The sequence below is a fragment of the Prorops nasuta genome, unplaced genomic scaffold, assembly GCF_024137725.1.
Source record: "Prorops nasuta isolate Cenicafe-Biocafe unplaced genomic scaffold, Cenicafe_Pnas_1.2 PNAS00038, whole genome shotgun sequence".
Classification (NCBI taxonomy): domain Eukaryota; kingdom Metazoa; phylum Arthropoda; class Insecta; order Hymenoptera; family Bethylidae; genus Prorops; species Prorops nasuta.
In genome coordinates, this window is record NW_027116835.1 from 2,026,098 (window position 1) to 2,097,789 (window position 71,692).

General features: G+C 45.6%; 3 protein-coding genes across 4 annotated transcripts; 1 reads left to right on the forward strand and 2 right to left on the reverse strand.

Annotated features, from left to right (window-relative positions):
- Positions 1-6,482: 6,482 nt before the first annotated feature.
- Positions 6,483-11,426, reverse strand: LOC136783845 (TBC1 domain family member 13). Of its 2 annotated transcripts, none has more exons than XM_066744160.1 (10): positions 11,063-11,426; positions 10,921-10,994; positions 10,700-10,825; positions 10,465-10,618; positions 10,244-10,400; positions 9,853-10,054; positions 9,577-9,778; positions 9,357-9,479; positions 9,222-9,279; positions 6,483-9,146 (listed from the first exon to the last, which is right to left on the reverse strand). In XM_066744160.1, the coding sequence occupies exons 1-10, from the start codon at positions 11,098-11,100 to the stop codon at positions 9,069-9,071; spliced, it is 1,212 nt and encodes a 403-aa protein (XP_066600257.1). In that variant the 5' UTR covers positions 11,101-11,426; the 3' UTR covers positions 6,483-9,068. The 2 variants fall into 2 exon arrangements, with proteins under 2 accessions (XP_066600257.1, XP_066600258.1); XM_066744161.1 differs by having other exon boundaries at positions 6,484-9,146; positions 9,853-10,051.
- Positions 11,427-11,827: 401 nt separating this feature from the next.
- crp (cropped) lies at positions 11,828-26,430 on the reverse strand. The gene is made up of 5 exons (XM_066744301.1): positions 26,275-26,430; positions 25,674-25,824; positions 24,645-24,910; positions 24,090-24,553; positions 11,828-23,981 (listed from the first exon to the last, which is right to left on the reverse strand). Exons 1-5 carry the CDS (start codon positions 26,428-26,430, stop codon positions 23,645-23,647), a joined length of 1,374 nt encoding a protein of 457 aa, XP_066600398.1. The 3' UTR covers positions 11,828-23,644.
- A 2,025-nt stretch (positions 26,431-28,455) lies between these two features.
- On the forward strand, positions 28,456-29,870 carry LOC136783934 ((11Z)-hexadec-11-enoyl-CoA conjugase-like). The gene is made up of 5 exons (XM_066744302.1): positions 28,456-28,669; positions 28,751-28,881; positions 28,968-29,173; positions 29,254-29,439; positions 29,531-29,870. The coding sequence occupies exons 1-5, from the start codon at positions 28,456-28,458 to the stop codon at positions 29,868-29,870; spliced, it is 1,077 nt and encodes a 358-aa protein (XP_066600399.1).
- Positions 29,871-71,692: the final 41,822 nt, after the last annotated feature.

Genomic DNA, 71,692 nt, shown 5'->3' on the forward strand with positions numbered 1-71,692 from the left:
TGACAACGTTGAGTTCGGTGTGTATGAAGTATTTTCGCGTTTCCACGAGCGGAAAAGTAAAATGGCCGTTGGAACGCTCGTCGGCCGTCGCGACGGTTGATCGATAAAAGCGTCGCGACGCTGGGCGTGTCCGTCGCGAGCCGCCTCCGCGACGTCCCATTACTGTCTCCCTCTCTCTCTCTCTCTCTTATTCATCCTTCCACCTCCCCCCTCTCTCTTTAAATTGATAAAAATTCCAGAGTTTTATGGATCACCCCTATCTACCATTATTAACTGCAAAGTAAAGAAAAATCCTTTGTTTCTCAATTCGTTCTGAAATAATAAAGAATTTCTACAAATATCAGTTTTTTCAAGAAATTTCTAGTCTCTCTCTCTCTCTCTCTCTATATATATATATATATATATATATAATATTAAAGACGATAGACTGATTTATACGTATATAATTACATAATTTTATTCAACCGAATTAAAGAGCATTACTCGTAACCGAAACGAGTGCCTTACTCTAAACGCAACCTTCACCGGAAATATTGTTTCTTGGGGATGGAAATACATACGCGGAACGACTTAATTTCATAAATTTTCATTAACGTGATTTTAATTGAATTGGATGGCAGTCGATCGTTAGCGTAGCTCGTTCTTCTTGCTCCGCTTCTTCTCTTTACTCCGTATTGTTCGTTTGGACGAGTAAATAGAAAAGTCTCCGGTTTATCGAGGCGTCCTTTTTTGCCAAAGACCGTCGATAGGACGCGGAGACGACAGGAGTCAGGACCAAGGAGTATAAATGGATTAGGAGGGTCCTGCCGGATGACTAAGTTTTAGCCAGGCCAGTCCGGGCACCTAATCCAATTTCATCTTAACGTTAACTCGATCTCGCGTACGGTTACACGCTGAATTAAGCCGCGTCACTGACAACCTTCGGACGACAATCGTCTCCATACAAAAATTACTCGTCATCAACAAGTGGCGACTAACGATATCGCCTCTCTTATTCCCTTGGATCATAAATTTATCAAATTTCCTTCAATTTTTCCTATACTACTGATATATATATATATATATAAATATTTGTGACCTATCAGTGAGGAATAGTTATGGTATCATCCATTTTATTCCCTTTGGTTATAAATTTATAAAGTTTCTTCAAATTTTCCAATGCTACTAATATTCTTTAACATTGATGACCAACACAAGGAATAATTGTAGTATCATCCCTCTTCTTGCAGGTATATATCGTATTTTTGTCTTAAATTTTCTTGATTATTACACAAGGTCGTCTTTATATTGGCAAAAGTTGAAGTGGAGGAGCTAGCAGGCCTAATATTGGGGAGAAGAGAAGAAATTTGGTCCGTTCGGTTCTGGTTTATCGAGCTGGAACAACAAGCGGCAATCAGGCATAACTCGATCATTTTATTCTTCTAGCTCCCTTGCGTACACCCACCCTTCCTTCCTTCCATCGACTTCCTTCCTTGTCACGAAGCTGCAACCACTCTTCGCCTGGTTACCATTCCACCGTCTCTCCTTTCATCCATTTTCAAATTTCAACCTTACAATTCTCCCTTAAGCTCTCATTGTTTACTGTACTTTTCAAAACCATGCACGAGTTCTTCTATCGAGTTATCAATGTTTCTAATAACTAAAATACATTTTCTATTTCCATCGTTTCGAGTTGCTGGAATCGCGAAACTCAATTGCTATAAACTTTCATGGATAACGTTACGTGCCTTTGAAACGCTTGAATATCTTGTCGGGTTCGCGATAAACATCGTGCTCGCTGCGTTTGAATAGTTGCCATGACGAAACTTTGTTCCCATGAATGATCAAGTTTACGTCCACGAAAAGATTCTGCGATATTTCAACTTTAATTCTACATCATTTTTTAAAAGTGCTATATATATATATATATATATATGTATGAGGAGCAGTGTTTGCCGTACTTGCGCAAACAACTTGATTATCGCAAGAAATAGGGAGTACCGTGGAACACGACGGTTCTTTGAAAATGTAGGTGTACCGATACATGTGTGCGTGCGAGAGAAGGATGGAAAAATACATTTTGTTTGACCGTGAAGAGCACCGCATAGACGAGCAAAGGCAACGCCTGCTCAATATTATATTTTATTCAATAAAGGGTCCGCCATTGGGTGCTGATAATTTTCGTTGGTCAGGCCAAAATTCAATCAAGTTGCGCTGAAAGGACCAACGCTCGGATGTTCGGAGGAGTATTCGTGGTACACACAAGTATTTCTCTCTCGTAGGCATATGGCTGGCTGTGGTAGGGCGGTCTATTTTTGTCGCACGAAATCTCCCATTGAATTATACGAACTTCGCTGACGCAACGTCTATCATTAAACGACGCGCAGAACAATGCTACGTCGTTCCCATTGTCTGCAATGCCCACCAAACGCTTTTTTCTCGCATAAAACCTCGTTTACAAAACGCGTCTCTCCGGTATCACTCCTTCCTCCGAGAAAGCGCGCAAAAATCGTCACTTCCGCTTTTGACCCTCGTTTTCTGTCGGAGTCGATGGTGGATTTGTGTGTGGAGCGAGGATTTAGCTGGAAAATGATTTTCGGCAGGAAGAAGAATTTTTGTGGTAGAAGCTCGCTTTGCACCTCCTCCTATAGGGGGGCAGTAGCAGTGGGGTATTATTCGCTCCACTTGTCGTCACCCCTCGCTTTGCAAGATTTTCCTTCGTAGACCGTTTCCACCCTCTGATAATCCTGTTAGTTCCACGGTCCACCTATGCGCACCCACGCCTATCCCGCAGCTTTAGCAAAAAACAATGGGTCTCCTTCTCCCTCTTTGTGCGTGGATCTGCGAAGAATAAAAAATTTTTATTTCCCAACGATTACGAATTTTAATATTATTTTCTTCGACAAATGCAATGATATTCTTGCAATTTTTATGTCTCGGAGGAAATAACGCTAAAGGTTTTTTATATAGGGTATAGGTTGGGGGGGGGGGGGGAGGGGTGTGGACTACCTGATCGCGAAAGGGGAATGGCAGGTTATCGTAAAGCGTTAATCAAGGCAACGATCGGTCTTGGGACATCAAAGGGCACCGGTCTGGATCGGAAATTGCATGCAAATCACTAGGAAAGAAGGAGTTTATTTCTTCCTTTTAGGAGCGCGATCACTCGCTTCCTTCCCGTCAAACTGAGCTCTCGCCACCGCAAATTAACCGAAAGAAGCTGAAAGCACCCTTCGCCAATCGAGCGGGGCCCTTTTTCCTTTAAACCTCCCGCATTTTTCCAACCGTAATTATTGTCCCGTCAGTGATTTGCATCAATTTGCATTTCCCTTCTTTCCGACTAAAACTTGTCGCGTTTCTTTGCTATCCAATGACAATTGTCTGGCAAATCATTGTGATAAACCACTGACATTTTTCAGCACCCTGTGTGTATTTATATTTACTAAGTTTAGTTGTAAAAAGTTTTTAATATGGCTGTAGTACTATTAAACTAGTGTAATAGATTTAAAAAAAAAAATTTTTTCTTTTAAATACTAAAGAGGCATTTCAATAACTCTTTCATCAAATTGACAGAAATATTGGTAGCATTTAATGTGATGTTATGTTTGTATAGTGTAAATAGAGCAATAGAAACGACCACGTGGCAGGTTGTCTAGGGAATTATACAATTTAGTGTATATTTGGTTTGTGTATGTGTGTACGTTACACGCTATCAATTATCGTTCATGGGGCGCAGGGTGTTAAGTACAGCGAGCGATGCTCGTATAACGCGACATGTGTTACCAGCCAGCACCCTTTCCCTATTCTCCTATCTTTCCCCCCTCCACCTTCACCAGCGCCCCCATATATAACCCTACCAGACCACTGGGGGATAGCAATCCGGGAGAATTACAAAGAATCTTCGATTCTTCGCGCCACTTAATTCCCATTAAAAATTACAAGCATCGATAAAGTCGAACGTGATATAACCTCAAAATTTTGACAAAATCGTTAGTGTTTATTATTTTGTTTACTTTAGAAAGAATCTTACTAGAGCAGGGCACGATTTACCTTCGTTGATAGTCATTATTTCCTTCTCGATAGGAACAAGGTTCTCGCAATGCAACGCACGTAAGTATCCTTTGAAATTCATTCGAATGTGTGTTCGACCCTCGTGTCTTGGGGCTTGTAGTGGAATCGAAAAGGATTAGCGGGGAGAAGAAGGTACGTATGGAACGGAACAGTATGGCACGGTGGATTGGGATTTAGGGTGGCAACTCTTATTATTACAGATGTAACTGTTGAACTTAATTCAGGCCGATCGCAGCGCGATCTGTCGTAATCCAGTAAAAATGTAAATCCCCCAGCGAACCCCGCGGAAACGATCGCAGTGCCACTGCTGTGTGCACTTCGGTTTAGTCGCTCTTGTTATGTATTCGAGTTGGCGCAAGTATACGTATTGTACGTGGGAGTTACTGCTCTGTTACATTGAAAACCAGAAGCGTGCCTCTTATTCAACTGTGAAATACCATCAACGTGCAAAATTTTCCTCAAAGCATTTTATACACTATATATATATATTATAAAGATCACTCTTATGCTATTTTCCTCGATAGCTTCTGCCTGGCAAGTGTTACAAACAGAAAACGTGTTTGATTCCTCCAAGTTTCATAAACTGCAGTATATATGTATAATAACGAAATTGTATAAACAAATTTGAGATGAAAACTTTGATAAAAACTTGTAAGTCTATATACATATCACTCGTTTCATTGTTTGTATATTTATCTATGTCAACTTTTTTCAACAGACTAATCAAAATTTTTAAGGAATAAGTTGTATCAAGGTCATAGCATAATAAAACTCGAACCAGGGAGTGTAGAGTGTATTCGAGAGAGGTATAGGAGAATTATAGAGGAAGGGTTTTGTGGGTATCTTTGGAATATTAAAGGCAGAGAACAGTGAAGCTTATGAGAGAAGAGATATTCGTCACGTAATACTACATATAGCTACGGGCAAATATTCACAGATGCGAATCGAGCGAGCTGCGAAAATTCGGCTTTACCGGCCTCGCACCGTGCTGTGGAAGCACAGAAGCACAGGACGGCTAACGGGATTTATTTGTATCTACGTGTACGTAGCCACTCTGCTGCATTTAAAGCCCCTCTCGTTCGTCGGTTCGTTCGTTCGTTCTCTCGCTCGCTAAAGCTGTATTAATACTACGTGTACGTCTATGTGGATATATATATATATATATATATATGTATAAGCGACTCGTATGCAGCACGCAAACCCTGCCGGCTGGCTAACTAACGGACTACCAGTTCATTAGAGATCGCTAAACTTTAGGGGGCACCCAAAAGGGTGAGGATTTCGTTATCGCGCCCCGGATACATTTTATTCCACCATTCCCCTGTGCTCTCCAAGGATTCTACCACTTTCCTCTGTCATTGACAAAAAACTAACCTTCCATCGTTTCTGCTTATACACCGCTCGCACGTCTCCACCAAAATATAAACAAAAATATTCTATTTTTCACCGTATATACACCAGAGTTATTTATTCCTCGAAACCCGGCCGTACTGGTCAGCGCACGGTGTTGATGAGGGAACAAAAAAAAGGTAAGAGCATTCTTCGTGGCATCATGACGAATATCGTTCCTCGAACGATCGATTTACACGTGGTTAGAAAGACTCGCGTGCGATCATCGCTCAAACTTGTCGTGTGCCCGGGACGAGTTTTCTCATTGAGAGGAAGATGAAGAGGAGGAAGGAGTGGATGCCGGGATCATAAGATGCGTGATTATTATTGACGCGCGCTTAAGATTAATACTAGGCACGTTCATGCGAGTCGGAAGGTCGATAATAAATAACTCCAAACGGTTCGAGTCTCTCCTTAAAAACTGTTGAATTTCATCCTTACAATATCTTTTTATTGTCGTCAAATAATGCTTTTTTTATTAAGAATATTCCTTACGTCAGATTCTTGAAGAAAAGTTTTAAATAAATTAATTTTTTAATTTTTGTCGAAGCCACGCGCGCTTTGTTCATATGTTATATTTTTTGGGATTAACTGGTATTAACCGTTAAGCTCTCGAGTTTGGTAAACGAAAGATGGGTAGATATATATTGTATATATATTTGCATGAATGTGATGTTGTAATTTGTGAGTTTGTCTCGCTGAAGGGAATACGACGACGCTATCGAAGCTATACAGGAGAATATTGGCGGCGAGAAGACGACTGTGGAAGAAACAAAGATTTCTTCTGACGCAGCTGGATCGTATCGATTAAAGAACGAACGGTTGTCGGTGTAGATGCCTATCGATCGATTATCTACAATCGAGACTGTTCAGATGGCAGCACTGCGAGTCTGCTATTATGTAATGGACGACGTGCGCGACAAGCCAAACCGACTTGTAACGTCGTGACGTTTCACTGCTGCATACAATGAAAGAAACGACAGGTTAGTAGGTAGATATCTCGCTTCTCGTTCTAGTCAGTGTACCGAGGGATACAAATAAATGTGTGTGTGATTACGATCTTTTATAATAGTCCTACACCGATATGCTGGACCACCATCGACCTTTCCGTCCTAATTTTTATCGTTCAAAGATTCCGGCGTAAAAAACAGCCTATCATCCCCACTTACGATCCGGATTTGTACTTTGAAACTTCGTTACCTTTGCCGCACGAGCCCTGCTCGACAGCTTTTACTCTCTTGTAATTTCGCTTTACAGCTATGACTCCTCCAATCGACATTCTAAATTTCATAGTTCGCTCCATAGATCATCAGTGATGTGCTATTTGAAATTGTGGGTTCCGGCTGTAGGAATCTTTATAGGAGTTTCCGAGAGGCGTGCCAGAGCGCGTTGCTCGAAAGTCAGAATCGATCATTCTTTGCTGAACGAAGACCACCGCTGAGCACACTGGCGAACAATCTGCCAGTCATCTTCCGTTGCACATCCTTAGCACATTCGTCAACTTCAGGACTTTATAGCTTTGCGGACGACACAGATATTCCCAATTCAACGTGAGCGCCGCGGCGGCGGAAGGATGTATCACGAAGCAGCGTCTTTTCCAGAACTACTCAAATTGCAAGCATAGCGTCACAAAAACCTGTATTAACGCCATGCAACGGGTTACATCGAGTTCGGCAACGTCTTAGGAATGTATCTCCAACCGTGTGTTTGTGTGTGAGTGCTATATGGGTAAACGAAAAAGAACTCAGGAAAAATTGAGGTTAGGTGAAGAGATGTACGTTTAATGAAAGAAAAGCTCTTCGTGATTGCAGAAGATCAAATACTGCAGCAAGAGTGAAATGGAAGAAAAGAAAAAGACAGTATATAGGGGGAGGGGGAGTGGAGTTCTGATGACTCGTTAGCTTTAGTTTGCTCGTAAAAAGCGCGATTTCTGATTAGCCGATGCGCAGCGCAAAGAGACTAGCAGACTCGCGTAAATTTCTTCAAGGCTTTTGTTTTAACGACTGGGCGTTTTTATGGTGGATGCAGTTTTTGTCCGAATCCTTGAAATACTGCAATGCCGCTTCTAATCAGAGTTTGATTGGCGTTATTGCTTATTTTTTGTACTCCCCCCCTCCCCCTCCTTCATTCACCTTTCCGAAGAAAATTCAAGATGGAAGAGGGTGAGGAGCGCGGGTTTAACTATGGCCCAACAGTTATGAAAGTGAATCCCGGAGGGCGCGACTGCGATTATAAATCAAGCAATCAACCGCTATAAATGTCCGCCCACGCGTTCCTTCCAGGGACCTTGCATCCTCAGACATTTTTATGCTCGTTTTTCGGGGGTGCGTCGAGCGAGGGCAAAAGCGGAGCAAAGCAGAGACACTACCGGGTCCTTTGCTGCTTGGGAGAGGGGCCGCGATTCGCCACGGTCCTGAAAGCGCGATGCACACCGACTGTGCCGATTGTGCGTGTGTTGTATATACGTGATCGTACTGGCGAATGATATAGTCTCATCGCGCGGGATTGAAAACCAGCCGTTGAAGAATGCCGCCGCTTGCAAAAATCTTAGGAACCGAGCGACGATTCATATACACACATACGTATATATATATATATATGTTTGTATATATTTACACACGCGCCTATCCTACCTCCTCTCTGCACTCTATATAATACAATGCTGCATAAATCAGCGATCATTTCCGCCGAGCATTTCGCGCGATTTGCGTAACACGTAGGTGTCGTCCCTTCCTCTCATTCCACCTTACCACACACATACACACGTGTTCCTAGTCTAAGCTACTTCCAACACGAGCTCGCCTAAAAAATTCTAGTTTACGCGATAGTCAGAATCTATTGTTCATGCAGATTGATACACGGATACACGTTAATGATTGAACAAGCTTTGATTTGTATTCCGTACGTCTGCTTCGACGATTGTTTGAGAGACGAGAGACATGAATTTTAGAAACTCGCTTTTTTCAGTTCATGTGCTACTTACTCTGTAGGCTTTATTAGTTTAATTGTCAATCGTCGTCTGGTTTCTTCGAATCAGATTCAAGATATAAATTGCGATTGTTTAGTAAACTACTAATGCCTGCCTGATAACTTGGTAGAACGAAAGGATAAAATTGGGATTTATTAAATTTGTATACACTACTTTTGTAAATATAAGAATATTTATTATATAAACATAGATAAAGCTAAGTAGATCATTAGAAAAATAAAGTTATAAAACATAGCTCTATCGAATGGATAATGTACTTATTGCGTGTACCGATACAGCCTAATCGTTATAAGATACAAATGTCATTAGTCTATTCGTAAAAATTGTTTCGACTCGACTCGACTCAAGTTTTATTACTGTTTAAAGCGCGTTCTTAACAATGAGATACAGTTAAATCTCACTTTTCAGACCAAACAATCTTATAATCTCGTATTACGTCGTCGTAAGACGTATGATAATTTGATATTTTTATTATTATTGACAGCTCGCATAATAATGCGTAGCTTAGAATAGAGTCTTAATATCGATTTGATCAACTTATTTAAATGTACGATTATTAAGCCATTTGATAGTTGGAACTGCTGTAGCACCAAAAGTTTTGTTGGTTTTATCCTACTGTCAAGAAAATGCAAATGCCTTTCTATTAAGGAGAATTTAAGCTCTTGCCTGCCAACGCTGCCGCTTTTGACAAAACAATTTGAATATCCATATAAGGGAAATTCTAAAATACAATGAAATAAAATTTAATCGATTCGTGATTAATATTATTCAATGAACAAACGACTTAAAATTGTACCTGTAGTAATTTGACGTTGGTTGCAAAATCTCCTGCCAGTAGTTGATCCCTTAGCAATCTGAAATATCGATCGTATTGATTTTAACTGTAGAAACCCCGATTTTATTCCTCTTTCAATTTAAAATTTTTACTTACAGTATCATGGCACAGCAAATATGTATCAAAAAGCAAAATCTATTCTCATCGGCAAAGAGGGAATCCCAAATTCTCATGACGTCCGGCAGTGGAAATTCTTGTGAGAGAAGCAAGGTGAGCCATCTAGTGGAAAAAACAGTGAATTCATCAAACATATTTATCGACTGGGTTTACTGCTAACTTTCTGCAAGTTTTTTGTTCTTAAATTTTTTGATTTTACCGAAAACTATAATATTGTGGACAGAGCTCTTGTTGGTGTAAACGCAGCCAAATCTCGTGATCGTTACTTTTAACTTGAGCGGTTAGCTTGTTCATCATCGAATTAATTCCAAACTCAGCTTCATCAAGGGATTTTATAAAAAAATCTCGTATCTCTCCCATTAGATTGGTAAAGCAAAAAAACGTGTCCGCTTCAGCATGTTCTACAAAAGGAAAGATTGCTGAGTAGTATAAACAAAGATAAATGTGCTATGGGAAGAATGAAATTGTTAATAACCTCTCCATGTCTGATCTGGATCACAGGCAAATGCATGATAAATTGGACCAACTATTTCATTCATTCCTTGTACATAGCCCTGGCCTGGATTAAGCTTTGCATAAATAAAAAGAATTCGTTCTAAGACTTCCCAATGAGCTTCCCCTCCTTCAGCCAATGGAGCATAATCTTCAGCAGCTTTTCTGACTGATACGGCTATCTGCACATAATTTGTCATAATCTCATTATTATTTAGCTTATAAATGTTTTTGTTTAAAAATTAGAAAGTTTAGCACTATACCTGCTGCTTTCCATTTAAACAACAACAATTGCAAGCAATATGAATTTGATATTTAATTTTTTCTAATAAAATATTAAATTGTAAATTGTATCTCTAATTTTATTTAGTTACCTTAGTTATACCAAGACCTTTCCTCTCAACATTGGCACTTCTTAAAACTGTGTGCTGCACTCTATGGTGTAAACGTTTATGTCCACTAACATTTACAATCGCTTTACATGGATATTCCGTACCTTGTTGAAAAAATGATATATCTGGGCACAATCTCCTACAGAGTATTTGGTAAGCAATTAATAAAATGCTCTTTTTTTTTTGTTTACTTTCAACTTTACCTCACATCCTTATCAATTTGTAAGAGAACCTCGTTATCTTTGAAGTATGTTTGCCATTTACTGTCAGGATTCAAGTTTAATGGATGATCGTGTAAAGTCACATCTACCCTTTCTCCATCGTTATTACCTTCTCCTGGCATAACAATGAGATCATCTAATAAAAAAATTGTAATATTAATATTTAAATATTTTTTCAGAGGACTTAATAACAATTTATTAAATTTATGTACAATACCAATAAATGTCTTGTATAATTCTCTCTTGCGTCTTAAAGTTTCAGACCAGCTTACTTTAGCCAAAGGTAGATAACTTAGCAACAGCTTCCAGCATAATGATCTCAGACCTCCTTCGTCCGGTATGCCTAAGTAAAAATTATTAACACGGAATAATAAAATGTTATGTACACAATTTAAAAATAAACTTTAGACAAGACAATAAATAATATAAATTACTTACCTCTAAAACATAAGCGACGAAGATTTGTCATATCGATATCATCCGAGCTTAAGACTTCTTTGAAATCATTTAATCTTAAATCATAAGTATAACATATATTAGATATAATGTAATAAAGAATAAAAGTAAAAAGAAAATTTACCTTTTTCGCAATATACTCATGATGGTTGAGTGTGGCATAAATGTTTACTATTAGAAATTTTAATATCTTATCAATAATTGGTAGGCGTACGAGCACACTCCGAGATATTTTTTTCATCCATCGTTCTCAGTAAAGTACCGAATTGACAGCTATGAACACCGCCATCTTTATTACTCATATGGCTAGGACTGATTCTATTTTTCCTAATGATATCAATTATAATAATTAAATTATTGTCTTTGCTCTTATCAGTTCAGATTAGCACATAAAGTATTCAGTAATCATGACATCCTAAACATATGTTAAAGTTAAAACTCCGGTCTGCGGAAGAAAGAACTCCGAAAGAGCTATAATTTATGGTTTACGCCAGCAGCCATTATATCATATGTTTCGACAGTGGCGCCATTTAGCGGCAAAAGAGTCAAACTAATTTAAATTCAAACACGTAGTTCGTCCGTTCACCGAAAGAGGCTTTACCATCGAAAAAATTACAAAAGATCTGAATTTTTAAACAATTTTATACGTTTACGTACAAATCTTCTAAAAATATTTCCAATTATAATGGTACACTAACTCCTTGATTAGAAAACTTTTCTCGAAGAACAATATAAGGAACATTAAATACTACTCGGTTCAAAATCAACACGATAATATTAAAGTTAATGTTTAACGAATAAAGATGCATAAACTTTTGCTTTTCAATTAAGACAGGCAGAACTACATATAAGATACTGGGTACATGGTGAATGAATTTGCAAGTCGCAAGTAACATTGTTTATTAATTTTTGTATTCAAGGTATTTCGAAATAATATTACAAGTAAAAATATAATGAAAGTTAAGGAATATAAAGCGGAACTTAAATCAGACATTACACCTCTTTCATTATTGGTCACATTATTTCATTCTCGTATGTTTTAATTTTTCGCACAATTACCATTTGTTCTTTCTTCGTTTCTTTTTAAATAATTTGTACTTCTCTTGACGCAATCCCTTGCCTCTCTAGCTCCTAAGAAATCGATCGATTGCTTACCAACGTCGACAGTTTCGCAAGGTTTTACTATAATAATATTACCATTAATAACGATAATGATCTTAAAAAGAGAAACGATGCAACTTGATACTCGTGTAGATCATATTTTCGAGTTTTGTGTGTGAATCTTTAAAGAGAAATAAAGTGCGCGGGTAACAAATAAAAAGGAACAAAAAATAATTTCCAGGAACGCTAGAAATATTGTTTGACGGTACAAAAAAATTAATAACGATAGGAAGAAGAGAGTGTGAGCTTTACGATTTGACTGAGGAAATGGGAGAAAAGACGAAGACGAAGACGAAGAAGAAAAAGAAGACGGATACGAGAGGTACGAGGATGAAGTGTAGAAGAAATGGCGGATGATGAGAACTCGTGTGAATCAGGTCGCATCGTTGTATCAACAACTACAACGATCGTCGAAACGATCGTTGCTATTGCTATTATATCGGTGCATGACGAAACAGAAACAAAAAAAAACTTAATTTGTTAACAATACATAATTAAATATTAGTGATAATTATTACCGATCTTAATTACACACCACTTCTATCATTGATTACTGAAAAATATACAAAGTGCGCAGGATGGAAATATTTGAAAGAATGAACGAAAGACGACGAGAAAGAAAAGAAATAGTCGTCTATTCCTTATTAGCTGTTCATGTTGCTTGTAAATACAGTGTAAACGTACAGAGTAGTATCTAGAATAATGCACCACACATTCCAAGACTTGGGACCCGAAGGAGATTCGAGCTTGCAGGAGAAAATACCAAAAGTTTATAGTTGAAAAAAATCCACCTCTGTGATTTACAAGAGAACAATGTATAACGATACAACGAGTGTATTTACACATGTATATATTTGTATACGTTACGTAAACGTATATCGTAGACATACATTCACATAAGTATAAATGCATATACACATATACGGTATACCCTCTGAGAAAAAAAGTTAGTAAATATTTACTCTCTTCCACAGTTGCTATATATATCCATTCACGCTGGAGCGAGTTTGGAGCGTTTTGAAACGTTTGCCAACATCGCTCGGAAAATCATTATTGGAACCGTTAAAGGAAATTGAAAATATAGCCACATGGGTAATTTAGAAAATGCATTTTGGTCTTGGAACGCTTGGTAGATTTTCATGCGAACCACCGCAGAGTTCTTTTCTTCTTTAATTTGTTTTTATTCGTTAATGCGATCGTCTAGTAATTCCTTGCTTTAAGTATATAATAATGTTTCATTGTTTTTTTTTTCTTCTTTTTGTTTCTTTCAACGGCGAAGCAGTATGCAAATATACGTAGTGTAAGGACTTCCCTTCGATCTGGCATAACCGCCATTTTTCGAGCTCCGTGCATCAATGAACTCTCAAACGAACGAACGAACGAAACGTCTCATATACAATAGCTCAACCGCATATTCATCTATTACTCGCTTAACTATTTAGAGAATCTCATTCTTCGTTACAATACTTCCCCATACAATTATTTTCGACTAATTCAATGTAACGTTTCGCTACTTTACCTTATCAATTACATGATATCACCTATTTCCTTTTACCATAGGTTCCTTTTTTCTCGCATTTCTATCGAATTTTTTTCATCAACGCGAATATAGTATATCACTATTAGAGATTTGAATCTTGTTTATTTTAGAAATTTAGATTCCTATCGAGTGGAGCACGGAGCTTCTTGACCAATGCCAGCCCGGTTTTCGATTTTTCCCACTCTCCTTTTGCGCGCATCACGCACACGCTCGATGAATTATGAATCTGCCCAATCTGTCGCTTGCAGCCCTGATTTTCATCGATTATCGTGATACAATAATTTATAAAGTAGAAAAGAGGCTCGGTAACGTTATAAAATACTATTATTATTACTATTATTATTATTATTATTGCAAGAATGTTTTACAAAGATTAAAAGGCTAAAGGACGTTGAGCCACAAGCGAAACAGTTGCTGGGTCTTACCGGAGAGAGTGGAAGAAAGCTAATTTTGAAGAAGACCAAAATTTTCCACACTAATCGGAATGCAACTGATGCTCTCCCAATAATTATTACGATGCTTAGTCGACGAGTAGTACCACATTTGCTCTATCGTTCTGTCATCTCTCGCATACACACACACACACACACACACACACAAATACACTCCCCTTTCAAGTACATTAATTCTCTCCATCTCTAAACCTACCTACGTGCTCTCTCTCTCTCTCTCTATCTCTCAACCCTTGCGTCCGCGTCATACCTAGCACATACGTGTAGGTGACAAGGACCATTAATATCGACCGACCGAAGGAGCGTGTGGCTGCGATTCGAAAAACTCTCCCCCCACCTCTCGTCATTGTCACATTTGTAAATTGTTTTTTTAAATTTTTTTTTTAGAAAAACCTCACGTAGCAGGGTATAAAAATTTATACAAAACGAGAGATTGCCAGCCTAGCAGAGCCTCGATCGCCGGGAATCTCGATCAAGCGATATATTTGAAAGGGTAAAAATTCTCTCTACTTTAAAATGCCAATAGCACGATAGTTTTAACGCTATAAAAATGTATGGAAGATCTCCGTGCACGCGCGAGTCTGCTCGACGCGCGAGAGGTCGTCGTAGGTCAGCCTTAAACGCACAGTCTGGGCGAATCGGGGCTCTGACTCGGAGGCTGCCAGTGTGCGATCATAGAAAAGGTGTGATATACGTACAATCCAAGTAAGGTGGAAAAAACGAGAAAGGACGTTGGAGAGATTCGTCTCGCACACAGTCACGTTCCGCGCTTCCCCTCCTCCCCGGAGAGAGCCTGGATACATGTATACACGTGTATATGTGTAGGAGAGCAAATATCGGTCGGATTCGTCGCGTCTAAAATCGTCAAACGCTGCGTTGGCGAACGAAATGCAAAGTCTCGCCTTTTACATCCCTTTCCACCGGTTTAGACAAATGCAACGTGGAATATCATTAGAATCTCGGTGATTTCCTTGCTATCCAACTTTGACGGTCTTAGGTGCGCCGATGACGGGGGCGAGGGTGATCGGCAATTTCGCGAAGAAAAGCCATTGGGCAGGGCGCGTCACTTCCGGTCTACGGTAATCCGCACACCCCCCACGCGATTCCGTTCTATTTTTAGCAGCCGATATATATATATATATAAATATATATATATACTTACAATACACCAGCAGCGGCGAATCTCTCAAAGTATTACATACGTGTCGCCGTTGTTGCGTTCTCCTCGTCTGCAAGAACGTAGAACGCACCGAACCTTACAAACAACACATACAACGCAAATAGTACTCGAAGAACGAGGGGTCCACTCGCACACACGCATACGTCGCTCACACATACATTTTTCACTTTTCTTTTCTTTTCTTCCCTTTATTCTAAGTTTAAATGGTACGCTCAATCGTTATATGTATATATGTATACTTAGTTAATGCATCGGTAAATCATATTCGTAATTATCAATAATAATGTAATTACACAATCAAGTTATATATAAATACATCACAGAGAATTATGTTTTCCCCCTCCCTCCTATATACTCGTGTGTGTCAGCCTTTTTCCTGCCAACTCGCTACTCGACGAAGGAGCTGTTTATATATATATATATATATATATATATATATATACATATGCGCGCATAAAAAACCTAAGGTAAACGGAGAAATCGAGGAAACAGAAGAGAAATGCGCGCATACGTACAGGTCCTGTCGATCAAAAGTTTTTCCACTTTTTCGCCAATTACCTCTCTCTCTCTCTCACTCATTCGTTCGCCAACTCACTCATTCGCAAACGTAAGAAAGCACTTGTCATGTATACTTCGCCCCACACAATTTCACTTTGGAAAAGGAAATAAAACATTTGAGCTTACAGATCTCTCGGTTGAAAGTGCGTGTGTGTACTCAAAGACTCCTTTCGATACATTTCGTTATCTTTTGCAAAAAATCTCTCTCGTACTTTCCTCCGGGCAATATTTATTGCCATGTGTAACAAGGTGCTTTCGTGAATTTTCTCTTCGCGTTCGATTATGCCATTGAAAATTCGCCACTGCTCCCTCGCAAAATCCACGCGGTACCGAAGATTTTTACGATAAAGTTTCAAAAGCTTTACAAAACTCCTTTCGACTCTCGATTCATGATTTATGGTTTCGCGTGGTTCTCCTCCTCTTCGCCCATGAGAAACGCGTAGCAAAGGAACACGTGGGAACTGTTCGATGGGAGGATTTAACGTTTCTTTTATCACTGTGTAAATACTCTGTAAAAATCCATGAAACTCCTTGCATGAGAATGGACGATCGGAACGATTATCGAGTCACACTCACACTTGCGCACTTACGCATCTAGAATACGCTCTAAAAATGGTGAGCTTATCAGCAGCGGCTCGGTACATTTAATTTTTACGCGTACATGCATGCAAATTCTCTCTCTCTCTCTCTCTCTCTCTCTCTCTCCCCCTCACCCTATAAACTTTCCATCATCGATTTCTTCCTTTTACATATATATATATGTAATTATCAGAAGCGAATACATTCGAGTCACAATGGCAGTCTGTTCTCCCGAGGTATGCATATACTCTCATCAGTGTTTCCTCTCGCTCCCTGAAATATTTCCTTCGTTCCGCGAATAACTTCGTTGACCATCGACGATATACGAAGCACCAAAGCGAACGTTGCATTTAACGAGGAACTTTTTTGCTCCATAAAATCATAGCACGTTATGGTACTAATAATATTTTCTTTCCTCCTTTTTTTTTCAAATTTTTCTCACTTTTTCGTTATATGCAGATCCCACGAAATTGCATTGAAAAATTGACTTCTCCGAGAGCAATTTGGCCGTCGACAGAAGTCGTCGATTAATTAGAAAAAGAACTAAAAATACGTGTATGTCCAACTTGGAAAAGCAGTATATATATATCGCTTAGCTGATGAGGCCAACGAAAAATACCAGAGTACCATGTGTAATACTTGGAAATGAGAAAATGATGGATAGGAATGAGCGTTGGCATTGACGTGAAATTTAGTTGGATATGGATTATTATAGCGACGGGTCGTAGTTGATTGACGGTTTGCTGAATAGCTGGCATTTCCCCCACTGACGATCCATCGAAACAAACCGAAGCTTGGTCACCACCACTGAGCGACGACCGTCTCTGAATATCAATTATAGAAAATAAGATTAAACGGATCGTAATGCGTGAAACTCGCGAATCCGTCGTGATGAAGACGCGTGGTAGAAGAAGACAAAGAAAAAGGAAAAAGTCAAGAGTGTCTATAGTCTTTCTTAAGAATTGAACAAAAGAAATGTATTTTTTTTTCTTTTTTTTCAGAGAAAAAGTTGAAAAAGGAAAAATAAATGATATGAAAAATCAGACAACATCACCGTTCTACAAATCACGTAAACTTATATATATATATATATATATGTATCCATACGCACGTTTGAAAAATTCTGCCTACGTTCTAGCACACGATTCGCACGCCCGTGTCGCAAACTCTACTCAGTTCTGTTCCTAATACAATTGAATAATTTGGAACCTGCGTTTTTCATTGGCTCAATCGTTACAGTTATGTTTCGTTAGCAAAATTCTCTCTCTCTCATTTTCTTTCACTCGAACATTCGTATCCGCAGCGATCGAAACGCGCGTTCCCCATACACACAGATATCCCAACTACTATATATATATATATATATATATATATATATACGTGCTGTATGTCTATCCTCTAAACGCACGTTTCACTGTCAAAGCCCGTGGCGACTGGATGCGGGAGACTCGAAGAGATTTAAACTTTTGTCAAATCGAACGCGGCTGCTATATATATATATATATATATCGTAGCATCCTTGAAGAGCACGAAGAGACTCGGGTCACGAAGGCAAGGCCACTTTAAAAAAAAATTGGCCTCTTATGTTCATGGGAAATTGTGTGAAAATTGGGTAGAAAAGGGAGATCAAGACGGACGCTCTCTTCTCTTCGTTCAGGATGGGCAGCTTTAAATTCGTCGAGGCAATTACAAATCTCCTGCATGCCAATTGCCATTTGCCATGTTTAAAGTATAGCTCGTCATTTTCTTAATTACTTCCTACCTAAGCATTTACAATCGTATTTTAAACGTTTTACATCTTTCTCGCACTCTTGCACACTTTTTACCCCCCCCCCCCCCCTCTCTCTTTCTGTCATACAGATCCAAATCGACGTAAACACGAGGATCTCCCAACACGATGCATTCCAATCGCAATAATCGCTCTCTTTCATCGTCATCATGCGTCCTGTGTATATATGAATTATTTTGCCGTGAATTTTTCGTGTCCCATTAGTACAATCTTTTCCATAAAACTGTGGAGAAGCTATAGGAGGTATTGTTTTTTCTGGTTTGTTTGTGTGTCCTTTTATTTATATATATATTTATATTTATATATAATTTATGTATATATTTATAATATTTATGTAAAGTCAACGATAAAAAAGTCGTACCGATCGATAGATCGAGAGTTGCGTCACCGAGTGGCAAGATTATCCGATGGATTCTTGCTTCGACTCGACTATTCTTTCTTTCTTTTTTCGTTTTCTATAAAAACTTACGAAATCTTTAGCGCAGTCGAACGATCCGTCAATTTCCACGAACAGAACTCGAAAGGGGAAGGGTCGAGATGAAAAATTTATGTCAATTTCGCTCGCCCGTCGAGTTGCACGCGACACGAGATATAAAATAATGATAATCGTAACTTATAAGGAAGCGTTCGCACTGATAAATAAAACTAGTAACAATGGCCGATCGATTAACAGATTGCACGTGGCTTAGCGCGCGCGCGCCCTGTCAAGTGTAACGTTTATTTGATTAGGAAAAGAACGCTGATAGTGTGTGCACGTAAATATAATATATATATATATATATATGTATTACAGGGTGAGGCTCCTGAATATATATATATATATATCTTCGTAGCTATTAAAATCGAATGAAAATTCTACGAGACCAATTCGAGTAGTTTGAAGGCACACGTGTAGCAATGGTAATCATTCTTTTCCCAAGGTCACATTTTTTTGCTTTTCAAGGTCATCTATGTTTTCTTCAATGGAGCACCATATATATAGATATTTTCTTTTACGAGTCTAGCAGAGATTATCTCGGGAGCTTTCCAAAACTTCTACATTATCAACTCACTATTGTTTCATCCATTTGTTCGCTAGCTATGTCAATTTGACATCGCGAGTAGGTGAGGAGCGACGGCCCAGTGGTGTGCATAGCGGCCGCTCATACACTGACTACTTCATAGACAAATACACGCACGTATGTGCAATTTCAAATGAAAATATCTAGCGGACGACCTAACGAAACGATAAGTTTATCGAGTGTTTTGGAAAGTTCTCGAGATAAACTGCAAGAATATGTATAATATTGTGTTATACAGGGTGTTTTAGTTAAAAATTGCAATGACCTTGAAATGAAAAAAACTATGGCCTCGAAGAAAAAAAATGATTTCCACTGCCAGATGCACAGCTTGAAACCGTTTCGCTTGGTTTTCTAGCATTTCGATCCAATTTGGATAAATACGGAGATATCGAGGCGTCTCGCACGCGGTGGCTCACTCTGTATACGCGTGTATATTTACACTCCCGAAAACTAATTTCACAAAAAAGACGTCTTTAGAATTACGTAAGTAGAAGGAACATCAACTTATAAACAAAGTAAAAATATCTCCCCTACGAAATAAATTAATAAGATTATATAGCTAGAGCTAATTACACATACTCGCTTTTTTGCTAAATAATTTTGGTCGCTTAAGCGTTTTCAATTAAGACAAGAACGTAATCCTACGTGGTAATTCGGAGAGATACGTTAGTTTTTATCCTTTTGCGCTCCAACGTGGTCGATGGACAGAAGGAGCAAAGGGTAGGAAAACCTCAGGGTGTGCTTCAAACGACGAGATTACGATCTGGTGGATCCCTAAGAGGAAAAAAATCGCTGGACGTACTTATACGATAATAAAAACTAAACGTCAAAACTTGACTACTAGCTTAGAAAAAAATTGGACGTGTCAAATTTGTCCTTCTCGGCGCGTCCTATGCGAATCCTACGAACGAGAGGAGCACACGGAGACTCCGTGGGAATAAAAATACTTGGTAATATATATATATATATATATGTATATATATATATATTTATATATTTATAACAAAGAAAAGTTTGCGAATCTTTATTCATTAACACAAAACAAAGTATTCCTTTTGGAGGAAGGTTTGGATATTTAATAAAAAGAATAAGAGGAGGAAAAAGGAGCAAATAAAAAAGATTTCTTTTTCCTCGATAATAATGTCGCGATGTATGCGCGCACATGCGCGACAACACTTTCGTATACATTGTATGAAAATTTGCACTATTCCGTGTACTACCTGGAAGCGCCTAAAGCTTACTCATTCCTTAATTTGTGTACGTGAAGCGTGAAACGAATAATCTTCGTTGAACAATATCCCAAACGCATTCGTCTGGTTTCAAAAATAGTCGGAAAGAATAATCGGATCTCTGTGTATTGCTGCAGAAGAATAAGAACGAGAATATATAGAAATAAAAAAATGCATAGGTTCAAACTGCTTTCACCGAACACTAGTTACGAATAGAAAATTTACGAAACGAGTAATGATAAGAAGCTACGATATACTACACTATTCTGCGTTTGTCTGTCTGTTTGTTTCTCTCGCATACACACGCCATCCGATATCGGATTCTCAGTCACACGAGCGCACACACACTTACGCACATACAGAAAATTAAATCTCTCTCTCTCTCTCTCTCTCTCTCTTACAATATAGTTGAAATTAGTTTAGGCCTTTGTACAATTTCGTACAAATAGATCCGCGTGTGCCCGACGCGTGTCTGAAAATTGGCGATACAAAGTTTATGATTTCAGACGCGCGTAGTCACAAACGCGGAGGTCGTCTCTCTGCGCACTTTCTTCGAGCCTTTTGTACGTTTCGCGATTAGTAATTTTAATTGATGTTGGACATCCAAGGAGCAAAGATTAATATCGAATCGGGCTGGAACTTTTTCTTCTTACCGACAGATATATAATATAAGGAGAAAAAAAAATTCGCACGCGCGCGAGGAATGTCAATGTTAAGCTTTGTTCGTGGCGCATCGACGATGCATTCTCGATTTCTCTCAAGCATACGCACTACATACAGCATTCACACCATTACCTTCGGAAAATTTACGAAAGACGTACGAAAAACCCTATGATGATATTGTTCCTCGGCATCCTTGGAACGCTGCTGCCTATTTAACCGCAGATATAATGTATGCAACATCGCTAAGTTATAATAGTATATATATATACACACACAATACAATTACTGAATAGCGTCACATTAATCATACCGATAGACAATATTATTAACGCGTGGTTGTATCTTCAATCCATACTTGGCTAACAATTCCTACGTACATACCTAAATACTCTAGAAAGTTTAAACTAAAGTCTTAATTGTATTCTGCCTATGCTTACGGTGCTTAATCAATACTTAAGGTTAATTTCTCTTAGGCATACCTATTTAAATTTTAAGCTGATGTCGCTCTCTCGTATATCGATCAACGTCATTGTGGAAAAGTAGTAATAATAGTATAATATAGCGATCGAAAGGATCGATTAATGTATTGTAATTGGTCTGTAGGTTATCGGCAAAAATAATTCATGAGCCGCGTATCGAAAAGAAAAATGTCTAATGCAATATAGAGACACGCATAAGCTAAAAAACAAACGCATATCAGCCCCGTTATTCTGTGGTCGATTAATCAGAATGGCTTTCACGCATACGGACGCAGTCGCTCTTTCAACCACCCTTTTCTCTCTCTCTCTCTCACTCTCTATTCCTTTCTCCCCCCCCCCCCTGTCTCTCCTTCGAGCTAACAAGCAGTTTTCTACCTTTGAGAAGCATTAATAATTATTACAAATAGTAAGTCTTTGTTTGACACTCGTTGCATCACGAGCTTTCTACCAGTCCTATATATTTTAAACAAATACTATATTAAAAACGTCGAATGCTCTCATTCGTTTCGTGTACATTGATATGAACAAACGAGGGTAGTTTGGATGGTATGAGAGAATACACGTGTGTGTAGTTGTGTCTGTGTGTGTAAAAGTAGAAGTAGGGTAGAGAAGTATTAGCGGGGCTAAAAGCCGGGAGAGTGGAGAGGGAGAACGTTTCGTCGCTGGTATCGACGTCGATTGATCGACCGGGTTGCACTGGCACTAATATATACAAAGGAACCAAACTCCGATTACTCGATATTTGGCACAGATTAAACGAAATTCCACGAGAGACAAACTCTTTTCAAGACGGACCGTGCGCGCGCGCGACATTAGCGCGCACAAATCTCCCACTCACTCGTTCAATATACAAAATTTCAATCGAGTCTCACAGCGCACCTTCTTAATGTGTGTCAAATATTAAGCACGCGCGTATCTCTATAATCTGCGTTTTCATCAAGCCTGTTCTTGCCGCCTTTCTACGCTGCGTTGGATCTTAATCGCGGTAAGATCTCGTTGGGTATCGAAGACGAAAAACGCAAAAGGAAAAATGGAAAAACGAGAAAGAAAAAAAGAGAGAGAGATATAAAAGAAGAAAAACATCGGTCGTCCTATTGATCTCTCCTCGCGTCGTCAGTGCATTACTTCTTTGCTTCCGTTTTAATATAATAAAAAAGAAGGTCGATACACGTACGTAAAAACACGCGCTAACGAAAGTTTCGAGGCGTGTCGTTACATACGTGTACTCTTTATTTATAAATTTGTATATACTACATATATATGCATATACATACAACATACGCAGCCGTAATAGCTAGGAATATTATCGTGGTAGTACTTGCTTGATCGCGCTTAAGCCTAGAAAAAAGGTTGAGCCCCTCTCGCAGATGGAGAAACGCATCCGTCGACTTTCGCTCAGTCTGGGCTCGCAAGGAGGGTGGAGGGGGGAGATGGAAAGGGAGGATGAGAGGAGGAGGCCGAGAAGATGGGGGACAGTTTTGACATCGTCTCCCTCCGCGGAAGGAAACTACGGGATTGGGACGAGGTAGACTCGGGAAAGGGGGAGGTTTCTTTTGGAACTGGTGGTGATGGTGTGGTGGTGGAGTGTGTGACATATTTACAAGAAGTGTAGTACAAGAAGAAGGGACAGATGCCATTCGATAGACAGCTGATGTTTACGTTTCCACGATGCCGCCACTCTCTGATGGCGAACAGCGCGTGACAGCAGCACAGCTTCGTAGTGGGAGAGAGGACGACGAGCTCTCGTCGCGTCTGTGTCGTGTGCGGCGAAGGTCGGACGAAGGTTAGGAGATTGCGTATTCCGCACGACTAGCACGAAACGATCTTTGACGATTCGACGATTCGACCATTCGATGATTGTTATTGGGCATCGGAAGACGAGCTTTCGGCCGTTCGTACGAGGCGGTCCTCTTCTTGGGAGCGTGCAGTATGAAGCCAGGTCGTCGGTTCCTTCCAATGGTTGGCGGCTGCTGATGCTTCTTGTGCTGTTGCTGCATCGTTCACTGCTTCGTCGATCACGAGTGCTTGACGACGATGACGCCGGGTCGCTGCTGCGTCTGTGGCTGCGAATGGAACTGTAGATAATTGCTGACGTCGGCCTGCAGCAGCCGTTGTTTCGCCGTCGACGGTGAGGTCGCGGTGGTCGACGAGGACTTGACTCCTGGTGAGCCGGTGGGTTTATTCGTCAGTGCCAGGGGCACGTCCTGGGCTGGCTCGTCGCTGAACAGGTGGTCGCCCTCCAGATGGCGTATCGCTTCGACGATGGTCTCCAGGTTCTGCCGGGATGTATTTGCGAGGTAGAGACGCGCTTGGGGCGTCCCGTCGTCCAGCGAGTTCGACGGCGATGGTAACCTGTTTTTGCAAATTCAACAATTCGTCAAGCCTCCCATTCCCACTTTTAAGCTCCACGAAACGCACACGCGCGTAAGCGTAGCAGGAAAGAGACTCTTTTCAACGTACCTTTCAACTTCGACCTTTGGTTCTGCCTTCATGGCGGCTTCCAGTACGCTGGGCAGTCGCTGCGGCTCCGTGGCCGGTGAGAATGGCCTGGTGGGACTCGCCGTGATGTATTGGGGCGAGGACTTGAAGTCGCCCTTAAATTCCGTCGTGGAGGAGGCGTACGTGACGCGACTCGACGAGGAGAAGGAGTCGGCGGTCGTGGCTTCCTCGATACCGGAGAACACTTGAGTCTGGCCGAAGGCCACGAGCTTCGGTGTGCTCGCTCTAGACTCGTCCTCCTTCATGTCTTCCGGTACGATATCCGCTACCTGGGGCGACAGAGGAGGCGAACTTGGCTCCGGGCTCGACGTTTCGACAGTCTGGGTCGAGCCTACCGGTGGTATGGACACTACGGACACCACTTGCAGCGACGCTACCGCATCCTCGGTCTCCTGGGCCATCACGTTATCCGTGTGCTCGATTACCTGCAATTTCAAAGTTTTCTTTCAGCCACGTTTTGCCGCAGGTACCACCCACCATCATCCCATTTCCCAAGAACAAAACGATAATACGAACCTCGTGCGGCTGATAGGCGATCAGCTGATTCTCACGAAATCTCTCGGGATACAATTGGCTCTGAATGGCCGCTCTCAATTGTTTCTCCAGCTGCATTCTCGTGTGACGTTCTCTCTCGAGCTGCCGCCTCAGCTCGGATACCTCGCCGCTCACAACGGAATGTCCCTCTGTGGTCACAGTGATCACCGACAATGGTTCCGGTGACATACTGCCCAATCCCTCGTCACCGCTCTCGCTCACGTGCATCGGTAGGCTCACTACCACACCTGGATAAAAGATGTGACCAAAAAAATAACATTTAATACAGCCTCTTTTATAATTATTTGCGTCTCTCCCCTCGTTTCGCGTCACCTGGACCAACTACTCCATGGAATATAACAAAGAAATTCGCTCCTTTTTTTTCCACAATTTTTCCAACGTCTTCCTTCGTTTCTCCACCCAGAAGAGATCACGGTATTCCCTCCTTCATTCGTGAATGCACGATTCGTTCGACGATAGGGCCAATATTGCAAAAGTTTTGCGGATTAATGCTCGAGTTGCCAGAGGTATCTTAATTTAGCCATACGGTTACGCGAACAATAACGACGAGGGAGGAGGGTAATTTATGGAGGAAGCCAAATTGTCCGAATAGGAGAGATACTTTGGAAAAAGTTTCGCGAGATGTTGGACCCACGGGGATCTCTGGGGTTCCTTTAATCCGCTCGTTAGGAACGGCCGCAAAGTAATAACACAGACGCAAAAGAGCAAACAAGTCCGGACTCTTGATAATCTGAAAGTTTAATTGGCGGAGGAACCGAGAGGAATGGAGGAGAGTGAACGAAAGCAAGTTTCGATAGTGATGCTCGCGGTACGTAAGTTGCTTTCCGTTTTCTATCTACCACCCGTAATTAGTCCGCGGAGAAAACTGTAATTATGCTGTGATTAACCTATTCCCCAATGACCACCACATAAGTTTGTAAGAAATGGTACTCTGCGATAATAATAACAGTACAGTGTACCGTTTACCATCATCCACGTAAGGTGCATTACCTTGGGTCTCTGCTTTGCGCTTCTTGATAGGTACATCGCCACCCTCGTGCTGGTTCACCAAACGTTTCAACTGGCAATTCTGCGATAGCAGTTGCGTCTTCTCCTGTTCCAGCTGATAGATGTACTCGGCGGTCTGCTGTAGTATAGCGGCCTGTGAACAAGTGAAATAAATTAATTATTAATTTGCCTGTGGATCGAGATACTATAGTTGTGAAAAAATTAAAACTCTTTCAATGGTATATAACGCAAATATCGAGACGAGGAATTATTGCACTAGTTTGCAATGTTTTATCATTACGTAAGAGACTGAAGACTAGCTATGTGTCCGTGCAATAGCGTAACTTTCTATTTGATTTTTCTCGTAGAAATAAAGAGTCGATATAGGTTATTCGTGAAAAGATCGTGGTTTTGTAGTGAATTTTCAAATTGCAACATTTTGATGCTGAAACTCTGGAGAGACAATCGAGAATACCGCTCGTGGCCCTAAGATTTGCGTCGAAACGGAGAATTCATCGGAGTGAGAATTTTCTCGAATGGAGGAAGAGGGAAGGAAGCCTCTCCGTAAGAAGTTTCGAGAGCTCGTGCGTTAAAGTTGGCCCACATTCTCGTTCGATCGAACTACGAGGATCGGGAGCGAAATGGTACAAGGTGTACAGGTGTTTCCGACTTTTATTTGCGCGTGTCGAGCCCACACGCGGAAAAGGACTTCCTGTTTGCACCGCCGCCTCAAGGACCGCGCTGACTCCTCGAGATCCATTGAGCGTCACCCCCACCCCTTTTTTTTAATGTACAGGGTGTAACAAAAAAATTTGCAATTTCTATGAAAAATTCTTCCCTAACCTTGCCAAATTGCATCCGTGCGAATCTCGTTAGAATCGATGCAGTATTTCCCGAGTTACAGCCGTTTGAAAATTAGTGTATTTTCACAATTTTTCCATTTTAACCTGTGACGTCACGAGACTGTACACGTACAATCCAACAAACCTCAGAAACACCCTGCTTAAAATTGTTGCATTCATTTCGTAACACCCTGTATATCGGCGACCTATCCTTCCACCAACACACGTACTCGGTATCAAATCGTCATCTCGCTACACTCATACTCCAAATATGCCTATTCACGGAGACGTCCGCTCTGATTGTTTTCAGGCAAAAAGACTCTCCACGAGTCATTTAAGTGCGCTATTAAACCGTAATGGATAAAAATCTCGTAAGAGACTCTGCTTCGTTACAATGCAATTTCCTGCAATGCCAAAGAACAGTGCGCGCGCGAGATAGAGAGAGAGATTGAATCGTTGTTGAAATTAATCGTCGAATTATGCGACGCTGTTAATGAAGGATTTTAATGTATGCAAGAAGGTCAGTGGTTTTACGAGAGGGACACGTGGTCGGTACGTATAATATAATATATACGGTAGGAAGTCGGGAAAAGCGGTGGAAAGGAGTTTGTTTTTTATCGAAACACACACCAACTTGGTAAAATAACGCACTTATAGGATACGGGGACGTCGCGTGGTTGCTCGATCAGGTGATGGGGACGCACGCACGCACGATGGCGATGGTGGTGGGTTTACGCGAGGCACACGCTTGGTTACTATCTTACTACAACGTAGTAAAAGTCAGAGGGACAGGTTGCCGGGGAGCAGCGGCCCAAAACAAAAGAGTCAATTGATACTGCGTGGCAGGTAACGGGTACCGGGTGTGCACGGTCTGCACCTGCCGACAGCTGGCCAACACGAAACAGATGCAACTTGCGTGCTGCTGCTGCTGCTTCATCCTCGCGTCCTCTTCTTCGGAATACTTTCCTCCCCCTGTTAAATACCACCACCACCACCCCCCCCCCCCTCTTCTAAAAGCAGCCAGCAAAAACCCTTTCGCTCTCCTATCCTGCTGCTCTGCCACTACTCCCTCGTCCCCCTGCCCTTTAAAACTCTCTTCTCGCCTTTGGAAACTGCTAAAAATAGCACTCGGAGAGCACAACGAATGACGCGTATCGCATTACAGACCCCATCAATATTCATGAGGAGCATTAACTGGTGGCGAGTGGCATGGAAATTCAATAATAATAAAAAGTGAACGATGAATTATACAAACGACGATTCCACAAAATGCCGTGATATTTGCTTCGTGCTTTTATGGGCCAAAACGAAATTTCTAACGCTCTTACTCGCTGGATCGTTCGACTGGTAGAGGGATTAAAAGTATGGAAAAAGATTGGCGGCTGGTGTATTTTGATCCTGAGCATTTTCGTATTTTATCGATATCTTCTTACATCTTTGTATGTGTATATATATATATAGAAAAGCATCTTTCTCTGGTTCCTGAAGAATAGAATTAATGTATTTCATCTTCTTTTGTTTTTATTAATAAAAATCGTGCGAATCGCTCGAATGTTTGAAGCAGGAAAATTTCTGTAGTATGCAAATGTCGGAGGGCCTTCCGCATTGCGAATCCGAGGAAACGAGGGTAATTAATTGGCGTTTCCGACAAATTATTGTCAATTGGTTTGAGAGTAGGTCGTAAAATGACTCGAATCGTATCGATATAAAGAACAGCGAACTGGAGGAGTCGCGAATTTCGAAGGAAGCTTCTCTCCGGTAGCTCCTCGCCACGGGCTTAAAATTGTCTCGAGTGCGTGATACGAGTCGGAGGATCAAATTAAAATTACATCGCCAAGTATGAGCGCTTGAACTATATTTCTCTTTTGAAACTTAACGATCGGACGTTGATGAAAGAAAGTGCGCGGCTTGTTTGAGAGAGAGAGAGATATCGAGGGATAAAAATGTCTACGGAAACCTTAAACGAGAATGACAAAGCGAGAGCCAAGGGATACGATCTTGAAGAGGTAGTGGCAAAAAAGGTTCTGGGTACTGATTATAATTACAAACACGAATACGTTACAATATTCGTCATAGCACACACGCTGCTACAATTGGGCTGGCTATATGGTTTTTACGTACTACTTTTTCACGCCAAACTAGTCACCTTTTTATGGGGTAAGTGTGCAATTTTCCCTTCCCACCTTCGTTAAAAATACAAATGATTTTATTTTCGCCAAAAATTTCTTTTTTTCTTAGCCTACTCGGTAGGATTTTGCAGCAGCATAGCGGCTGCCCTTGGCTCGCATCGCTACTACTCGCACAAGAGTTACAAAGCCAGCAAACCGTTAGAATATGCGTTGGTGTTCTTCCAAACGATATCGGGACAGGTTAGAGGGCGCTGAGAGAATTCGATAATGTCAATGGAGCACACTGTACCTATACTGACACAAGTGTATACACGTGTGTGTTTCAGAACAGCGTATACAGATGGGCGAGGGAACACAGACTACACCACAAATACAGCGACACGGACGCTGATCCTCACAACTCCAACAGGGGCTTCTTCTTCTCTCACATGGGCTGGCTAATGGTGAAGAAGCATCCCTTGGTGAAGGAGAAGATCAAGCAAATAGACGTAACCGATTTGAAAAACGACAAACTCGTCATGTTCCAATACAAGTAACGCGCAAGAACCCACGTGATTCTTCGGTCGTCTCTGTGGACATTCTCACGACACTCGCGTTTCTCTATTCTTTCAGGTACTTCTTGATCCTCTACTTCTTCATAGGTTTCTTACTTCCGGTTTCAGTACCGATCATCTTCTTCAACGAGAGTTTTTATTGCTCGTTCTTCGTGGCCTGGAACTTCATGTACGTCACCACTCTGCACTTTACGTGGACGATCAATTCCTGGGCCCACAAGTTTGGCACTAAACACTACGACAAGTGAGTGTGCTCCGATATTAATCGGACTGTTATAGGTTTCGAGATAAGCACGCGTGGAGCAGGCACTATAGTAAAACGTTGATTGTTTCAGGCGAATCAAACCGACCGATACGTGGGTGACGTGGTGCTTGACCGCGGGCGAGGGCTGGCACAATTATCACCATTCGTTCCCGTGGGACTGCAGGAGCTCCGAGTTGGGAACCAACGGAGGACTATCGACCATGATTTTGGAGTTTTTCGAAAAAGTTGGCCTTGCGTCCAACCTGAAGACCGCCTCTCTCGACGTTGTCCACGGCCACAGGCGACGACACGGGGATGAAGCGTTTCGAAAGGAAAGTGGTGGCAAAACTTTGCCTCAAAATGGAGGCGCAAAGACCAAAACGGAGTCTCTCGTCGACTCGTTGGCTAATTTGCCTTTCGGAGACGATTGAAACGCCTGGATATCTCTCAACGTCCTTTCTATCCACCCCAATCACGATGTCTCTGTGCGTTACAACGCTGATGGAATAATTTTTTAATCGGAATAAAACTTGTGCCTCGATTATTTAGTCCAATTGAAATTATTTATACGATATTGAAGATGTAAAGTTTAAATGGATCGAATTAGATTTGAATCGAGTTACCATTTCTCAATATAATCAGTTATTTAATAAAATTAAGAGAACTGAGTAAATTTGTTCATCGAGACCATCCGCAGGACGATTTTTAAGAAAAAAAAAATTTTTTTCCTTGTACCAATTTTTCTCTAGAGTGTCACGTTAAATTAGACTTGATCGAGAATGCTTTATGGTTCTATCGAATTCTCTTCGTCATGTATGTTTTTAGATCCATTCCAGCTAGATTAGCTCTTTGCCATTCCATTGGTGATTTTACGAGGCAGCAATTCTGCGCGACGACTTAAAGTGGCGCGAATCGAGGCATTTGCATACGTGACATCATCTGGTTGGTCCGTGGGACCGAAAATGATCTAAATTTAGAAGGAGATCCTTGTGCGGATCTGAAGAAAGAGAACGACTTGGAAGAAGGGGGGGGGGGGATTGAACGAAATACCTTTTTCAGCCGCGAACTAAAAGACCTCGGGAGAGAGAGAGTGGAAGGAGAGGGGTAAACCGGGAAGAGGCTATTCTTTCGTTATGAAAGAATTCGGGGAGGAATAAAGGATGCTGAAGACTAAGACGAAAAGGAGGGTAGGTGAGATGGGGAGTGTGGAGAAAGAAAGAATCGAAGGTGGTACGTGTACTTTTGGAGGGTGAAGAAGAACTAATTACGAGAGTCCCGTGTGGGTATAAGAGTCGTAAAGATTAATAGAGAGTGCGATGGAGCAATATCGCGTCGGGAGAGTTAGCCAGCGAGAAACCTATGTTTACAGTAGGAGCTGGGGAGGGAGGGGGGGGGGGGGTGGAAAGTTGAAAGGAGAGACGCGGACACAACGGAATGAATTGTCTCTTGCGGCTATCGGAAGAAGAAAAGAGCTACCGCACAAAGGGCGGCCGAAAAAAAGTTTGGTGGGGGTCCGTACAATAATATCGCGACCGGATGTCGGCATCTCGGCTTTATTATTACGGCTCTCTGCGCAAATGCGCGAGCGAGTGCGTTTGCTTCTGCAGCGTACCCCCCTCCCCCCTCCAAATACACCGGGCCCCCACAAAAGGGGACCACGGTCCCTTTCGCAGTTCGCTCAGGGCCAACGACCAAATCCTCCTCGAGTCCTCTCCGATTCGCCACTCTCGACCGACGAATTTCTCCTCGAGCTGCTGCAGCTACCAAACTCAACTCGCGACAGAAAAAACTACGTTGATCGCGAAGAAGAGCACCGTCGCTTGGAAAATCAGAATTTCAGTAATTATCAAGCAAGGCAAGGCGCGCTCGGGGTTATCGAAACCTTTCGTTTCATGGGAAAAATTCGTGGAGATTCGTGGTGCGAGTGGACGAGTGACTGGAGTTGTAACGACCGGCCTTAAGGGTCCTCTCTCGACCAAGCCTTTCTGGCGAAGGCACCACCCAATTTTAAACGAGGCAGTCACGCGATTCGCCTGAAATCGTTCTGCGGAAACGCAACGTGCGTTTCGAGTCTCCACGAAATTTCACGCGTTTCTTTTTTTTACTCGCCAACGTATGGATGGAATGTTGGATGGATTTTTGTATCGAGTAGACGCGTGGTTGGTTCAAGGTCATGCAGGACGAAGAAGGATGCGTTTGAATGGTTATTGGCCGTGGGGTGAAAGGGGATTTTCTTGAAAAGAACAATGATGCTCCTGCGCTGCGCCGCTTTTTCCCCGCGTGCTTGGCGAAAATTGCAGTGGAAGGAGGTATAGATGCGAGTGCACCGGAGTGGCGGTTATTCCACTCCGTAGGAATCGTTGCATTTTCTCCTGGCAGCAGAAACGCATATACATTTTCTTGCGATTTTTTTCCGCTCTCTCTCTCTCTCTCTCTCTCTCTCTCTCCGAAGCTGCGCATACCTTCGTTAATTATTTAACGAGCCAACTCGGGCCAATTTCCCGACGAAACAGGCAAATCAGCGCGTAGCACGGCTCGACGCGCTGACTCCAAAGGTTTTGCGAAAACTCTCCGGAGTTCGGCCGTTGGAAAAAAACGATTAATGATCGACCGAGACATCCCCCTGCCGGCCGATGTATTATTTTACAGCTGCTTTTTCTTCAGCCGTAAAACTCGCAGCGAGAGAATTTCTCGGGGAAAAAATGGCATAATAAGGCAGGCTCAGAATTGCAACAATGTTTGCTCGGCAAAAGCTAAAAGCACGTCGAGGAAAAAAGGCAGCTGTACTCGTTGCATAAGTTCTATTTTTGCGAAATAAACAAAAAGGAGTGTTATTTATTCGTGCACGGCTGGCCTAGTGGAAAATCGAGTATCGTTATGACGGACACGTTTTTACCGTATTTACGTATGGAATACTTAAAAAAAATAAAGAAAAAAGAAAGAACAGGGAAAACAAGAAGAGTGAGTAAGAAAAGGGAGGAGGATGAGAGATTTATAAAAATGGGGATAACGGACATCGAGGTGCAGGCAGGACGGAGAGGGATGAAGGTCCAAAGGCGGGGGGGGGGTGGGGGGGAGGATTCTGGTTCGCTTTATTTAAATCCGAGAGAAGCGACGGAGAGTCGTTACGCAATGCACGTGCTGCGAGTGTTTGGGATCCTCGATCACTGTCGACGGTGTAATTCGGAGAGGAGAGGGGAGGGGGTGGGGTGAGGGGGAAAGAAAGAAAAAGTATTGGCAGAGCCGGAACTTTCGCCTTCTGACCTGTTGGTTTGGGAGAGTATGTGTGGATGGGGGGGGGGGGGAGAAGGAAGGGAGGGGCAGGGGTCTCCACGACGAGCCTCGGGGGAAAGGAGGGGAAAAAGGGGCTCGGGCAGTCGAAAACCCGTAGGATGGCGCTACGATTCGGTCCCCCTATAACAGTATACGCTCTGCTCGACCAGAGTTGAGGCGCACGTGCCGAAATCTCGTTAATACCGTTCTATACAAAGCCGAGGCGGGCCAAGGTCGAGCTGTGTTGATGACGACGTTTCCTGCGCCCGACTCACCGCAGATACCAATTTACCAGTGGTCCTCCCCTCGCCTCTTGCTCGTGCCAATCCAGCTTCACCCCTTCCCTCACCCTCCCCGCTCCCTCTCTCTCTCTCTCTCTCATTTTTTAAATAACTCCAACGAAATTTCCTACCTCGGACCAGCAGACCCACAGAATCCTCCCGTCGGATTCTTCCTCTTGGCAGTTCTCGCACCGACCGATTTCTCGTATTTACGAGGCTGCTTCTACCAAACTGGCCCCGGCATTACTGTGGGAAATTACTTCGGAGCTGTAATAATGACGCAGAACGCAGGAGAAGGAACGTTTTACGAGCAGGAGGCTTCGATCTCGCAATTGGAAAAAAAAATTGTCCGGGATTGAAATTGGTAACTACCTTCGTGGTGCGTGTACGGGGCCTCTGGTGGTGGATTGGAGGGGGGGGGGGGGGGATTTATTCGCGCGTCGTTTGTTATCGTCCGGTGAAACTTTTCGAAACGGCGGTGCGAAGAGAGGCCGGAGGAGAGCCATAAATGATCGCTCGGGACGTTTTGGCGTCGGCCTAAAGGATGGGGCAGCTGGTGCTGGTCCCGAACGGGGTGACGACACCAGGACAATCGATAGGGGCAGGCCAGCAGCATCGTGAGCAGCTGGTGATTAAGGGAGGGGGGAGAGGCCACGAAAGGTACACACACACACAAACACTATATACAAGAACAGTACTGTGCCCTTTGACCCCGTTCGCCGAGACCGCTCCACCGAGCGAAGCTTCTGCCTCTTTTTTTTTCATGATACGGATCGCTGAATCGCCAAACGATACTCTCCCGGAAAATTCACGGAACCCGACGAAGCTGATAAATAAACACTCGCGAATTACCGGGAGAGAACGATGAAAAAACTTGGTTGATCGAGGTTCGTGCAAACGAAGCAGTGAGTAATGACTGTGGTGAAGCTGGTACGGAGCGTATACCCAATGCTAAACTGGATTATTAAATGGAAAGTACAGAGGAGATTGAAAATGATTTCTCGGCTAATGATTTTCATTAATCGTGACGCACGATGGCTACGCAGCCGGTGCGCATAGTTTTCATCGCGATTGGCGGTATTACGACGGTAATGACCCTCGGTACCGATTTGTTCCCATTCGCGGCTGATAAATAAAGCGGTGGTCCAGTGGTATCGGTTGTCGGGCCTGCTGCTACTTTTCCCGTGAAACTCCAGCGTTGCGCCGGTGCTGCCGGGTAGTCCGGCGTGAAAGGCTTACGCGGCGACGATACGAGCACACCGGGGCAGAACGGGGGGGGGGGGGGGTAGAGAGAGAGAGAGAGAGAGAGAGAGAGAGAGAGAGAAGCGAACGACGCGTAGCGACCTACGTCGTTGTTAACACGCAACGTAGTGAATATACACGCACGCCCGGGCATTCCACGACTGGTTACTACTACTACACCCTCCCTCCCCCTCCCCTTCTTCCTGGCCGTAAAACCTTTTTCCACTTGCCTGAATCCCCTCGGCCAGTCTCTTCCCCCTCCTCCGCGCCACGCACTCTCACACACACCACCACAACTCCACGCACGCTACGATTCTCCACTCTTCGCGCGTCCTTCCCCCACTCCCTCCACCTCTCAATCACCCTATCGACAATTTTCATTGGCTCGAACCGGTACAGTCCGGTGCGTACGCACGGTTTTCGCGGAACGACCTTGAAAATTGTCTACACCGCGAGGAGAAAAGTACTACGAGGCCCTCTGGCGGTTGCACGCTTCGGACCAGGATTTTGTTCACCTCGCGCGAATGCCGAAGAAACGCGGCGTTTCGCGAAACTTTCTCGAGAACGATGAAGAGGAGGAGGAGAGGAGGAGAAGAGGAAGGTTTGGTGAATTTTACTGCCGTCCAACGGTACCGCGTGCACCGGAGAGAGGGGTTCGGCCCTCTCTTGACCCTTCTTCGATCGTTTTCTCTTCTTCCCCCCACCCCTCCCCCTCTCCAACCTGCACCGGAGCGTCTTCTTTTATTTCGGGGGTCTCGCTTCGTTTCTTTTTCGGTTGCCGGGGTCTCTCCCAGTGGCGTGGGGCGAGTCGGTCCCTTCATTCCGCTCCAGTTCGCTGGAAACCAACGCGCGCCATGCCAGGCCGGAAATCAAATCAGCTTCTTCTTGTTCGCGGAATTCCATGGAGGGGGAGGGGGGGGGGGTAGCCAATAGGAGCGAGCGGTACGTCTGCCGCACAGCGCGATCGAAGAGTGTCATGGGGGCATGAGAGTGAGCTCTCTCTCGTCGTTCATAGCCAGGCTGTCCATGTGTGTACGCGCGTGTACACGTATATCGTATACGCTATACATAGTAGTGTACATGGGACAGCACGTAGAGAACCGGCGGAGGAATCTCTCACCACCTCCACACGGTATGCCTCCTCGCGTTGGGAGCCTCTGCTGCTGCAACGACCGCGCAGCCTCCACATTATCATTATTACTACTAACCATGCACCTCACTACCAACGCGTACTCTCGCTCTTCTCGCTCATTACCCCCTCCCCCCCCCCCCCCCCCATACCTCCTCTTGGTTCACGAGTAACCATTCCTCCTCCCATCCAGGAAACACGCGAAAATATCGCCAACGATACTCTCGGCACTCTTTCCCGATCCAACTCGACTCGAAATGGACAAAACTTTGTATATATAGGTACCACACGGAGTCCCTGGGAAGTTTGCTGGAAAATTCGTTGTATAGCGCACGTATATATATGTCTAGGCTTAAGCTGGAATTTATCGTAGGACCCTGGACGCGCGAGTCTTATGGAGTATTACACGCTAATTGGCTCGGAAACGTTTTCGAGTGGCGTGCAAAGCCTCGGGCACGGAATAAAATTAGCATTTTCAGCGGATCATTCGCGAAAGAGGAGAGCGAGGGATATTTCGCAAGGCGCGGCGTCCGCGGATGGCACCGCGACGTTGGTGTCGGTTCTCAGTGTGGGGAAGTAGTGGGGGGTGCACCCAATTTCCGTACGAACGCGCGGAAAAGTAATTAGCTATAAATCGTAGGGGAAGGGAGACGCGTCGTCTCCTTTCTTAGCCGAGATTCTCGCTGGATGTAATTAGGTGCGTCGTCTTACCGCGCCCGCATATTTTTCACCCGACTGCCCGGCGAAGATGGGAGAACCTGCACTAAATTCTTCCCCCCCCCCCCCCCCCTCCCCTCCAAAGTCCCCTTAACATCACACCGCTACCCTAGAAGAGTCACTCCAGTCCATCTTATTTTCTCGGCTTTTTTACATTTTCGAGATAGCCATGAAAATTTCGCGGAGCAAACAACATCCTCGAACCTGATTTTCTTTTACATTTCGGACGAACGACCTGATTCTTCTCGGAGGAAATTCGACGAAAATAAGAACACTTTTGTTCTCCTTATAAAAACTACCACTCGATTTCGCGAGTATTCCAAAGAAAACAAACTTTTCAAAGTTCTCTTTACATTTTGGCTAGATAATAAACTAATGACGTCATCTCGACCTAAATCTGTTTCACGTTAAAAAACGTCTCGAAGAGTAGGTACCAAATCCTGGATTATAATTGGTTAGACGTTCGCGTTTGTTAAAATACGTTACGCAATAGTTTGAGAAAAAATTGAATTGGTTAGAAAAACAAATGAAAGTTAAATTCTTATCAACAATGTTCGCTTCGTTGCGATTCTCCTTCAACCGGAACTTGAATCGATACCAGTGAGCTAAGGAAAATTGATAAGCTTGAAAAAAATGTATAGCGCCTCATCCAACACGATTGCATCGTTTCGTTAGATCCGCGAGGGTCACGTGACTTTGACGGTAAAACGAGAGCAACGTTTAATCGATGGGGGAAAAAAGGGGCTAAAAAGCTGGTAGTGTGTAGTGGTGGTGGTACGTGCAGCCGTTGGCCGATTTCGCGGGCTTTGAGAAATTCAAGGAACGCGGGTGGCGTGATTAAAATTCTCGACTGTTGGGTAACGCGAGGCAGGCAGCGAGGCTCGGGCGAGAGAGGCCGAAAAGTGGGCCGCCCTTTCGCTGCGGGGATTTCCTGGAAGCGTCGTCCTTTGTGCTTCAGCGGGATCCAATGTATGTACATTACCGTACGGTATATGCTAAGACACACACATACACGCAGGGCCTACCTGTGAGCGTGGCTGCGCGAAACCCGAAAGGGCCAGACGCCACGAGAGGCTCGAGACGAAGGCTCGCGCCGCGACCGTTGCACGACGCGCGAGGGACTCATCTCTTCTCTCATTGGTCGCTGCCCACGCCAAATCCCCCCCCCCCCCCCCCCGTCGATTCGATCACCCCGCATCGAGTGTAACGAGTACCGCATAATATCGAACCGTCGAATCATATGAAGTCTGAAAGAAGCATCAAATCAATACGAGAAGAAAAAAATCATTCGTTCCTCTCGAGAATCACCGATGGCAATTTTCTTACCAAGTATCCAAAGTTGGAAAATTAGAAAGCACTTGTTGCGCAATTCTTTTCAATTTTCGCCCATTTTTCCGTAACCTTTTCTTCTCAAGCTTCGTTTTCAACGAGAATTTATGTCTTTTTAACAGATTTTTTTGAGAATACTTGTACTGGTTTCTTTAGGCAGACTTTTAGGGAGGGTTTCGTGTTGGTAGACGAGAAGAGGTTTTTGGGAATTTGGCAGTTGCAAGTTTGCACACGTACTATGTATCACGAATTTGTGTGGGGGAGACTCGGGGGCGGCTGGCTATTTTGCGTTTTTTTCCCTTTTTTTGAGAGGAGCGCGTTGTGCATCGTGGCTGTCCACGTCGCGGCGTCGGCGTCGGCGACAACGACGCATTTATCCCGCAGTCTCGGTCGGTTGCGCGGGTCAGGCGTCGTGGCGCCAGACGTCTGTGCAGCGCCGACGGACCGATCGCCGAAAATACGTTTCTCGAGAAAAGCGCAGGCTGCCTCCTTTGTTACACCCCCTCCCCACTCTTACATCTCGGATAACCAGGCCGTTCACCATTATACAATCGAGCAACGCGCGAAGCTTCGTCTTCGGCTCGATCGTCTATAAACGTGCGCAAACTTTTCGACAAACATTCTCTTGAGAAAAAGTAATCATCTATACCAACTTACACGTTCAAAAAAGAAAATTCTCGAATTTGCAGTTTTCCCCGTAAAACTGCACAGAATTTCAATTTTAATTTCATCGTATGACCTTGAGATATGTTTGCGATTATTGAGAAAAATAATAAAACTTGCCATTTTTTATCCAACTAGAAAAGAATGTAAGATTGGCAATAAAATGGGAAAGAATCGAGAGAAGGTAAGGTTACTGGATGCAGGCATAATGCTAAAAAAAAATCCCGAGGGTCCATAGAAACGCGTGCGAGGGATTCGGGGCTGTTGAACCCTGGGAGTGAGATTTTCCCAACGCGATCCACAAGGACGCGAGTTTTTCCAAGAAGAAGAAGAGGGCAGGCGCAAGGACGAAGGAAAATTGTGCATGAAGAGTTAGGAGAAGATGGATTTCTGGCTGGATGGTCGATGCGGAGCGAAAGAGCGGGAAATTGGTTGGAAAATGGTCCCTCGCGAGATTGCGTAGGAAGGTATGCAGCGGAAAAACGGTAAAACGATAAGGTCGAAAGTCGCGGACGGCCGGGGATCGATGCACGCACACAGTCGCTGCTGGCTAAAAGATTCACCGGAGTGTACGAGCTATCAGCTGATGATCGTCCAACGACTCTGGAGAGACGCCGCTCCGCGCAGCTCGAAAAGGAAATCCGGTGGCAACGTAGTGCGCGGCACAAATTTCCAACTGCCAACCGGCGCCACTCGCCAGCCAACTTCCTGATTGCGCTCCAACGAGTAAACCGTGCAAAATCGAGCGCTGCGCGAATTCCTGCCGGACGAGCTTATCGCTAACACGTGCAGAGATGTCGAATAATCGAAAATGGGACAATTCTCTTAACTCTAGTGAAATTATCCACCATTTTTCTTTACGTTGATTTTTTTCATTGAAAAATGGAAGGATCGCGTAACGAGAAATTAAGATGGTGAAGGAGAGTGTAAATTGGCGCAATGCGCAAATTGCTACTCCAAGAGCTTATCACTAACACGTGCGCAGTTTTCGAACGCTTAGAGAAGACGGCGCACGGATATTCTTCTGCACTAAAATTCTCCACCATGTTTGTTTACGTTGATTTCGAGAAAGAAAGAGGAGGAAGGATCGCGTATATCGAGCCGGAAAATCCGATAGGTCGATTACCAATTGAAAAATGCAATTGCGCATTGACCGGCACGCGAGGTGGAAATTTTTCGGTGGCCGTGTGTGGAAACTCGAATGGGAAATCGGATTAAGCGAGGGCAAAGCTGCGAACGAGTGGAATGTGCGTGGTAATACGAGCTTCCGGTGAGTTAATGAGAATCGCGTGGATCGTCGCATCCGTGGTAACCGGCAATCTAATCGCGAGCTAAAAATAGCTCTGTGGTAAAATGCGCGAGTACACACGGGTTTTGCGAGTGTCGCACGCACGCATGCTGCTCGCTGTCTCGCTGCTGAAATACGAAAGTCGAATCTGCAGCGATATTGTGCGAGTGCACGCGAGAAGATGGGCTGAACTTGCCTATACAGACGGACGGAGAGCAACAATAACAAATTCAGCAGTAAAACTTTTGCAATTCCAACGAACTCGGTGATACAGAAAAAAATTCACGATCTTCAGAAGAAAACTTTACGTTAGAACGCCTAGTATCTTCCCGAAAAAAATTGCCAGCCACTGTGTACATCGTTAACGACGATCGGTACAACGAACGAGCCTTCGGATAAAACTGACGTGATCTACGCGTGCCATTAATAAGCTACGAATGAAAATCGTCCAAGCGTTGAAGAAAATACGACGAGATGGGTTGTTGCGGGCCAGCAGCGACAGGTTCTGCTCAGAGAGAGAAGGAGGAAAGAGAGAAGCGTAGTAACCATATCATTTAGCACGGATGGTCGAGCGTTGCTTAACCTTTCTCTAGTCGAGTTATTAGTAGCTGGCATTATCAGAGATTCGCGGCTATTATTAGCACTGCGACGAGGAAGCTGCGCGAGAGACCGGCAGACAAATGCCGGAGGCGGCGAAAGGCTGATGGAGAGGGTGAGAGAGGGGGGGGGGGGTAGGATCGTCCAAGCGTGATAAGTAGGTCGCCAAGAGGCGAGATAACTGCAGCCTATCGTCGACGCGTCCCTTATTGCGATTCGGGACGGAGTATACCTTGTACCTGCTGAGTTTCCAACCCCCCCCCCCTCCCTTCCTCTGCCATTCTATTCTTCCCGTATGATATATCCACATACATGCCTCGCACCTACGGAGCTTATCGGATTTCAACGTTTCCTCCCCCCCCCCCCCCCCCTCGCGGCGTTTTTCCCCCCGCATAACGCACATTCCTCGCGAGAACACTGCGAAGCACGGTGGAGGAGTCGAGAAAGCGCTAATGAAAAGGTCACGGGGCGCTAACCAGTGTCGCCGAAAAAACAAGAGTTAAAAGGAAAAAAATAGAGGATTACGAAGGATAGTGCATTCCCCGCGGGATCCGATAACAGGACGCTATTACTTTTGCCCGGGGTTTCCTTTGTTTTTCAACGAGTGGAAGAGACGCTTGTATCGTGAATGGAGGGGGGAGGAAAATAATTAGTCGTCGTGGTTCTATTAGCGATTCGTCTCGCGGGGTTCGAAGGTTTCTCCGAAACGCAGGAATCTCGAGTCGAGCGAATAACGAGAATTTTCTGTGCCACTGCGATTGTAAATATTTACAGGAATCCATAGCGAGGCTGTGTTGTTGTTTTTTGCCGCCTCCCGAGACGCGAGTGGAAGAGCGAGAGAGAGAGAGAGAGAGAGAGAGAGAGTTTGGACTGGAGGGATCGTATGATATTGGATGTTCGAGAGGATAAACAGAGAGGAAGAGAGCGGGGCGAGTGTAGCAGCGATTCACGGACAGCTGCTGCACGGTACACATGGGTCCCGTAGAAGCTCGTCGCTTTTGCCTGAGTTCTCGCGTGGTCAAGGCCAAGGTCGATCGCGGGGAGCTTACGATAGGAAACACGCGCATGGAATTTCACGCAGGGAGACTCGAACGCGCGCGTTTTCCCCCTCGAAAATGCACGAGAATCGATCTTCCGGGCGATTCGGTGAAAAATAACGCGTGAAAAGTTGAGTGAGGAAGCGAGGGACAATTTGTGGAAAAGCGTGTAAAATCGCGTGAGAAAAAAGTGCACATATTTTAATTGTACTGGAGAATACTGTAGAGAGTAATATTATAAATTGTGCAGGGAGCGCGTGGTGTGCGACTGCGAGTCGAGTGAGTGGAGGTCGCGCGATTAGTAGATTGGGCTGTAATCGGCTTGCTCGGAATTCCTGGGAAAGGGATCGGATGTCGACGACGACGTCGGGTGGCTCCGTGAGAAGGTGCCGCGTCGCTGTCGGACTGCACCGTTGGAAAAACTAGCACTGGAGTCCAATATCAAAATCGCGTACGTGCTTTATCGCGTGGCTGCTTGAATTACCATTTGACTCGGCGATAAAAAGAGGAAAAGAGCATTCGTGCAACTACGCGTCGTGAGAATGCATGGACGACCGAGGAAAATTGTCAAAGCGTCCAAAGCAGTAAATATAACGCAACCTCTAACCAGAGTAGTCGCGAGCCACCGTTCGATCCCAGCTGCGACGATCAAAACATCGACCTACGGTTTTGTATTTTGAAAGCGTTGTTTACATGGAGAAGAGTCAAAGTCCAACGTGGAATACCGAGAAAGAGTCTTGTTATTTTTCCTACAGCACAGCAGTGTAGCAACGATAAATGTTTGGTGGAGAGAGCAGAGTGAGCGAAGTTGGCTGAAATGTAACCGAATCGATTGTGCTGCGGTAGAGATAGAAAAAAGATTGACAATCAGCTGGGAAGATTTGCTGGTGAGTCATCGGGCTGTGTAGCGAGTTCCGCATGGCGTGGGTTAATAATAACGCGCGTCGGCCGACCAGTCCGGCCAACTTCTCTCGCGCGATACATTGTACGCGGTATAATACTAGGATGGTGGGGGTAGGAGGCAGAGGCAGAAGACAGAAGAGTGGAGGAGGTTAGCGGTGCAGGGACGGCTCTAGAGGTGGCACTGCGACGTACAATTATGCAAGCCTGGCGCCCCGTGGTCGCGCCTCGCTGGATTACGCAAAACCACGCGGAACGCGACAAAAAGCTACTGCACAAACTATTAAAACGTTGGAACGCTTTTAAATCTCTGTCAACGTCGAGAGAGAGAGAGAGAGAGAGAGAGAGAGAGAGAGAGAGAGAGAGAGAGAGAGAGAGAGACTCGTTCGATAATTCACGCTCGCAAACCTTTGCCTTTGTCCACTCGTCCCTTCGACGAATCTCTCTGTAGAAATAACGCGCGGGTTGTAAGAAAATTTTACTCGCGAATCATTTTCACTCAAGAGAATTGTTTAATAAATTTATCCAAATTGCGCTTTGCTCTTTGGACCTATCCCTCCGTTGTCTTCGCGTTGGAAAGTATTTAACGGATCGACTATATAGAGGGGAATAGGTCGAAGCAATGCTGAATATAGTCGTGCGACGAATCGGAGGTACGGAGGAGGTTGGACACGTAGGTTGGTTGACCAGAGGATGCGATTGTGTTCTCGGTAAAGGGTATTACATCCTTATCATTAGTGGACGAATCGGAAGTCATAAAACGCGAGACAAATCGGTGGCTATTGCCCACTTATCTCGAACGTCCACGTCCGACTCTCTCCTTCTCCATCCCTCGATACGAATGAAGTCTCTTTTAGCAGCGTCGAGTGGTACACCGATTCGCCTCCTTCGTGCTGACTCTGACCTAGGAGAGGACTCGATTCAGGGAAGCGGCAAATTAAAGGACACCGTCTCTCCACTAGCCATCCTTCTCCCTCTCGTTCCCACCCTGCCTTCCACTTGGCACCGAGTGCCCATCGTATTTTGCCAATTAGAACGTCGTGGGACAAAGATCCTTGTAACGAGCTGCTTGAGAAGCTATATATATATATATATGTACTGTGCACCGAGCAGAGTCGAGTCTCCTATTAAAGTCTTTCTCGCTCAGGGTCCTCTCCGCCGCGTTCTTCGTTAAACGGTGACCCAAATATTTCTCTCGCAGTCGACCGCTAAAAATAATTAAAATTTGTATTACCATCCCGCGTATATAAGTAGTTTTATTACATTTCCAGCGGCAACTATGACCCAAGTTTTCACATTTACCCGTGTCGTTGTTGTTTTTAAGCGTTTCTTCCATTTTCTCTTTTATTCCTCCAGTTTGCTCCTCTTCCTCAGCCACACGCCACGCTTCCTCGAGACTTTCTAATTAACTTATTAACCGCGCGTAACTCACTTTACCCCTTTTTCCAAAGTTTACGCCGTAGACAGTCTATAATAACCGGCTTAACTGAAATTTGCATAGCGTCACGCGGCTCGCGCGCCTCGGGCTCTTGGAAAAGCGTTATCTCTCCATGCTCGAGCGTTTTAACTGCCGGGAGTCGCGTCTCCTGAATTTTCTGCCCCGGGCCACTGGAAACTTTCGAGGATTCGTAAATAGGAGCGTCGTCCTTCAGTAGTAAAGAAACAAAAATTCTCTACCAGTCTATGTATATATATATATATACGTTGTACAAATATATCTTGCTGGAAGGTTCCACAGGGGCGTAGATCGTTTAGGACCAAGGACGATCATCGATGATGGCTTAGCGTAGGTCCTATTCGAAATTACTAAAAAAAATGGGGGGAGGGGGGGGGGTGTAAAAAAGTACACAGACGCTGCAAACGAAAGAAGAAGAAAACTAGTTCGGAGTCGGTTGGTAGCAGAGGAGGAGGTTCGAGAGCACGTGGCCGTTTATGGGAGAAGCGACGACGACGACGTTGATTGGGCGTCGTGGCGCGGCCTGGCGCGGCTTGGCGAGACTCGAGTCATCGAACGTGTGTGGACGGCCCTGACCTTGCTCGTGTCGGACAAGGATAACGAGATCGCCTTGCGCTACGCCGTATACTCGCGCACACAGCCCTCTCCTATATTATCTACGTTTCCACATCTCAACCCATTTCGTACGACCTTCTCTCCAGGACGGAAACTTTCATTCATCAATCCGACAAAGTTCATCCTCCCCGCCCGCCATCTTCTTGCGCAGCGATACACTCTCGGAGTTTCCTTACTCCGGCAATTATTCGCCAGCAACGGGATCCACTTAAGAGGATCGTCGAGCGCGTTGGAGGAAAATATGACGTTGAAAATATGCATAGCAGCAACGGTAGAAGAAGAAGAGGAGAGCAGTTTGTTTCCCGTGGAATTCCCGAAGCTATTTATAGCCCTTGCAGATTCAATTTGCGCGATCAGCTGACTGGCGGAATGTCGCTTCCCGTCGGTTTCTTTGTAAACGGTGCTTAAGAGGATTGGTATAAAAGCGCGCGAAGGGGCGAGCAAAGAGGAAGGAACGCGTTAGAGACGCTCGCTCACTCCGACATGGTTTGTTTGCATTCCGCGACCATGAAGCGCTCCCCCCTCCACCCCTCCTCTTCATAGCCACGCTGCACAGCCAGCATCGGCATCAGCAGCGCCAGCACCAGCAGGTTTCCTATACCCGCCGCATCCTTATAAGTTTCTAGCAATTTTTACTCGACGCGGAATTTCATTCGACACCAGAATCTCTCGGTATACTAACGTCCAGTCATCTCTCATAATTGACGCGAACATTTTTTCGGCCATCTTGCGATCCACCATGACAAAGTGCGATTTTTTCCTCGTTGAATCACGTCGACTTTCTGGAAGAGTCTCGGCATTGATTTTGCGGCGAAAAATCTGGTGGAGAGAGCGAGCTTTTCGGGGGATTATTTTTGGAATCTAGGATGGGGGGTGGGGGCAGTGGTTCTCCGAGTCTCGAAAGGGAGATTCCTCTTTTATTTATGCATTAAAAGTCGACGGTCGACCATCGATATTGCCATTCCTCGGGTCGAGCGCGCGTCTGAAAGGGTCAAAAACTTAAACTCCATTTCAGCGTGGTATTCCAAGTAGTTGCCGAGCCCTCGAGAAACTTTAATATCCCGCGTCGCGAAAGATTAAAGATTCAACCACTATTTGTCATTCCATCGCCGCGTTCCGAAGTGAGCCCCCCCCCCCCCCCTGCTCCGTAGGTCTATCCACCATTTTCCAGAGCTCCCATTCTTCCTCCTCCAGTCTTCTCTCTCTCTCCTCTCACGTATATATCTCTCCTCCCGAAGAGAACCCCAGCACTCGAGTGTCTAGCCTCTAATCTCTCTCGCCACTTCCACTCCAACTCCTCACACCTCTCTCTCTCTCTCGCACGAGTCCCTCTTCTGCCTCGAATTTTTAAGGCGTCTACCCCGACCTGCCAAGTCGTTTGCTCAGTCCTTTCGCGTGCGAATCCCTGGAAAAATCACCCCCCCCCCCCCCTTCCGAAAGATCATTCGTGAAAACGCAGTCCCTCCCGGAAGTTCACGCCCTTCGGCGCTCAATTTCCGCTCGATCAAATTTTAAAAATACCAATTTTCCCCTTTAATATTAAATCGCAAAGCGAGAGGAGAGTCGAACGAGCGTTCGATAAAACGTTCGAGTTGTATAAGAGACGGGGTAGTGTAGTATATATATATACAGTAGATGAGGAATGCGAGTTGCGGATGGAGAACGGCGAGAAAATGGCAACAATGTATCGGGCCCTCGTGTGGTAACTGGTAGGGTGTCAGCCGAGTGCAGCGATGCCCATTGCACAGCTGGTAATAACAGGGTTCGCGAGCGCTAGGCGCCAAGAAAACTAACTCCATTTTCCACGTACTCCTCTCCTTCTCTTCTTCGGTGGAACACAACCTCGACACCCAATCGGACCACCGCTCTTCTATTACGGTCCCCGATCGTTTCGTTAAGATCCAAATGAAGAAACTCGCGTTAAAATTTTGCAAAGATTTTGAATCGCGAAGAAGAAGAAACCGGGTCGTTAGGCGATTGCTATTTAACTGCATATTGGTTCGCTAAAACGTATGCAGAAGCTGCTCGTGTTTGCTCCGATATATTGGAAGCTTTCCAAGAAAATTCGAATTTGCTCGTATTCGTCTGCACATGGATCCGAGCGAATCTATCATTTTTGCAATATTTGATCAGTCGGTTTGGTAGAGTCGCAGGAAAATTAAGAAAATTACTACACGTTGAAACGATACTAAGTGGAGGGGGTAGAAGAAGGATACCGAGAAGAGTGGGAATCGATGATCGGAGCGAGGAAAATTATGTCGGATCGGCCTTTAACTGGATATCGCTTGAGTAAACTATTTCAAGAGTCGATCGAGTTAGCTATGATATATCGGAAAGTTTCCAAGAAAATTCGAGTTTGCTCGTACTCCTCTGCGCAACGATCCGAGGAAATCCATCATTTGGACAATATTTGATCAGCTGCTTGAGAGTCCCAGGACTGGAAATTAAGAAAATTAGTTTTCAAGTGGTGGAGATAGAATACGAGGAGGACGACGAGGAAGAGTGCTATAGGAATGGATGATCCGAGCAATGAAAATAATGTTGGATTGGCCTTTAAGTGCATACCGGTCGGTTGCGAGTGGAATGTCGTGCAAAGTTGGTCGTGCTGGCTGTTGCTTGCTCGTGTGGTGGTCGGTCGGCTGGCTCCTATATATATGGGGGGGGGGGGATATTGAGTGAGCTGGCGAGACTGCGAAAGTTTCCTCAAAAATGCCACTCGTGCAAAGTCGAATCATCAACAGGCATAAATATAATATTACGACAGCAATCGATTCTAATTTCCATATCAAGCGCGTGTACTTGGCTTGTAATTGCAGGTTCATTTTTCATAGACTAGGGAGGGGGGGGGGGCGGGGGAATGAGAAAATGGGAATAATGAAAGTTGAACGAAGGTCCGGTTAACGTGAAAATTATACGTGTGTGGTAATAGTTTGCACGCGGGAATGTTGTGCCGTTCAATTTGCGTGGTTTCGATGACGATGATCCTGCTCCTTCTTTGATATAACCACCTGTTACGGTAAAAATTTAGCGATTGTTTCCTGCGCGAGATTTTCGAGGAGCCGTTAAACGGTCCGAAATGAATGGTGGTTGGAGAGTTGGACTATTAGGTGCAAGTTGCACTCGCAGTTAGGTTTCTTCTTGATGAATCTGCCCATTGAAATCTTCTTCTTCTTCGCTCTTGTCATAGTCGTCTACCGAATTAACCGCATGAACAGTCTTGGAACAATTAAACCTATTATGGAAAATTTATGGTCCGTGGAGTTGGATTGTTTACGGAAAGTAATTAGTTCCATTGGCTTTTAGAGCGGCAAAGGCATCGTCGTTTGTCCAATTTTAAGAGGCCTGAGAATTTTTTTTCGCTAGGCTTGCAGGGTAGAGGAGGAGTTCCATGGGTCATTGGTCAGATTCATAAGCCTTGTGAAAATTGATCTTGAAATGGGGATTCTGAAAGATTCCTGTAAAGGACAATTAGGTTGCTTTTGTTTAATTTCTTGCGAATTTTCGCACGAGGACGAATCATATTTTGCAAAATCAATTATATTTTTTAATTTTGTAGTTTGTTGCAATTTTATTTAGAAAATTCTTACGGTTATCTCGACACCTGTATATTGATAAAACATTCGATGTATACCGGGTGCGAAATTAAAAAAACTACAAAAAGATTTTTAAATAAATGTAGGTAAAGTTAGCAGTGCTACTTTTTTCAATTGAAAAATGCTTTATTATTGTGCTAGCTTAATAGAACCTTTGTTTTTCCCAGCACTAGCGAAATAAAAGCACTTTACTTTAAAGTTAAAACTTAATTATTTAAAGTGTTTTTATTTTCATTTGTTTCTTTCAACAATTAAACAGTTTCCTTATAGTACACCTGGTTATAATAACCCATTACGAACATGAAAAACAAAAAAATTCAAATCGTGAACACAAAGGTGCGAGTTGAAAGAATTTATATAATTTCTCGTTTTACTACTTAAATAATTAAACTGCAAAAAGTGGAGAGTTCTCTTCGCGCACATTTTAGATACAGAAACGAATTTGGAGTAATAAATCAGTAATTTCTCTCAATCTTTAAATTTTCTAATTTTGCTAAGACTCATTCCTTCCCCATAAGAAAATTTCTAATTAATCTGACACCTGGTATATCGTCGCGTTAAGGTGAGGCGAGTCGAGCTGTCGGGGACGATCGTCGTGCGTGAGAACCTAGCGCAAATCCAGAGAGAGAGAGAGAGAGAGAGAGAGAGAGAGAGAGAGAGAGAGAGAGATGCATTGTCATTATTCTCACCGCTGGCAATGGTAAATCTGCAATGAAAGCTTCTTAGTATTCGCGAACGTTTGCTTTTCCGCCGATAGGATAATTGCGCTCGCTCAATTACCGCATTCCAAATAGCGTGCCAAGCGATGCTTATGTAAGCAACAACGCGGAGGAGCTCGATCGGCGATTGAAAGAAGAAAAAAAAAACAAACAAACGGAAAAAAATAGAGGCGAGTGATTGATATAATCACGCGAGATACGTCGCGCATTCACCATGATACCACTTATCCCCCCCCCCCCCTCCCCAACGAACCTCTAGATCACCTTTAAAAAGGAAAACTTTGCAAAACTCTGACTCGATCCGTAAGATTTTTCCGAAACCACGATAGAATCGCGCAAATTCAACGCCGAATACACTCCGCAGAAGATTTTCCCTCAGAAAAAATATTATATATTCTCTTGATTTGACTCGCCAATACGAAACAGAAACGTCACGAGCGAGTAAGCCAGAAAACTTGATTTTTATTCGCGTTTCGGTCGAAGAGCTGAAAATTTCTACGCGAGAAAATGGAGCTCGCGTAGGTACTGCCGCGAGAGCTTTTTCACGGTAGAAACAAAGTAGGTAAAAGAGGCGTTGAATTGAAGAGGCGCGGTTATCGAACACGCGAAAAGATCCCGTCGCGGGGAAAAGCGCGGCGCGCGTCGAGCGAAAGCTTCGCGGCGGCAAATCGTAAAACGAGCTTAACGCGCGCTTCTCGCTGTACTCGGCGCTGCGCGATTCGATGTTTCGTCGCGAAATAATTGAAACGATCAGTTTTTCCCTCTCTCCGTCACTTGGCTTGGATTTTACATCTCCATCAATCTCCTCGCGGCCGGTGCGACGATAATTGGCTCGCCGATGCGGCGGCCGTTGAAATTTCGTCGATATCGATGAACCTGGAGGGGGGAGTGTGGTAGTAATCCCGGTGCGACGGGCGTAGCACTCGCGAGCGCTTTATTATTTCGTCGGCGGATCTCGGGGGCCCCCGGCCACGTTTAACGATTGTCCATAAAAAAGCAACTGCTTCGTCTGGCAAAATGAAAAGTGAGACAATCGGGCGCCGCGAAGGCAATCGCATGCTTTTCGCTGGCCGACTAATCAAGGGTAATCAGGAGCGTTGTAATAAGCGCCGTCGATCGATAAAGCAAGCACATCGCCTACTCTCCTCTGTATACCTGCGATATACTGCCGTCTATATATATATATATATTATACATAGGACTGTCCGGAGAAAATCGTCAATCGACGTTTAAACGTTAGCCTATTTTACGGGCGAGCGTTTCAACTTTATTGTTGGCTGCTCGCCGGTAACGAGGAGTCGTATTTCACGATTATTTGCCTCGATATAGCTTAATCCGGATCGGGGACGATAAATATGGGGGGGGGGGGGGAGGAAGTAGTGTGGAAAAACAACGCACACAGGTGTTTACCAATGGTACACACGAAGAGGCTACGACCACCAACGCGTAGAACACGATAAAAAGAGTTAACGTTGCAGACGTCGATCATTGAAAATAATTTAACGCTGGTATCCCGGAATGGCAAGAGAACACACGCGTGGATGTCCAGATCCACGAGACCATGTATATATATATATATATATATATATATATATCTACAGGCCCGATAGAACGTTAATATTTATAGTCGATACAATGGGTTACTGGAACGTGCTAAAACCGTACACTCGAGCAGAGAGTGTTTCACGCTCGAGCATCGAAAAGCCCGCATTAACCCAGAAGCTTGAAATAGATAGCGCAGAAATTTAACAATCGCGTTGTTCCTTCGAGTTTCATCCACTCGCGGCGAAGAAACGTTCTCGAGTTTTTCTCGCAAACGCTGCGAGGAGAATGGACGCAGAGATGGTGTGGGATAGAGGGAGCGAGGTGCATATATATATATATACAGGGTGGCAACAATGCAGAGGTTTTTCGCTTCCGGTAGGCCTAGTCCGCCCACGTGCGTCCAAGAGGAGTGGGCGGTCGTGTCGCGTGCTGAACGAAAGCTTCCGTTGCAACGACAACACGGTTGGAGAACGAGTCGGTTGTGGAGTGGCGAGGGAAGCGTGAAAGGCAAAATAGGGGGAGGGGGGAGGGGGGAATAAACGTATCTGGCTGACACGTCCACGGGAGCTTTTCACGGGAGAACAATCGATGCGACGATAAAGGGGCCTTGGTACCACTGGGAGGAGGACCAAGTTTCGCCAACGCCGTACCTGCAACAACGTGGTGCTGACTCCTCGTGTGACGCGCCGCTGCGCGCTGTTCCATTTTCCAGCTACGCCAGTCGTAGTAATTAGTGGAGTAAAAATGCTTTCATGAATTCGCGAGAGAGCCGCTGCTGCGGAGCTCGTTTCAAGAGCATCGCTGCTCGTGGGCGAGTACAACTCCTGGTGACGTTGGAATGGTGGTAGTAGTACGAGTAGATTGGAGAGAAAAGTGCGGAGGAGGTGGTTTTTAAAGAGGGAAAAGCGATAATGAGGGGGGTAAAAATGCAGGGAGAAATGGTGGAGGGAGAGGGGGGCGATGGAAAATGGGAGAGCCGGTGCTCGCGTGGGTGCAAAGCCCAGGGTCTGGTCGTGCTAGGTCGCCACCCTCCCCCCCCCCCCCTCCTACTCCTCCTCCTCCTCCTCAGCCTCCACCACCACTGCACATCGTAATGAATGGTGCAGAACGCACGAGCGGGGCAACGCCCTGTCAGCCAGCTGACTGAAATCAACCGAGCCGCGAATCGACCCGAACCACGCCGAGACGCCCCGAGCCACTCCCGGTGCATCAATCTCGAAATTTCTTAGCCGGATCTAGCCTCTCTGTGTGCATGTATATGTGTGTGTGTGTGTGGAGATACAAACGTCTCGTCACTGACTCGACTTCCAAATGCAAGCAGAAAAAGCCAACCTACATTCTCCGCCTTCTCATTAACACAATTTCTCTCGCACCTATACCACTGCGGCTTGGCTGCTTTAATGATAACCTCCCCCCCCCCCCTCCTCCCCTTTGCCATTTACCTACACTACTCGGCCTCTTGAAAAAGTTCCCAGCTCCACGACGCACAATCGTCGCGAGATTCCGGAGAGTGAAAAATAATACTTCTCTCAGAGTTGTTTCATTCAGTCTTCTATGTGTATATATATATATATGTATGTAAGACAGCTGAGAAAGGTTGTTTGATAGCGATGGGAGATTCGGAGAGCGAGAAGAGAGCGAGGAATGGCACAAGATAGGTTATTGCAGTCATCGCTCTAATTTTGCATCCCCGTGGACACGTTGACACGACCCCGTTTCAGCCTTACGTACACATGTCGTGCAACCTCGCTAGAGCTACTTCCCCACCCCCCCCCCCCCCCCTTCTCCTTTTTCTTTCATCCCTTATCCACTGCTCTCCTCGCTTTATGAAACTATGTTTACGCCGAAATGCCTCCGCTCAAAGTTAACGTCTCTCGAAAATGCGATAAATTCACCTGCTTTAATTGCGTTCTCCATTTAACCTGACTCCGTCGTGTACTATATATATATATGTGTGTATACTGCACTAGTCGGATGAGTTTTAAATATGAAACAAAGGTTTGGCTGTGGGACTGAATAAATAATATTGAAATATCAATTTTAAGTTTAAAGAAAATATAAAAAAAAATGTTTCACGTTCACCTTTGCTTCGGGCGCCATTTTCTTACCTCTACATCGCAAACTTAATATTTCTTACAAAAAATTCTTTTCCGTTCGATTTTATTCTTCGAAAAGTCGTTTTGATTGTTCAAGTAAACTCTGTGAGTTGAGCCAATTGATTTTTTACTCTTCCGCAGCCACCTTCGTACGAATTATGACGTAGTTAAGGAAATGCGATCGGAATGGTGGAATCGGTACAATCTCTTACACGCTTGCAGCGAATAACGAAACAAAACAGTTCGAATGAGAAAGGACGCGCGACAGACAAAATTATTATTAAAAACTAACTAAAGCGAGCCGGCTGCTCCGCTGATTCTCGCGTTCACGGGGTGTGTTCCGTTGGTGGTGCGCTAGAATGGGCGCGGCGATGACGTCACGAATCAGTGTCGATCCTCAAGAAAAGAGAAGAGAATCGAGCATTCGAATTCGAGTCGCATCCCAAAGCAAAAAAACTTTAAAAATGAATTAGAAAAGCAAAATAACAAGGTTATTCACTCGACGTAGAATGTTCCACAAAATTGCAGCAGCAATCACGAGCGAGTGTACAAAACACATCCATTATACACATACATACATAGTTTGACCCGGAAAGAGACGGTTCGATAATTATCGCATCGAAATTGTTGTAAATTTTTGTGAAAAAGGCTCGCGCTACACACACACACACACACATAGAGGGTGCAGAGGGGGGGGGGGGGGAGGACGGTCGGTGGGAAAGGTACACGGCTCGGCGGAGCAGGGCGTGAGTGGGGTGGGGGTGGGGGTGGGGGCGGATGCAGAGAGAGCGTCGCCCGGGCGAGTGGAATATCGAGCGACGTCGGGACGCCGACCCACGCAAGCCGTGACGTCATAGGACGCGTCAGCTGCTGCTTCGGGAAGCTCCGCTACTCCACCCTTCATTCGCAGACCGTGCGGGCGGTTGTGTAAACCCCAAGTGCACTTGCCGCCCCCACACACCTTTTGCCATGGCGTGGCCGGATATCGTCGTCGGCTCTCGCGCGCGCACGCCGGCCGGGCCTGCCTCTTCCCGAATCCCGATTCAGGAGGGAAAGCACCGGCCGAGAGTCGAGTTGCGCGAGGAGCATCCCTACGCCGCGCGCGCACGCACACCACCGTCTCCTCTATACACGTATACGGACGCTTTCCAATATATCCGAGTGGATCCAGCGCGCGGCTGTTCAACTTCGACCGAAAGACCGGCCGGCCGGTTTCGCGTTCCCCCTGAGGTCACAACCCTTCACCTCCCCTCCCCCCAACTAACCAAAATATTCTTCTTCGACTTCCTCCTTTCGAAAATCAACGTTGTACCACAGCATCTCTCGACTGAATATTCTACATAAAATACAAACTTGCGATTTTTTTCACAGTCCACTCTTGTACCGCCCTTAATTCGCAGAGTGCGGAAACATTGATGGGCGACGCGCAATTTAATGGCGAATGACGCTAAAAGCTGAGAAACTGCGATAATCTCGTTAGGAGAGAGAGAGGCTTTTCGAGAGTAATTAGATCGAGTGCAGAAGAGAGAGAGAGAGAGAGAGAGAGAGAGAAAGCAGGTTTGGGTAAATAAAGCGATAACGCGGCAGTGTATTTCCCGTTAGTTTAGCCACGGTCATATTATTATCATTGTATGGATAGAGCTCGCAGTTTACAATTACTATTTACAGTGGAGCTATTTGCAGTGGTGCGAGAGCGAGCGAGCACCGCCACGCCACACCCAGCGGCGGCCAGCGATATCTCGATTCAGCCAAGCTGGATATTTTGTGCAAGAAATTTTTCGCTCTCGATGACAGGTGCAGCGATAACGAAACGTAAAGATAATTGATAAATGGACGTTTCTCGTGTGCGAGAGAGAGAGAGAGATGGAGGGCAAATCAGATAATGAGCTTTCCGCGGGAAAAATGCTGGGGGGGATTATTTATTGAAAGGTTCGGCCGATAAGGGGCGATATCTCTCGATTCCCGCTCTGCCGTTGGATTTGTCATCTAATTTACTGCTCGAGCTGTTTTTGACGCGAGACTGCTTCGCCTGGCGTTATCCGAAAAACGGATTGGCCGATCGAACCTATCTCGACGATGCGCGTCATCGTCCACGCGGCTTCCTAGAGTTCCTGGTACCCCAAGAGAGAGAGAGAGAGAGAGAGACGCACACAGGAAACGGCTGTCTCCGACTAAACTCGGAAGTCGGCCACCGGAGATACACGAGTCTCTCTCTCTCGGAGAGAAGAATGTATAGCGTGCGTTCGTATGTTTGTACATATATATACGAGAGAGAGAGAGAATTGCAGTCAATGTCTATGAATTCCTGGTGGCCTTCCGCCTGGGCGTATCTCCGCGCAACCGGATTGGTTGCCTACGTGCAGCGTGCGCACGCTCGCTCGCTCCCTCTACGCGGCTACGTCGCGCGGCTACTTTCACGTATCACGCGTGCAACGACTCTAAATTCCGGCCGGAGCGCCGATAAAAAGACGCCCACGCGCTCCATCCGTCCGTCCGTCGCTCTTCGGCGAGTCCCCGGAAAAGAGCTCAGCGTTGGGATTAAAAATTACGCCGATCGTCGTCGGGTTTCCCGAGCGAGGGACCCTGAAGAGGAGTTTTATCCAATAGTCGCTCGATTCGTCATCTGGAGAGACGAGTATCGCCAATTGGCCGGGTCGACGAATCAGCGTTGTAAAATGAATCGAGCCTACACATAAATATATATAGTAGGAGTGCAGAAGAGAAAGATGATCGTGCGCAGCGAGCAGTCTGAGGCACTTGGGTCTGCTCCTCGTGACACGAGCAATCAGACGCGCGCTCTCTGTATATATATATATATATATTATAGATACAAAGTGGCACTTGCCTGGCACGGCCAGACACAGAGTTTCTCTCCTCGCGCTGCTCTCTCGGAAGTCAGCAAGCGACGCGTTGCTTCTGCTGCTGCTCGTGCTTTATTCCAGAACCCCACCTCCCCCTTCATTCGTTCAACCATCGTTGCGCGACGCTCGTTCCTCTCTTGGTCAACCTCGTCGAAGGAAAATGCTAAATATAGATAATATATATATATATATATATATAGTAGGAGAATCGGGCGGTCAACAATTGCTCCTTACGAGCCTCGCGAGTACAAACGTTGCACGCATACCAGAGAGCAACGGTGTGTCCGTGCATCGGTAGACTCGGTGCACAAGAACCTATTCATGGTTGCTACGTGAAAGAACGCGTGGTAGAGGGTAAGAGGAGGGGGGGGGGGGGGTCTGGAAATCCGTGAATCAGTGCCATCGTGAATACGTGAGCGCCCCGACCTGCCACTCGAGGTCACGAAAGGATCCCCACCGTTCCCCTCTATTATCTCTCTCTCTCTCTCTCTCTCTCTCTCTTGTGTATATAGCAAGAAACGCAACTATCCAAAGAAACAAAACAGGCTCGAAGAAGGAGCGTGACGCGAGAGTCAAAATTCTCCGTGACAGACTTATCGACCTTCCGAGACCTCTCGGGTAAACACGCGAACCGCTCGATGCACTCGAGTTGCTCCACAAATCCAGTCTCACCTATAAATACCGCAAAGAGAGCGTCGAGGAGGCACAACGGCGAATTGGGATCGGAAAGGGAACAAAGTTTCTGCAAAATACAGAATTATTCTCGCTCGGTACTCCGTACGGGCATCTCCTCAAGGTTTTTCCTTTATGGACGGGACGACGCGTTCGTGGTTCCAACGTCGAACGAGCTTCGTTCAAAGTTGTATATATATATGTATACCACTCCTCTGGTATCTGCAGAATTTTCGTACAACGTTGGCCGTTGCGAAAAAATCGCCAATTTTCTTCGATACGACGCGTCGTTGAGCATACGAGAAAAGAAGGAATTTTTGCTCGCGCCGCGATGCTGCTGGTATAATAATTCTCAAGGTGAATTCCAAGTCGTAAATATACCGGGAGCCCACATGGTCTCGCGCCGCGCGCGGCTCTGATAAATTTGTCGGAACTTCGGGACGCGATTCTCCGCTCGGCTAGCCAGCCATCGTTTCCGCATTCGCGAATATTTAGCGCGAGCGTGCAACTGCTGGTTGTGCGTCCCCCCCCCCCCCCCCCCCACCTTACAATTTTCTTATCTAACGCGAATTGCTGGAATTCGAGGCGAACGCGTGAAGGTCATGCGGGGGTTTCGACGAGTCTAATCGCGATACTCCGCTAATCGCTCTCTCTCTCCCTCTCTCTCTCTCTCTCTCTCTTTCGCGTGCGGAAGGCGAGAAAAAAGGAGCGAAGGAAGCAGAGTAAGAGGCGGAAGAGACAAACGAGTGGAAAGCCTCGAAGGAACGCACGGGGAGGAGGGATTTTCAAATGGGACGAAAAGTTGTGGTCAACGACCCGCGAGCGAAGCGATAAATTCAAGTTGGAAATAATTTGTGAAATAAAGTGAGTTTGCCGCGCGATCCCACTAAGGCTCTTGCTGCCACTTATATACTTGCTTAACTGAAAGGTGGCGACGGCTACGTCTATTGCGCAAGTTGGCGAGAATTCGCAATTAAAACGAGAACTTGCTCGTTGACCTAGAACTTACGCGCTTTTATGGATAATAAAATTGGATAGCTTTATCCGTTCTCTTTCGTCGTGGCTGTGTATATCGAATTACGCGCGATTATCGAGCAAAGCGAGTCGGAGAATCCTCCTCCTCCTCGATCGTAACTTTTGTCAAATTTAAAAATCGAGGCGAGTAAAGAAGAGGCGTCGCGAGAAATTCCTTTCCCTCCAAATGCACTTGTTTATAAATTAGAGCGTGCTTCAAGAGGGTTGAAAATCTGGCGAAACGCGAGCGGAGGCGCACGGTGCAAATTCCGACATTTAAGCTTTCGAGGATGTACGCGGTTGAAAGTTAAATTTATACGAGAGCGTCTCTGGTAGATCGCGGGAAAAGTAAAGATGGTCCGGGAAAATCAATGGATCCTCCGATGGAAGATGAAACGTGTACGAGGCTTCCATTCGTGTCCCGCTTACGATCGATAAATTTTCTACTTACCGAACTTTGCTCGGCTATCGTTCTAATCCGATCTCTCTTCCTGCTTTTCAGATGGAATCTCCGTTAGTCGAACCCAGAGATTCCTCCTCGGACCGATTGAAATTTATATTTGCGTCTCTGTCAAAGCCAACTCGACTCGTATTTCGTACGATCGATGCTGGATGATGCGCGATCGCTTTGGCACGTTGAGGTCTTCAGGAAAATTGCTGAAGAGGTTCGGTATAAAGGACAACGATGTAACATAATTTTTAGTCCAATCCTTCGACATAGTTTAACGAACCTTGCTCATGCAACATACCGGATGGACCACCTCCCGAAGAGTTCTAGAGTTCCTAACGACTCTTCGAGATTGCGTTGAATCGATGAAGCAAACTCGCTCAGAGTGCGATAAAATAATTGATAGGATAAACAATGAAAATACGATGTATATAAATATATCGTTATTGGGAAACTGTGGTAATCGGTTATTGGCTGTTGGGCAGTTGATAAAAGTCTGCAAGATTTTATGCTTTCGGTGTGCAATGGTAGGAAGAAAGCGAGGTGATTTTTTTGCGAGGAGTCAATGGATAGGAACGGATTCATAGAAATGGCTACGGACGGCGGTCTCGAGTCAGTCGATGACCGCGGAAAAAACGGCGGCGTACGCCGTCGAGTGAAACTGCATTCTTGTCAAGTACGTTCGAGGCGAACGCGCCTCGTGATTATTTCGCGCAAGGTGAACTACCCGGCTACTTTCCCAGGAAGCTATCGTCGGATTAGTTGGTTGGAGCGATTAAAGAAGGGGGGGGGGGGGGACTGCGACCGTTCCGTACAATATCGGAGGATCTTCTTCTTCGGCGGGATTTCTGGTACGCGAGGAGCGATAGGTGAGAAACGAGAGTGATGGTATGCAAAAAGGGCCACCTGCGACTGCGGCGGCTCGAGTGCAAGATAAATAGACAGTAGGAGGGGGGGGGGGGGGGGAATGTGGCATGAACGAGCAACGGTGAGAAGCCTTGGCACAAGGAATAGTCAAGGTTCACGGGAGAGGTATGCGGATCCACGGAGCAGATAAAAGAGAGTCCTGCTTCCATAGCACTCTGCGCAAGAAAGATCCTTAAAGTCCCGAGTTTCTCCCTCCTCGCTACAGAGATAAAAGCAAAGTTGTACGATTTACTCGAGCGCGTCTGAAAAATTCGGCAGTTTTCCCCTTACAAATCCTGAAGAACTCGATGGAACCGATGGACGGTGCGTCGGGTGTTTCGTGAATAGTCCTGTCAAGGTCGATCGCCGAGTCAATAGCGTCCAATTAGCGAGAATAATTAAGCCGAGCGCGCGTTCTCCCCTTTGAATTTCGTTCGCGCGTGGGAGACGCCTCGCTCGCGACTCGATCAACGCTCGCGCGTGCGCGCACAATGGGACAAATTGCAGCGAGCGGACTAAAGCTCCGGGATTGTGGATATTGGAGGGAAAAAGCAGAGTCGTGGGTATACAAGATCGGTCGTATTGCGAGATTTTCAATGGTGTGTTTAAGGTCCCTTTGATGTTTTGCCTCGGCGAGAGAGCGTTGGCACGAAGAATTTTTAATAGTTTGTATACGGAGCTGCGGTTTTTACCTCTTCGGGGCATGTTTATTTTTTCGCGCGTCGTTCGTGCGTGAAGTCTGATCGAGCGTGGTTGCGCAAAGAATTATGAAAGCAGGCGAGGGAGTTCGATTCTTAGCGCTCGCGCGAGCATGACCCGCGCAACATTCCGCTCTGCTCTATCCTCCGCTCCCCCCTCCCCCCTTCCCCTCTACGCTGCACCGCGCTGCACTCAACTGAACTCGACGAGACGAGACGAGACTCTACCACCACCACCACCACTACGCTCTTATTGTGTGCGATTAGTGTCACCTCGATGGAATCTTCTCCAACCAACAACGCTCTTCTTCGTGCTTCTCCCCCTCATTTTTTTCCTTTCAACACTTCCCCCCCCCCCCCCCCCCCGCGTTATATAGTCTATATATACACTTAACAATAAATTATCGATTTATCCATTAGAGCCGAGAGAGACCAGCGCGATGAATTTACATCGACGTAATTTATTACTCGAACCGGAAGAAGATTCCTAGAAAGTTTTCCTCTCGACAACAGACGCGTTAAACGAACGGAGCATTCTTCCGTGTTTATTTACTTTTTTTTCTCGTGAATCGCGGCTCATAATTGTAATGGGTCGCGAGCAACAATGGGGTTCCGCGTGATTGAAGCGAAGGAAAAGCGCGTATTTACGTACGCGCCGAGATGCTTATCCGTCTCGACTGAATTACGAGCGAGAGCCACGCCCAGACTTTGTCTAACCTCGATTAAAAAGCGAAATTTCAGTAGCTCGCAGCTCTCCGGAATCTCGCTGTAGAAATGCAGAAGAAAACCAGGTACGGTACATCGCACTCTATGTTCGAGTGCGTCCTTGTTGTCGGAGAGTCGAGCAAAAACTGCCGCGTTGTTTTGGTGCGCAGGTACGTGCAAAGTTTGGCGCGCAAAAACCTCGGGACGGGAACCGAGCCCCCCCCCCCCCCCCGCGCGGCCGGAGCGCCTTCGCGTTGGAAACGCGCCTCTGGGAAATCCCCGGAAACGGCCACAATCCGCTCGAGCCCCAATCAGCGATAGTCGCGGGGACCGTGGAGCCCCTTGAATATTACGAGCTAACCGGCTTAACGTCGATGTAGTTTCTTAGCCGTGTTTGCTCGTATCGTTACGCTCTATTAATTAATTTCGTGCGACCCTTCCGCGCCTAATTACATATATAAGAAAGTGTACAGAGTGTGCGTGGAGAGCGGTAATTACGGCGGATTCGGGACGAGCGTGGCTGGCGTACGCAGCGTCGGCGCCGGCCAAGAGCCTGAGGATTGCCGCTGCTGCTGCATGGTGGAAGGAAGAAAATTCTCGGTATAACTTTCGTAATAAATGATGGACGAGCTGTTGCGAGTGCGAGAAAAAACAAAGAGGGGGGGGGGGGGAGGAAGAAACTTTAATGACGAGTTTATCGACACTGATGGATGCAGGCGAGCAATGCATCGAGCAACGCAGGGAAGAATACGCGTCATTTGGAAAGCCGGCGCGGGACTGTGCAGCGACGGTGAAAAATGTGCCGCTGGCGGCAATATCGTAACGGAGCCAGCCAATTAGCGATATGGAGCGACGCTGGAAGAAGTTGACGTCGTCGCGACGCGACGCGCTCCGACCGGTCCGGATATGGCGCGCGGCGTCGCTCGTTAATTGGGAAAACTCGGTGGGAAAGCTGGTGGAGGTAATTGCGAGATATCGCTGCGTACGCGAGGAACGAACGGCGGCCATTGGTCGAGGCGCTCGACGAGACGAAAACACGCCGTGTGCGTTTATTTTCGATCCTCGGCTACCGTCGGATTTCAACGAGAGAGCTTCGATGGGTCGCGCCCTGCTTCTCGGAAGCAAAGGACGCTCGGCCGTCGTTTGTTTGTTTACATCGCGAAGAAGAGGAATTCCTGCGAGAGAGCCCGAGCTGTTATGTTTATGCGCTGAGACGCGAGTTCGGTGCAAATTGTTGTTGCAAGGGGGCAGAAGGATGATGACGTGTGCTTGTTGGAAATTAATACTCGCTTCGGACGATCACGATCGGGCGGGCGATCTTGATGAGGCGCGCCAGTGGCGACTGGCGATTGGCGGGCAAATTGCCTCTCGTGGCCGTTTATCGCTCTCCTCGCCGCGCGATCCTTCCGTCAAAAAGCCGAGAGAGCGAGCGACCGGCCTGTGCGTCTCTTGGATCAACGAGCAGCAACGCCGCGATCCGTAAACGGCTCGCTGCTGTATTTAAGAGCTCTCTCGACCTCGCGCGACTTTTATGGTCGTCGTGCTCGAAAACCCTAAGACGAGAGAAATTGCTTCGATGCTGGCGAGATTTCATTTAATTTGATCGAATTTCACCGGCGAACCGCGAGGTCCGCGGGAAGCGAATCGAATTATTTGCGGGAACTGAGAAATGTATAGGGGGGGGGGGGGTTGGTAGTAGACGTGTTCTTGTCGAGGAGTGTTTTTGTTTTTTTCGCCGTTGCCCGATTTAGAAGGTTGATTCTGCAGGATGTCACGATCGTGGTGGGCGTGGTACGATGGTCGTGCCGGGGGCGAGATTACCGGGGAGAAGCTGGGGGGAGAGCAAAAAATCGTTTAACGTCTGAGTCTGTAGATTCGCGAGCGAGCTGTTCGGCCTAGAAGACTTCCCGATGCGCGCAACGGGAGAAACCGTTCAAGTGCCAACATATTTCACGCAAACGGGAGCTGTCCTCTTTGCGAGACACTCCACGACGAAAAAAGCTATGATAGTAGGCGCGATACAGGTCTTTTCCGACGAAGCGTGCTCCGAGAACTTTCTATTCTACCTGATAAATAGAATATATTCTCTCCTCGCGTTTCTACAAATTCAATTAACAACGACTCGCGAAGCGCAACTTTTCTGATTCAACTACCAAAGTGCGGACGAAGAAAAAACAATAACAGTAAAATAAGGTTGGTTGGTTGGAGAGAGAGAGAGAGAGAGAGAGAAGCCTATGTAAACATAGTGCAGCAGCGAGTTTCTTTCACGAAAAGTATGTTTACATTTTAAGAATTCCGTGTACAGGATTAATAGAGAATTCCACGAAGCGTCGTATCCTCCGCGTGTTTACAAATCAATGCTGTTCTCGGTTTGAATGAGATTCGAAATTGAAAAGCTGTTGTGCCGTGGTACACGAATGGATAGACTGTGCATCGTCGAGGAAAGATCCCCGACGTGTACGCAATCACAGAGGGGTTACTATGCGCGTAGCCTCGACGCTACTCCCGCGAAAAATAATTGCTCGTGTAATTGATGGTTATTCGAGAATTGCGGCGTCAATCTCGCGAGGAAGGAATTAAAATGAGCAAAGGAACTGATTGAAGGATTTCATCGGTCTCTCTAATAAGCTGCTTTTGGTTCATTACGAAAGAGTGGCGTACGTGCGCGTAATACATCGACGCCAATATCGCGGGAAAATGCGTATATCGCGATGGTCCCCCGGGAGAATGGCGTGGGTCGTGGAGAGCGAAAGGTTTGATTTGTAGGAAAGTGTGCGCGCGCGAAGATTCGAACGTCGTGAAAAGTGGCTCGGGCGCCGAATTGGAAGCTGACTGGCGCCTACGAGGGGCGCAATACGCTTCAAAGTATAAAGTTGCCATTATCAGAGAATGCGCGGCGCGTTCTCCAGTGGATTTGATTTCCTGCACTTCCGGCAGTTTATTGTCGCGTCGGTCGCATTATTCTTGCTCGCGGATGTAATAGAAATCGTGCCGCGTGTTGGATGATGGCCAGTGAGCAACGAGCTTAAGAAGACAAAGTTACGATTGGGGCAGGAAGGAGGAGGGGGAGGGGGGGGGGGGATATTATTCGTTTACGCGCGCGAACCAGAAAGCTTGGAGCGTAGCGGCAGGGAGTGGTGTGGCACGGAACGGGATTCCTATATCTGTACCTAACGATCTATCATTCTCCCATGGAACTTTAATGATACGATATCTATGGGCAAACGTGTCGTGCCAAAAGCTTTCCGCTCGACGCGGCCAGGTTTCTTTCACACCCCTCTTGTCAGATTTCAATCGAAACTTGTATAAATCGTCATTGGCAGGATTCCATATACGAATGGCGAATGCGTTTCCATCTATCGCAGCGCCGAGAAAATAATCGTTCGATTTATTTTCGAGCTCCCTTCTCCTCTGTTTTTCCATTTTGTTTACGTATTCGGACGTTTGCCCGTTCGCTCGTGTAAATATTTCACTTTTTGTATTCCTCGGATGAATATGGTAAGTACGGTACAGCTTCATCCATCAGCTTGATCTACCGACTGATACAGACTTTTATCGGCAATTTTGGTCTCGTTGTTTCTTGCCCGATGGCCAGCGTGGCGCGCGCGGTGTACCGCGGGTATCTTCTTTCCTGGTCGCGCCCCAAACGAGGGAGGGGGGAGGATATATAAGTCGAGCATAAATCAGCGATCTCGGTGGACTGGAGGGGATACGGACTCTCTTCTGTGTGTTTCAATGAAGAGACGACGGCCGACGTCTCCCTCGAGCGCCAACGGCCCACTCTCGAGATATTAAACTTTTTACTCCGATGCTCACCGCGCAAATCGATTCCCCCCCTCCACCTAAAAATTACGAACATTACGAATTTTCCAAACTTTCCTCTAATTCGATCATCTCGCGAGGCGGATCCCGTCTTTTACCGTCGCTCGCTCTGATGGATTAAAAAATTATGAAAATTACCCAATTCCTCCGATGGTCTCGTTATAGCTTCAGCAACGAGATGGTCGAGTTTGAAGCGTGTTTCTCTCTGTGGAATAGAAAGGAGGTGGAAGTAGGAGGGGGGGGGGGGGGAGGTAATCGTATTACGATATTAGGGCGATAATGGCGTTATTATATTATTCATCGGTTATCAGAGTGGCGAGATACGAGCGAGCGATATCTTGGAGACTCAACAATGGGACGTATCGGCGAGAGACGTTGACTCGCTTCCTGTTTCAGTCATAACGGCAGCGTTTGGCAGCTCAACGGCCATCGGAGACCACGGCGAGCAGCGCGTTAAGGAGAAATCTGCGCGCGAATTGGTTCCTCTCGCTATACTTTTCAACTTTCCTCTCTCGTGCGATCCTTCTTCCCTCGCGAGTATACGCAAGTACCAAAAGCGTGCGCGTTCTGCACGCGGTTCCTCCCGATGCGCCTGGGCGTCCTAGCGGGCGGTCGCCGTTCGGCCGGCAACTCGCGAACGCGCACGGGACACTGCGCGGCGCGCACGAACCGAACCGAGCCGAGCCGAACCGAACCGAACCGGCTTGCCTTGACGGGGTCCTTCCACTCGTGGCGCGCTGGAATGCAACGCGCGCCGCGAGCAACAAGAAGAACGCGAAGAAATCGAGAAGGAAAACCAGTGGGCCACCGCTGAGAACGAGTAAGTAATCTCAGAAATTCCTGTCTCGCGGGGAGAAGAAAATTGCTGGAGAAAAATTGGGTTAAGTCCTCCCCCCTCCTTTTTCGAGATACATCAAGCCCCAGCGCTACCTGTCTCTCGTCCACGCGAACAATTCGAGCAATGGTCGCAATCTCGGCAAATTTGCCATGTTTCTTTCAGGCTTTAGGGGGAGGAGGGGGGAGGGATCGAATTCCAGAGCGATTTGCGGATTAATCGCGCTGTGCGTGTGAAAGGAGGGAAGAAGGCGGCGGAGGTACGCGGGGGCGTTAATCTGTCTCGAGTCACAATGCCCGATTCACGCAGCTATGTAAACTCCTATGTAAATAGGCAAAGCACGCCGCTCGCGGGAGTAATTGAGATATCGCGGTGACATAACAATGCCGTACGCACATACGTGCCACGCATTATCGTGGATCTCGGCCAGACGCAACATTCGTGTCTTTGCGTGACTGCCACCTGTGTGTGTCCGTGTCGTGCTGTGCTGCTCCACTGTGTATAGCGGCCGCGCGTGTATATATATATATATATATATATATACAGTAGAATATGATAGATACAGGTCGCACCTACCGATTTCGCGATACCGAGCCAGCTTCATCCTGAAAACCGTCCAATCACAACGGTTCGAGTCCCGTCGGAATCGGACCGCTGGTTACCGAGTTACGGCACTTTGAAAATTAACGATTTTTCAACGAATACGCGTGGCGATTGAGTGACGTCATGCGCGTCTATTCGTGCATTACACTCCGTATAATATTGCGCGTAGCGAGTTCTAAAAACTTTAATTGATTAAATTGAAGAAGCGGAGTATCGGTGTAGGACGAAACTCGATGCGAATTACCGAAGAAAACGCGATGTTGAGGCGGCAAGGTTAATAACGACGCCGCCGAAAAGCAAAAGTCAGCACTCGGAGCGTAATCGATGATACGGAGCTTCTGCGCGAGTTCTGATTGATAAACGAGGCGAGGCGAGGCGATGAATTCGATCCCTCGATAATTATACATGCTCGATGACGAAGCCTTCCAACTAGAAGCATGACGTCACTCGTCCAAACCGAATATATACTTCTCCCAATAATTTCAGTAATAGCGCCGCAACGATAAAGCTGTACGAGACTCGCAATGCGCGAGCTCGGACGATTTGTCCTCTCGAAACTAACGAGTTTCGTTTGGAGGATAAACAATCGATGCTACGAGAGGGGGGGGGGGGAAACTCTGAAAACAAGGAACACTCGAGCGGTGCAGGATCGAGGAAAGGATTCTTGGATAGACTCGTTAAGAAAACGATTCTCTGGTTGTTGGACAAAGAGAGGAGAGAAAGAAAGCGGGGGAGGGGGGGGGGGGGGTGAGGATATTATGTTTTAAAGAGGGAGTTTATGGGTTTGTAGTTGGGGAGTCTCTCATGGTAAAAGTTGGCGTTAAGCGTGTCGCATAAATGTTTTGACGCGCGTCTCGTAAATTAGCCACGGTGCTGACAGAGCCTGCTCGGAGATAAGATCTCTCGCTAACAATCGGCTGGCTTATTTATAGACGGAACAGGGCGTCGTCGTCGCTGCTTCTACTTGGAAAACCGGCGGCTGACCGTGAGCGGACCTTCCTTTGTAAATAAAGCACAATCTCCGAGCGATTTCGTCCCACATTCGATACACACACACACATATATATAGAAAAAAACCTCGAGTTTTTATAAAAAATATAATATTCGCAAACCTGGCAGAAGGCTAATATGAATTTTTTTCGATATATATATATATATATTCCCACACTGATACAAAGTCATAAAAAATACAGATACAAGCAAGTACAACGCTATAAGTATAGGAGCGAGGAAAGTTGCGATGAAAAGTAAACGTGGCATTGGTGGAAAAAATTGAGAAGAAACTTTGCAAGAAGGCAGCGCGTAGCGATCGATTTGGCAAGCAATAAGCGGTTGGCATGTAAGCTTACGTGAAACGTACAAAGTGGAAGGTCTTCGAAAGGTTAAGGAGACGCGAAAAGGAAATTGTACTAGAGTCTCTAGAGTGGGGTGGAGGGGGGGCGGAAAAATGCGTTATGCAAGGTATTATAGAGTCTCTCTAGTCGCGTTTCCTCGTTATCGTACAAAGCCGATGGCTCGATTGTCGTTAAAGGAGCGTATAACCACTGTACCTTATATAGGGGCTTGGCTCCGCAAATTGGAGATGCACCTTGGCGTCAGCTTCCTCTCTCTCTCTCTCTCTCTCTCTCTCTACGCAGGTACTAGCTATTCTCGGTGGGTCTGCATGTACGGAGGATAAGATTGTGCGTGACTCAACATGCAAATGGCTAACGGCGACTATTAATTTCTTACGTGTTTAACCCAAATAACCATTGGAGGACCGCGCGGTAGATGGCGATGGCGCGTATCATGGGTGCACTTGGTGCACGCGACTGTACGCCGGCGCCAGCAGCCCCATAAGGCCAGCCACCTTTTCCGCGGGCTCGAAACTCGCTTGCTTGCTCGATTGCTCACGACTATCAAAATGGGAACTTTGCGTTGAAACGAAGCACGGATCCTCTGAAAGGATACACGCACCATTGTGCCATGAGGAGAGCGAGGATATCAAAGGACACCTCGAGGTATAGGGAAGCTTGCTTTTTTCTCTCCTCGTAAATCATGGCGGATTTTATTACTATAAACAAATTAAAAGATAAAAAAATAGTCTGCAATTTAATATTCCGATGACACGAGAGCGCAAAGGGCAAAGAGGTTCTCCGCGTAAAGGAAAAAGGTTGGGGAGAGAAACCGAGAAACGCGCGGAATTAATATTCATAATGAAGATCGCACGGAAACTGCTGCCTGGCTCGGCTAAATATGGCAACGGAGAAAAATAAGCGGTTTTCTAAATAGGAGAATTTTAATTTTTCCAGAGTACACGTTGCGTCGCTGCTTAAATATTAAATTTATACTCTTTCCTCTTTTTCCTTCGGCTCTGGTAATTTTTGCTCGGTGTTCGAACGCCTGTTTCTTTATTCGCCTTGATCAAACACAGCGTGGAAGGAGAGGAAAAGTGAAAGAAATGGTGAAAATGCGCGTCGTCGTCGTCGAAGGTCGAAGATTTATCGGTGGGACTTTCGCGGAGTGCGCGAAAGATGCCGCCGAGGAGGATTAATATTTAACGTTAAATATGTTTGCGATGTAACGTAGTGGTATTTATCGTTGCGTAAGGGATCGGAAGAGCTGGCAAGGAGTCTGGCTGGCTGACGGCACGCGAGTCAACAAACTCATTGACTCTCTCTTACGTGTGTCCACCACCAACCACGTGGAGTGACCCGGTGACTCATTGCGAGGTTACGTGTATACCGATTCTACCACCCTCGCGCGCACACTGACACACGCCCCCACCCAAATGAATATATATCGCTGGACACGCGCTGCCGGGAATTCATCCACCTCGAATCCTCGCCATATAAGGAACACAGGCCGCGCGTCGTAGTATGCGTACCTGCGCGGGTTCTCGTGCGATCTTACCCCCTCCACTTCCCTCCGACAATTTACATGCCTCGTTATTTATACGCCGGTAATTAAAACGTTATTTATACCGCGTAATCCGACAATTTTCAGGGAGAAACGGTCGTGTAGTTCGAGTTTTATCATCTTATCGGCGTTTCGCGCGTTTTGCATCGACGGTGGTGGTGAAGAGAGTTCGTTCGCACCGAGGAGGAATCGTAGGAAGATTTGTCTTCTTTCGATAAACTCGCGCGTTCTGCGATTCGCGCGGAGTTTTATGGTGAAGGGGGGGGGGGGTGGATTTCTAGGACGGGGCTCTTTGGTTATTATAAATAGAGGTGCTCGCCGATAATTCACCCTGACCTCTCGCAATTACAAAAGGTCCACAGCCCTCCGTCCATTAGAGGAATGGTATTAACGAGCGTAAATGTCCCCGCGTGCCGTTATGGGACGTAAGCTATGAAACGAGCCACTTCCTGTTTGCGGGAAAAGCGATAAGGTATATAACTTGGGGGTTGTGGGAGGGGGGGGGGGGGGGGAGCTTGCAATTGGCTCGCGCGCGCATGTAAATATTTGAGGCGAGGCATGTTGCGACCTATTGCATAATGGAAGAAGCGAAGCTAATCTTTAACGAGCATAAATGGGCCTCGTGATAAATTTAGGACAAACAGCGCGCTATTCTCTTTGATTATACGGGGAGGAGAATTCGTAGCCGGAAGCGCGCGAGTTCGCGGGGCCTCGACCCACTGCTACGTCATATATATATATATATATATATATATATGTGTGTGTATAATACCGGTGGGAAAATTAAGCCTTAAAATTATGCCAAGTTCTCGTGACCAATCGATTCCTTCGAGTTACATGATTACGAGATAGCGTGGATTTTTGTTGCTAGCGATGAAGAGGAGGAAGAAGAAGAGGTTTAATTTAACATGCCGGGAAGATTTCTGATTGCAACGTGGCGGCCGGATTATCGTCGGCAGTGAGCGAGCGAGCAAGGATGCTCTTCCGGCGGCCATCCCGTGAGCAAAGGACCCCACAAGTTGTCGTGCAGCAGCTTTTGCTTTCGTGAGGAGCTCCGCGCTATGTTGTTATTACCTCGGGGAGCGAGGCGGAGGTCCACCGTGCGTTTAACGCGATCCCGTTCTATCGTTTCTACCGGTATGCTCCCCCCCCCCCCCCCCTCTTTCGCGAATTTTCCTCAAATTCCTCTTTCTCCCTTCAAAACGTGGCAGCTGTACGGTTGCTGCCAGGATCAACGGCGGGCAGTGTAAAATCTTGCAGGACGAGAGAGCGATCGCTGAGTCTTTGTCAGCCGGAGGGTCCGAGCGACTCGACGCGTTATTAAAATCCACGCGTGCTCGTAGACGCGTCTTGCTCGACGGATTTCATTAGGGAGAAACTTGCGTGAATTTATTAACGGGGGTGAGCGGTTGTCGGTCGCTCGGAGAGAACGCGACTGCGAGCCGATTGGATGTAAATCGAGTCTCTCTTTCCCAGAGAAGAAGAAGGAAGACCGACGCGTGCAATCTAAGGCTCAGTCGCGTACTCGGCAATTTATCGACTCAAATCGAATTTAATCAAGTCGGTCGAGCTTAATCGTTTCGCCCATTCGCATCGCTCGAAGGACTTGGAAAGTCTGCCAGCGCGGATAGTTGCATCTCGCTCTCTGCTGCTGCTGCACAGAGTGTGCACGTACCAACTTTACTTACACATATATACAGGGTGTCTCACGAGAACGATGGTCATGCCAATAATACCATCGGATAGGGGACAAAATTCTAAGGAAAAAAGTCCTAATAACTTTATTGCTAGCATCCTTGGTTAAAAAGTTATTTGGAATTAAAGATTATCGATTGTAGTAGCCCTTCTTTAAGAGGAAGATTGTTTTTTTGGTCGCGTTATAAGAACAAAAATACTAAGATTCTGTGAATTAGAATACTAAGAAAAGCACAAAGCCAAACATCCACTCGAGTCTATGGTGTGTTTATATTTTGATTGTTTTTATGGCGCTCGCACTCGAGACTGCCGATCGGCCTTCAACTACTTCAATAGTCTCAAGTGGATGTTTGGCTTTGTGTTTTTTCTTAGTATTTTAGTTCACAGAATCTTAGCATTTTTGGCCTTATAATGCGCGACCAAAACAATCTTCCTCTTAAAGAAGGACTACTATAATCAAAAATCTTTAATTCCAAATAACTTTTTAACCAAGGGTGCTAGCAAAAAAGTTATTCGGACTGTTTTACTTAGATTTTTGTCCCCTATCCAATGGTATTAACGCGGCCATCGTTCGTAGGACACACAGTATATATAGATAGTAGAGTCTTCTCGGTGCAAAGGAGAACGCCTCTTCGATTTTATATTTAATCTGAAGAGCGAGCAAGTCTCTGGGTGAAATTGAAAATCTTTCTCGAAGGGGGGGGGGATTAAAGAGAATAGCACAGGAGAGTTGTAGAAAATAATTCTGCACTCCTATATATATATATAGAACTCAGCAACAGAGGTTCGTAAAACAGTCGACGGTCGATTGACAAATGGCAGTGTTGGTTTTCCTAAACGGTGAGATCGCGAGGAAACTCGACGGAGGAGGGAGAGAAGCATTGTTCGTTTTGCACACCGTGGAGAATATTTAGCTGCGCGGACAGAAAGCTCCGTGAAGGTGACGGGTCACGTAGCTAATCAGCGTCAGTCATTACGCGAAACAAAGAAAATTACGGTGTGGAGTCACAGTGGAAGAGAAGAAGCTGGCGAGGACGAAAAAGTCTGCAAACTGCGAGAAGGTGGGAGGGTATTTGAAAAGAGAGAGAAGAGATGCGAAACCGAGCCGAGGAGAGTCGATCCCCAACGTTGTTGTTTACGTTTGCATGCTCGCGCGCCGCCGCGGCAGTTTTACTGCTAACTCGGACCGTGTTTACGCCATTCGTCCAATGTGTACGTGACGGTGCATACAGCGATCCGTTTTAAGAGGACTTTGGCTCGAAAACGCAATAGCCGATACCCGTTGACGGAACATTCTTCCGAGACTAGCTCTCCAATAAAGCAAGCGAGCGATGCCTTGGGGAGAAATTTTCTACACCTATGGAATACATTATATGCAATTATCTCTAATCGTCCTCGCCAAATTGCACTTTGTTGTATTCCCGCTAGCTCGCTGGCTTGCGTCACACAAGGTTTCTTCAATTTAGCGTTTGACGAACCGCTTGATGCCTCGATCTCTCATTAATTATTCCTCCCCCCCCTCCTCTCTCTCTCTCTCTGAATATAGACACCTACACTCTGCTACCCTTATTCTTTTATTCTCCAGCACTCCATAGAACACACGCGTATCGTCCAACAGAATACATTCGTCATAGACTACTGCGCGGAGAGCGAATCAGCGATTCGAGTGGAAATGCTCTCTGGTGTGTACAGTCCTGGAAGATGGAATAAAGCGTTGTGCGAAAAGTGGAATTCTTTGGATCGAACGACGTTTCTTACGGATCGTTGCTTTTCTCGAATCGTAATCCTCAAAAGTCCAATGAAACAGGTAGCAACCCCCCCCCCTTCCCACTCTACATAAAACATGTAAACCTTTCTCCCGGGTCACGAGGGGGGGGGGGGGGGGAGGACTTGCGAGGACGCAAGAAGAATCGAAGATACACTCGGGGGTTCGACGTATAGAGAGAAGAGGCTCTCGTGTGTGGAGCTCACGTGCGAGGCTCGATAAAAAAATAGAATCTCGGAGATTTACACGCCTCGTAACGATATGTACACGCGAGGTTGATACGCGTGCGTATATACGAATTGTAACGTTCATCGCGATCGTAATTACAGAGCTCTCGAACGATTTCTTGCCAGCCAAGCCGTAAATAATGGAGCTTCGAGGAGCATTATCCCACTCGGCTACCGCCAGAACGAATCGACTTGATTAAATAAACCTTGCGAGCATCTAATTATGATAAACGCGTTATAGCAACAATGAAAGCGGATTATTGCGCTGGTCAAAGTTTGCATCGATATTCGAGGGTGAATGACGAACCTCCTCTCCGTTCCACACACACATATACATGCGCGTGTATATTATATATATATATATATATATATATATATGTAGAGCAGAGCCGTGAGTAGTTGGATGGTCGTAACGAAATTTCTTTATTCGTCCCGAGGCGCGGTTAGGCGAGCACCGCGTGCCGCGCATTGTCGCCCTTTCGCGATACAGGGTCGTCGAACTGTGCACGCGCGTACGCGAGGGAAGCCATCGACGTTAGACACCCTCTTCATTTTGACAAAGTACCAAAAATTTCATTATGAAATTTCTCATTTCAAGCCACGAGTAATTCTCGCTCTGTAACA

Bases quoted from the DNA above. Each gene is read 5' to 3' on its own strand.
- LOC136783934 (XM_066744302.1), top strand. From the start codon at position 28,456: ATGTCTACGGAAACCTTAAACGAGAATGACAAAGCGAGAGCCAAGGGA. The intron at 28,882-28,967 runs GTTAGAGGGCGC...TGTGTGTTTCAG, and splicing joins TCCAAACGATATCGGGACAG to AACAGCGTATACAGATGGGC. The intron at 29,440-29,530 runs GTGAGTGTGCTC...TGATTGTTTCAG, and splicing joins GGCACTAAACACTACGACAA to GCGAATCAAACCGACCGATA.
- crp (XM_066744301.1), bottom strand. From the start codon at position 26,430: ATGGATCTCGAGGAGTCAGCGCGGTCCTTGAGGCGGCGGTGCAAACAG. The intron at 25,825-26,274 runs GTGGGCCAACTT...ACTTGTTCACAG, and splicing joins TAGTTCGATCGAACGAGAAT to GCCGCTATACTACAGCAGAC. The intron at 23,982-24,089 runs GTACGTTGAAAA...TTGCAAAAACAG, and splicing joins CCAAAGGTCGAAGTTGAAAG to GTTACCATCGCCGTCGAACT.
- LOC136783845 (XM_066744160.1), bottom strand. From the start codon at position 11,100: ATGCCACACTCAACCATCATGAGTATATTGCGAAAAAG. The intron at 10,995-11,062 runs GTAAATTTTCTT...TTATGATTTAAG, and splicing joins ATGAGTATATTGCGAAAAAG to ATTAAATGATTTCAAAGAAG. The intron at 9,480-9,576 runs GTAAAATCAAAA...TTTTTCCACTAG, and splicing joins CCACAATATTATAGTTTTCG to ATGGCTCACCTTGCTTCTCT.